A 72,089-nucleotide genomic window follows, 5' to 3' on the forward strand; every position below is an offset into this window, starting at 1 on the left:
AATGGGAGAAGATCTTCACATGCCAGACATCAGACAAGAAATTAATCTCCAAAATATATAAAGAGCTCAGCAAACTTAGCACCAAAAAAGCAAATGACCCCATCCAAAAATGGGCAGAGGAAATGAACAAAACATTCACCACAGAGGAGTTCCAAAAGGCTAACAAACATATGAAAAACTGCTCTAGGTCACTGATTGTCAGAGAAATGCAATTAAGACAACACTAAGATACCACCTCACTCCTGTAAGAATGGCATACATCAAAAAGGACAGAAACAACAAATGCTGGAGAGGATGTGGGGACAGAGGAACCCTTTTACATTGCTGGTGGGAATGTAAATTGGTACAGCCTCTGTGGAGAGCAGTCTGGATAACTCTCAGAAGGCTAGACATGGACCTTCCATATGACCCCATAATTCCTCTCCTGGGGTTATACCCCAAGGACTCCATAACACCCAACCAAAAAGAGGTATGTACTCCTATGTTCATAGCAGCACAATTCATAATAGCTAAAACCTGGAAGCAACCCAGGTGCCCAACACCAGATGAGTGGCTGAGAAAGCTGTGGTATATATACACAATGGAATACTATGCAGCTATCAAGAACAATGAACCCACCTTCTCTGACCCATCTTGGACAGAGCTAGAAGGAATTATGTTAAGTGAACTAAGTCAGAAAGATAAAGATGAGTATGGGATGATCCCACTCATCAACAGAAGCGAAGAAGATCTGAAAGGGAAACTAAAAGCAGGACCTGATCAAATTGTAAGTAGGGCACCAAAGTATAAATCCAGTGGTGAGGGGTAGACATGTAGCTTCCTGGGCCAGTGGGGGTGGGAGTGGGCGGGAGGCATGGGTCACAGTTCTTTGGTGGTGGGAATGGTGTTTATGTACACTCCTAGCAAAATGTAGACATATAAATCAGTAATTAATTAATATGAGAGGGGGAAATCAATTGTATGTCTCAAAGTTTCTCAAAAGACAAACTGAATCTTTTTAATATATAGGCTATGTATTTGATATTCGGAATCTCTCAAAAGCCTAGACCAAGTAGATTAGAAGCATCCAATAGCACAGCTATATACAAGATACTGGGTACTGTACAGCAAACCATAGCAAAGGGACTTTTCAAAGTTAACCCAATTAACAAATAATGTGATGATATTAACTACCGATTGTCTTTTTGAACTCTAAGACAGCAGGAACCTCACATCTTCACTATAGAGCCCCTACTTCCCCCAGTCCTGGAACCCTTGGATAGGGCCCACTTTCCCATATGCATCTCCCAATCCAAACCAAACAATATTGCATCCGCCGATCACAACCTAACCAAAGCAACGATTGCCACCTCAACATGTTTCACCTCAGACTGTATCCAGAGACTTCACGTGTGGAATGACAACCCTTCAACTTCATTACTCGGGTGAGGCCTTTCCTTTTATAGTACACTCTAATTTCATCTCAGGTAGTTCACTTTCTAATAAAGTCCCATAACCTAGATATACACCAGTTTCTGTGAGAGAGAGCTTATGTGCACACGTATCCATAAACTACTGCAAAATATATACCTGAAAGCAGAAGTACACTAGAGTTTGCAGTGAGTACCTCCCTAACACTTCCTATCCACTATTCCAAGCTTGGGACCCATGATTGCTCAACAAATTGTTTGGCTTCATATGTTAACTCTCTTTTCAATCACCAGGTTCCAGATGCCACCAAGATGCTGGCTAGGCTTCCCTGGATTGAAGACCCCACCAATGTGTCCTGGAGCTCAGCTTCCCCAGACACACCTTACTAGGGAAATAGAGAGGCAGACTGGGAGTATGGACCGACCAGTCAACACCCATGTTCAGCGGGGAAGCAATTACAGAAGCCAGACCTTCTACCTTCTGCAACCCTCAACGACCCTGGTTCCATGCTCCCAGAAGGCTAGAGAATGGGAAAGCTACCATGGGAGGGGATGGCTTATGGGGATTGGGTGGTGGGAATTGTGTGGAATTGTACCCCTCCTACCTTATGTTAATGTTCATTAATCCTTTCTTAAATAAAAAAAAATTAAAAAAGAGCTTTTTATTTTTTTTTATTTTTCCACTGCCTGGGTAACCTGTCTGCTGCCTGTTTCTCAGTGAAAAAAGGGAAAAACCTTTTTTGGAGGGAAAAGGACCAAAATGCAGGCAGGTGGACTCATGGAGGGTGGATGGGGAGTTGCTCCTGCCCTGGCACTAGAGCCCCAGCTGCTGTTCCAGGTGATCTCTGATACCAGAGATCTCCGTGTGTCATGTCACGACACTGTCTCCAGGACTGATCCTCAGGATAATGAGGATTCAAAACGAGGCAGGTCATATTGCCTTAAAAAGTAAATGCAGGGAGGTTTGGCGGTATGCCAGAGGGTTAAGGGCTTGTGGCGCTCAAGAAAAGAGGGGACAGGTGGAAGAGTTTGGGGTGTCTCACCCAGACCCCCACCTGCAGGGGAGTCTCTTTACAGGGGGTGAAGCAGGTCTTTAGGGGCTCTATGTTTCTCTCCCACTCTGTATTTCCGCTGCTCTCTCCTTTTCTCTCTGTCCGATGCAAGTGTCAGTAAGAACAACAACAGCAATAATAACCACCACAATGACCAAGCAACAAGGGCAGCGAAAGGGGAACAAATGGAGTGCAGGAGCTGTGGATTATTAGTGGAGCAGGAACTGAGCTGTGGCAATAACCCCTTGAGGCAATCAATCAATCAATGAATAAATAATGCAGGTAACAGAGATGTATATGTCCCTGTGTGTTTCCACTGTTAATGTCTATGCACTTTTATTTATTTCTTCATTAATTTATTTATTACCTTCCCACGAGAATTTCTATTCCTTGCTAAAAACAGTGTCCCATCAAGGGTACCAGGTGGTGCCACACCCAGTTAAGCACTCATGTTACAATGCAGGGGGACTGGGCTTCAAGACCCTGGTCCCCACCTGCCGGGGGAAATCTTTACAAGTGGTGCAGAAGTGCTGCAGCTGTCTCTCTCTGGGTCTCAAACTCTCTATCCCTCCCTTCCCTCTCAATTCCTGTCTTTTTACTCCAATAAATAATCAAGAAAATAGAAAGTCAAAAAAGAAAAAGGAAAATGAAATATTCCACTTCTTCAAAGGGGCTACTCAGGACAATGCTTTCCCTGTTAAGATCCTCACAGCCATGTATTTTTTAACCCAGTATTTATATTTATTGATTTATTGAGGTGGTTATTCATTTTAGTTAGTGATGAATTCATGTCTTCCATTTGACATAGACTAGGGCTCTGACACCAACGGTCTCAAGTACCCCTAGATGGTACTCTGCCTCTACAAAACCAATCCCTTGACCTGTCCATCCATCCATCCACCCACCCAGCTATCTATCCAGCTATCCATCCATCCATCCATCCACCAGTCAACCAAGCTAAGTACAAAAGGAGATCTCTCGTTCAATGGTGAAGATAAACAACGATGCAGAGGTAGTTTGCAAACGGGCCAGTTCGGCTGAATAGGGCAGAGGGGCTGAACCAGGGAATGTGTTGGTAGGAGTGTGTGTGGGTGGGGTGAGCCGGAGACCCTGTGAGCTGGGTCACCTCAGGGGCAGGGAGGGGTTGGAAGGGGTTGCGAACAGCTGTCACTGGAGAACCATCACAATGCTGGAGCTGTTGAGCACGGCACCCGGAAGAGTGGACAGACAAAGTAGAGAAGCAAAGTGCAGAGGAGAGGAGAAGGGAGTGGATGGTGAGGACAGTAGAGGACAAGAGAGGACAGGAGTGAAGGGGACCTGAGAAACCTACCTGGACAAAGGCAGCATACAGACATCCAGGAAATCAGGCAGGCATGCAGGCAGCTCTGGCCAGGCAGATGCCAGCCCTGACGTCCCTCATCAGTAAGCACTGTCTTCCCATCCTTCCGTCCATCTGTGCCAGGGCCCAGGCGTCTGGGCGTTGCTGGCTGACATAATGGCAGGGCAGTTGGGCTGCCCAGTGCCAGTGTGGCCAGCACAGAATGCCAGGGTCTGGGACATCACAGAGGGCTCCTGTGGTTGCTAGGCCACGGGGACCCCGCCCATCCAGTTGACCAGCAGCCATGACCCCCACCCTGAACTTGACCTGAGGGGTGGTGCAGAGCCACCAGAGCCAGAGCCCCATGCCAAAGCAGTTGCACGTAGGCTGGGCCAAGGGGCTATGGGCAGATTGGTGTGTGTCTGGGCAATGTGCTGGCTTCTGACAGCCCAGGGCTGGGGACCAAGGTCCGCCAGGCCCCTGTCCCACCATGTGCACTGACACACAGTCTTGCTGACTGACTGACAATCCCTGCCCCAGAGATACCCACACCAGGTCCCTGGGTTCCCTGAGCTGCCCCTGAGGGTTGGTGGGTGCCTGCCTGTACACATGCCTCCATAATGGAGGCCTCTATTATATCCCATTGCCTACTGACAGCTGCCTTCCTGCCCCTCCTCCTCCTCCTCTTCTTCCTCATCCTCTTCCTCCTCCTCCTCCTCCTACTCCTCCTCCTTCACCTCCTCCTCCTTTTCCTCATCCTCAGAGGGACTCACTCAGGGCCCTTGGCCTAGGCAAGCCAGGGATGCTGCTCTGGCTGCTGCAGCTTCTATCCAGTGGGTGGGTGCAGGAATCTGTTCCTGTCAGTCCCTGGTGCCTGGGACCTTCCATGCCTACACCTCCCCCCACTCTCTAGTCCAGACCCGTCCTCAAGGATGCCCCCCTTCCCCATTCCCTCTGTCCCTCAGCTCTCCAACTAACATATACTGTGTGCCTCCCTGCGATATTTTACTGCCACCCTGCTTCTGCCCTTCAGCCCTAGGGGCCCAGGGCCAGCCCAGCTGCCATCTCACCATCCAGCAGGGGGACCTGTCCTAACCCCCTGCCACCACACCCACACACAGCCCTGCACACACTCACGGGCTCCCCTGCCTGCAGCTGGCCTCTCAAACAGTCTCTTTCTGCCCCATAGCCCCCTTACAGCCTCTGCCTCGGCCCCCCACAGACACCTGTGCTTGAGCAGCGCAGACATGCAACCAGCTCCCTTCGCCCACACTCCATTTGCTCAAACGTTGTCGAGAGTCTTTTTTTCATGCTGTAGGGGAGGGAGTTGAGACAGTCCAATGTCCTGGGGAGCAAGAACTGCAAACAGTCCATCTACAATGTAACATTTGGGTCTCAGGCCGCCCAATCCCTAGTGCGCTATGCAGACCTTTGACTTGCAAAAACACCACATCTGAGCGTGAGATCTAGCTGGGCTAGTGGCTCTTTCAGTGGACTAGAAGACAGACAGACAGAGTTTTCAGATTAAAAACCTGTACTTCCCAGAAGATGGTCATTCATTACTGTTCAAAAAAAAAGAAAAAGAAAAGCTTTTTATTTATTTTTCCCCTGCCTGGGTAACCTGTCTGCTGCCTGTTTCTCAGTGAAAAAAGGGAAAAAACCTTTTTTGGAGGGAAAACGACCAAAATGCAGGCAGGTGGACTCCATGGAGGGTGGTTGGGGTGTTGCTCCTGCACTCGCAATACAGCCCCAGCTGCTGTTCCAGGTGATCTCTGATACCAGAGATTTCCGTGTGTCCTGTCATTACACTGTCTCCAGGACTGATCCTCAAGATAATGAGGATTCAAAACGAGGCATTTCCTATTGCCTTAAAAAGTAAATGCAGGGAGGTTTGGTTGTATGTCAGATGGTTAAGGGCTTGTGGCGCTCACGAAAAGAGGGGACAGGTGGAAGGGTCTGGGATGTCTCACCCAGACCCCCACCTGCAGGGGAGTCGCTTTACAGGGGGTGAAGCAGGTCTTTAGGAGCTCTATGTTTCTCTCCCACTCTGTATTTCCCCTGCTCTCTCCTTTTCTCTCTGTCCGATGTAAGTGTCAGTAAGAACAACAACAGCAACAATAACCACCACAGTGACCAAGCAACAAGGGCAGCGAAAGGGGAACAAATGGAGTGCAGGGGCTGTGGATTATTTGTGTCGCAGGCACTGAGCTGTGGCAATAACCCCTTGAGGCAATCAATCAATCAATGAATAAGTAATACAGGTAACAGAGACATATATGTCCCTGTGTGTTTCCACTGAGTTAATGTCAATGCACTAATAGTTTTTGTCTTCATTTATTTATGTATTACCTTACCACGAAAATTTCTATTCCTTGCTAAGAACAGTGTCCCATCAGGTGTACCAAGTGGTGCCACACCCAGTTAAGCACTCATGTTATAATGCAGGGGGACTGGGCTTCAAGACCCTGGTCCCCACCTGCCGGGGGAAATCTTTACAAGTGGTGCAGAAGTGCTGCAGCTGTCTCTCTCTGTGTCTCAAACTCTCTATCCCTCACTTCCCTCTCAATTCCTGTCTTTTTATTCCAATAAATAATCAATAAAATGGAAAGTCAAAAAAGAAACAGGAAAATGAAATATTCCACTACTTCAAAGGGGCTACTCAGGGCAATGCTTTCCTTGTTAAGATCCTCACAGCATACCATATGCAGAAAAGCAAAGACACCATGTATTTTTAACGCAGTTTATATTTATTTATTTATTTAGGTGGTTATTCATTTTTGTTATTGATGAATTCATGTTTTCCATTTGACATAGACTAGGGCTCTGACACCAACGGTCTCAAGTACCCCTAGATGGTACTCTGCCTCTACAAAACCAATCCATTGACCTCTCCATCCATCCATCCACCCATCCAGCTATCCATCCAACTATCCATCCGTCCACCAGTCAACCAAGCTAAGTACAAAAGGAGTTCTCTCCTTGAATGGTGAAGACAAACAACGATGCATAGGTAGGTTGCAAAGGGGCCCGTTCGGCTGAATAGGGCAGAGGGGCTGAACCAGGGAATGTATTGGGGGTATGCGTGTGCGGGGGGTGAGCCAGAGACCCTGTGAGCTGGGTCACGTCAGGGGCAGGGAGCGGGTGTAAGTGGTTGCGTACATCTGTCACTGGAGAACCTTTACAAGTGCTGGATCTTTTGAGCAGGGAACCTGGAAGAGAGGACAGACAAAGGAGAGAAGCAAAATGCAGAGAAGAGGAGAGGGGAGTGGATGGTGAGTACAGGAGAGGACTGGAGAGGACAGGAGTGGAGGGGACCTGAGAAACCTACCTGGACAAAGGCAGCATACAGACATCCAGGAAGGCAGGCAGGCATGCAGGCAGCTCTGGACTGGGCTCCCTCGATCATGGCCACACCTCCACCTGTCTTCTCTTGGCTGCCAGCCCTGAGGTCCCTCATCAGTCAACACTGACTTCCCTTCCTTCCGTCCCTCTGTGCCAGGGCCCAGGCGTCTGGGCTCTGCTGGCTGACCTAGTGGCAGGGCAGTTGGGCTGCCCAGTGCCAGCTTGGCCAGCACAGAATGCCAGGGTCTAGGACATCACAGAGCGCTCCTGTGGTTGCTAGGCCACGGGGACCCCGCCCATCCAGTTGACCAGCAGCCATGACCCCCACCCTGAAATTGACCTGAGGGGTGGTGGCCAACCACCAGAGCCAGAGCCCCAGGCCAAAGCAGGTGCATGTCGGCCGGGCCAAGGGGTTATGGGCAGATTGGTGTGTGTCTGGGCAAGGGGCTGGCATCTGACAGCCCAGGGCTGGGGACCAAGTTCCGCCAGGCCCCTGTCCCACCATGTGCACTGACACACAGTCTTGCTGACTGACAATCCCTGCCCCAGAGATACCCACACCAGGTCCCTGGGTGCCCTGAGCTGCCCCTGAGAGTTGGTGGGTGCCTGCCTGGACACATGCCTCCATAATGGAGGCCTCTATTATATCCCGTTGCCTACTGGCAGCTGCCCTCCTGCCCCTCCTCCTCCTCCTCTTCTTCCTCCTCCTCTTCCTCCTCCTCCTCCTCCTCCTCCTCCTCCACCTCCTCCTGTTGTTGAGGCGGTCTGGTGTCGGGCTGCACCACGGAGAAGAGAGCGGTCGTCCAGAGCAAAGGGGTACACAAATCTCAGAGAGGGAGAGCCGAGAGCCCAGAGAGAGCGAGGGGAGGGGTGAGGCGGCTTTTTATTGGGCGACAACCAGGGGTGGCATGTAGGGCCAGGATTGGTTGAAAGGGGGCACTCTAGGATTTAGCAGGGCATAGAAATACCTGGGGGCGGAGCCAGGATTGGTTGAAAGGGGGCACGCTAGGATTTAGCGGGGCATAGAAAAACCTGGGGGCGAAGATTGCATCAGAATAAGTCCTCAGCAACATCTCCTCCTATCCCTTTATATCTAAATGGACACAGTAAAGAAAAATGGAATGAAGCAGGCTTAAATGTTTTAGAGGAATGCCATGCTCAAGTGGAAAGATGTAGGACTTTCTGTGGGGGAGGGAAGGCTTAAATGGCTGCCAACCTTGTGAGATTTATGCGTCCTCCTGTGCTCAATCCCTCTTTAGAGAGAGAGACTTACCTGGAGAGACTCATCTCATAGGTTTCAGCGCAGCCTGCTCAACCATCTCTTCACAATATCTCTACATCTTTTCTATCTTTCTACCTAGTAATAGCATAAGATGTACAAAGTCTATAAAAGACTATCATGGAGCAGAAACCTTTTGGGTATAAGCCTAAATGATATAACAAAATAGGAAGAGACAAGTAGGGGAGAAGTAAAAGTCAGTGTGGTGTGAAGGGAAGGATTGGTGTGTAAGGGAGCATTCCCTGTTTGGGTGCGGAAAGGGGCAAGGGTACATAATGAGGGGGAGGCGGGAGGCATGACCCACCAAACAGAGGGGCTATTTGGCATTGTATAGTCCTCAAGGCAACAGTCTGTAAAGTCTATGAATTACTCAGGATCAGTCTATGAAAAACCAGCAGCGTGAAGGGAAATAAGCTGCTTCAAAATTGTGTAAAATGTATATAGGGTATGTCAGAAATTCGGATACAAGTCTCAGTCTGAAGTAGATGGCTAGGGGGAGAATTGGCAGGGGATGCAACGCTGCATGAGGGAGGTAAAGAGAGGTTTAGGAGATTGTTTGGGTAATATATAAGGGCAGCAGCTCCCCTTTTTTCTCCATCAGTAAAGATTGTAGTAGCAGAGGTAATGGGATCCTGAGAGAAAAGTTTAGGTGCTAGTAGAGTGCAGAAGTGGTAAAGAAGCTATCAATTTATTAGAAGGAAAATGGTTATCTATTTGTCCTGGAAACCCCATGAAGCTTATCACAAAGTGGGAATGATGGCGTTTAAGCCACTCTGTATCTGTGAGAGAAAAGGGCAGAATGATTAAATCCGGTTCTTTCCCTAAGACCTGCACAGACCTATTTCTCCCTTGGCGAACCATGAATGCTAATGCGTCTATCTCAGTGAGGAGTCTTGGAGCTCCTCCTACTGGCGTGTGAAGCCATTTGAGAACCCCATGGTCTTGCCACAGTGCCCCTACTACTGTGGGGGTGGAGTTGAAGATTAGAAGGTTTACCGGAGAGGAAGGGGAGAATCGAACAAGGTGCATGTCCTGGAGGGCCTGGTTAACCCTTTCCAGTGCCAAGGATGCCTCAGGAGTTAACTTACGTTTTGAAGAGGGCTGTTTGTTTCCTTTCAACAGGTCAAACAGTGATTGGAGGCAGCTTGTGGGCAGATAGAGATGCTGCCTAAGCCAATTTAAATTTCCTAGAAAACTTTGTAAAGAAGCAAGAGTAAGGTTAGAAGGGAAGGCAACATTAGGTTTTAAGGGACGAATTTGCGTTAGAGAAATCTCTGAACCTAGGAAGGATATTGGAGATATTAGCACTATCTTCTCAGGGGCTACATTAAGGCCGCTTTTTTAATGCAGAAATGAGAAAATCACGTAAGGCATAGAGATCTGTATCTGATTTTTCCCATATTAAAATATCATCTGTATAATAAAAAAATATTAAGGCCCTTATGAATATATGGGACAAGGGCAGATTTAACAGCTTCCTGACAAATTGTAGGACAATTGGCCATACCCTGGGGCAGCACCACCCATTCAAATCTATCAGCTGGGCTGGCATTAATAATAGACGGAACAGAGAAGGCAAAACGTTTACAATCTCACGGATGCAAGGGGATAGAGAAAAAACAATCTTGTATATCAATAGCTATGATTGGAATTCCCGTGGGAATTGCAGAAGCAAGAGGCAAATCCCTTTGGGGGGAGCCCCAGACCTGCATGGTTTTATTTACTGCACAGAGATCTTGAAGGAGGTGCCATTTTCCCGAGCGCTTTTTATTCACAAAGACAGGAGTATTCCATGGGCTTCGAGAATGACGAATGTATCCCAAGGATAACTGCTCTCAGACGAGCTCTTTTAAAAATTTTAGCTTATCCCTAGGTAAAGGTCACTGTTCCACCCAGACAGGCTCATTAGAAAGCCAGCTTAAGCGGGGTGTTTGGCTACAAACAGTGGCATTTAGTATTGGGGGTGCTGAATAGACCTGGTATCGCGGGAATGAGTTTTACGCTCTGCAGAGGCGTCTGTGGATATCCTAACATTAAGACATTCCAGAAGATCCCTGCCCAGTAAGTTGGTGCTGATATTAGCTACCCAAGTGCGGAAGTGTCCAGTAGAACCTTCTGGATCTTCCCTCATAAGCGAGTCTCGTGTGTAAAATGCTCTCGTCATCCCTCCTATTCCATGTAAACTGGGTCCAGGGATGAGTTCCCAATCTTGGGGAACCTCTTCTTGCCTTAAAATCGTCTTTGCTGCCCCCGTGTCAATCAAAAATTTAAAAGGAATATTGCCAATCTTTACTGTCATAGAAGGGTGACCTTGTTCTAAAACAGGAGTGGTCCACAAAATCTCAGGCCCTGAATTTGTACCATTCAGGGGCGAACCATCTTTATGAAATTGGGACCAACAATCTCTCTTCCAATGAAACCCCTTACGACATTTTGGACAAACAGTACGTGGTCTCTGGCTCCGTGACTGAAAGCGGGGTTGCTCTGGCTGGAGGCGTGGTTTCCCTGACGGGAGGCGTGGTCGCAACTTATCAGGACATTGGTTACGCTAATGTCCTTGGTGACCGCACTGAAGGCAGGCCCCGTTTTGCTTACGTGGGGCAACTGCATAGACCTGCGTCATAGCGGGTGTTCCATAATTGTTTGATGTAAGTTCCTGTGTCGCTAGAATCCAATTATCTGGGTGTAGATGTTTAAGATTAAGGAATACCTGACGGGATTGTGGTGTCATGCCTTCCCAGAAAATAGAGCGCAGGAGTAGTTTGTGGACGTCAGGATTATAAACCTTTCTCTCTAAGCTTCTCTTCACCCTTGAGATGAAGCTCGCCAATGATTCATCAGAGCCTTGGTGAAAAGAGTTAATGGGAGCTGATGGATCTACATCAGGTGTGGTCACCCTTTCCCATGCTTGTGTTGCACAGATGCGTACCTGTTCAAAATAACCGGTTGGAAACCTGGCTTCTGCCTGCTGAGCTCCAGATTCATAAGCTCCTGCTCCAAACAAAGTATCAGAAGCAGGGGAGACTAAATGCATATCTATGGGGACGGAGCTCCCAGGGTGGACTGCACATGGTTTAAAATCCTTAAATGCTGAAAAAATATCCTTTAGCTCTTGTATCTCAGCCACTAGGTCCCTTAATGGTGACGTATCAGCAGGGGTCAGGGTCAGGGACTAGGAAGCCTCAGGCTGAGCTGAAACAGCGGCAGCAGGAGCTGGGGGCGGGGTCAGGAAAACGGAAGCTGCAGGCGGAGCTGAAACCTCGGCAGGAGGGGCTGTGGCGTAGCTGAAACCGGGGCGGCAGGGGCAGGGGTGGGGTTCAGGAAGCAGAAGCCTCAGGCAGAGCTGAAACCAGAACGGCAGGGGGAGGGGCTAGAGAACCGGAAGCCTCAGGGGAAACAGGGGGCGTGGCCAGAGGAGGAGAAGGAACTGAACACATGCCTGCCACAGAAGGGACCAAACACTTGTCTGCAGTAGGAGCCGAACACGTGTCTGTGGGGACAGCTAGGGGAGGGGTCAAAGGAGCGGCCAAACACGTGTCTTCAGGGGCAGTGGGGGGAGGGGTCATGGAAGCGGGATCTGTTCCTGTCATTCCCTGGTTCCTGGGACCTTCCCTGCCTCCAGCTCCCCCCACTCTCTAGTCCAAACCCCTCCTCAAGGATGCCCCCTTTCCCTATTCCCTCTTTCCCTCAGCTCTCCAACTAACATATACTGTGTGCCTGCCTGCGATACTTTACTGCCACCCTGCTTCTGCCCTTCAGCCCTGGGGACCCAGGGCCAGCCCAGCTGCCATCTCACCATCCAGCAGGGGGACCTGCCCTAACCCCCTGCCACCACACCCACACACAGCCCTGCATACACTCACGGGCTCCCCTGCCTGCAGCTGCCTCTCAAACAGTCTCTTTCTGCCCCCTAGCCCCCTTACAGCCTCTGCCACGGCCCCCCACAGACACCTGTGCTTGAGCAGCGCAGACATGCAACCAGCTCCCCTCGCCCACACTCCATTTGCTCGAAGGTTGTCAAGAGTCTTTATTTCATGTTGTAAGGGATGGAGTTGAGACAGTCAAATGTCCTGGGGAGCAAGAACTGCAAACAGTCCATGTACAATGTAACATTTGGGTCTCAGGCCACCCAATCCCTAGTGCGCTGTGCAGACCTTTGACTAGCAAAAACACCCCATCTGAGCGTGAGATCTGGCTGGGCTAGTGGCTCTTTCAGTGGACTAGAAGACAGACAGACAGAGTTTTCAGGTTCACAACCTGTACTTCCCAGAAGATGGTCATTCATTACTGTTCAAAAAAAAGAAAAAATAAAATCTTTTTATTCATTTTTCCCCTGTTTGGGTAACCTGTCTGCTGCCTGTTTCTCAGTGAAAAAAGGGAAAAACCTTTTTTGGAGGGAAAAGGACCAAAATGCAGGCAGGTGGACTCCATGGAGGGTGGATGGGGAGTTGCTCCTGCCCTGGCACTAGAGCCCCTGCTGCTGTTCCAGGTGATCTCTGACACCAGAGATCTCTGTGTGTTGTGTCATGACACTGGTCCCCACCTGCCGGGGGAAATCTTTACAAGTGGTGCAGAAGTGCTGCAGCTGCCTCTCTCTGTGTCTCAAACTCTCTATCCCTCCCTTCCCTCTCAATTCCTGTCTTTTTATTCCAATAAATAATCAAGAAAATGGAAAGTCAAAAAAGAAAAAGGAAAATGAAATATTCCACTTCTTCAAAGGAGCTACTCAGGACAATGCTTTCCTCGTTAAGATCCTCACAGAATACCATATGCAGAAAGGAAAGACGCCATGTATTTTTAACCCAGTTTTTATATTTATTTATTTAGGTGGTTATTCATTTTTGTTAATGATGAATTCATTTTTTCCTTTTGACATAGACTAGGGCTCTGACACCAGCTGTCTCAAGTACCCCTAGATGGTACTCTGCCTCTACAAAACCAATCCATTGACCTGTCCATCCATCCATCCACCCATCCAGCTATCCATCCAGCTATCCATCCATCCATCAATCCACCAGTCAACCTAGCTAAGTACAAAAGGAGATCTTTCCTTGAATGGTGAAGACAAACAAGGACGCATAGGTAGGTTGCAAAGGGGCCAGTTCGGCTGAATAGGGCAGAGGGGCTGAACCAGGGTTTGTGATGTGGGAGTGTGGGTGGGGTGAGCCGGAGACCCTGTGACCTGGGTCACGTCAGGGGCAGGGAGGGGGTGGAAGGGGTTGCAAACAGCTGTCACTGGAGAACCATCACAAGTGCTGGAGCTGTTGAGCAGGGCACCCGGAAGAGAGGACAGACAAAGGAGAGAAGCAAAGTGCAGAGGAGAGGAGAGAGGAGTGGATGGTGAGGACAGGAGAGGACAGGAGTGGAGGGGACCGGAGAAACATACTTGGACAAAGGCAGCATAGAGACATCCAGGAAGGCAGACAGGCATGCAGGCAGCTCTGGACTGGGCTCCCTGGATCCCGGGAACACCTCCACCTGTCTTCTCTTGGCTGCCAGCCCTGAGGTCCCTCATTGGTCAGCACTGTCTTCCCATCCTTCCGTCCCTCTCTGCCAGGGCCCAGGCCTCTGGGCTCTGCTGCTGACCTAGTGGCATGGCAGTTGGGCTGCCCAGTGCCAGTGTGGCCAGCACAGAATGCCAGAGGCTAGGACATCACAGAGGGCTCCTGTGGTTGCTAGGCCACGAGGACCCCGCCCATCCAGTTGACCAGCAGCCATGACCCCCACCCTGAACTTGACCTTAGGGATGGTGGCCAACCAACAGAGCCAGAGCCCCAGGCCAAAGCAGGTGCAGGTCGGCCGGGCCAAGGGGCTATGTGCAGATTGGTGTGTTTCTGTGCAAGGGGCTGGCATCTGACTGCCCAGGGCTGGGGACCAAGTTCCGCCAGGCCCTGTCCCACCATGTGCACTGACACACAGTCTTGCTGACTGACTGACAGTCCCCGCCCCAAAGATACCCACACCAGGTCCCTGAGTGCCCTGAGTTGCCCCTGATGGTTGGTGGGTGCCTGCCTGGACACAAGCCTCCGTAATGGAGGCCTCTATTAATCCCGTTGCCTACTGACAGCTGCCCTCCTGCCCCTCCTCCTCAACCTGCTCCTCTTCTTCCTCCTCCTCTTCCTCCACCTCCTCCACCTCCTCCTCCTCCAACTCCTTCTCCTCTTCCTCATCCTCAGAGGGACTCACTCAGGGCCCTTGGCCTAGGCAAGCCAGGGCTGCTGCTCTGGCTGCTGCTGCTTCTTTCCAGTGGGTGGGTGCAGGAATCTGTTCCTGTCAGTCCCTGGTTCCTGGGAACTTCCATGCCTACACCTCCCACCACTCTCTAGTCCAAACCCCTCCTCAACTGTGAAATGTCTTTTCCAAGTGCCTCCTGGGGTTTCAAATCCTTTGAAACCTGAGGTTCTTTCTTTTATCTAGGGAATATTCTCACCTCTGGCCCAAAGGCCCTCCCAACTAGGAGAACAGCTATCCGTAGATCAGGAGGTCTGCCAGCCTGCTAGCTCCTGGAGGGATTCCTGAGTATGTCCTCAGGCCTCAAGTGGCAAAAGGTGTTTCCAATTGCCTTTATTAGCAGCAGCCAGGCCCTCATGTGAGGGGTGGGGCTGTGATCTCCTCTGGAAGCTAGAGACCTGAAAAGCTCTGGATTGTTGTACTAATGCGGATACACCTGGCCCTTCTGAGCCACAATCATGAGAGACATCTCACAGAGCCATTCATTTACCTCTTGTCACTCTACAATTCTCTCTGCACAAACTATACCTTCCAAACCATCTATTTCACTCTTGCTCTTTCTGTCCACCGATTCCTATCCCAAAACTTTAAATCAAAGAAGAAATAGACATAGTGTAGTTCCCTGCACACAGGACAGGCTGAGGCAGGACCAGGGAGATGAAATACGCCAGCCTGAATTTGGCTGGAGCATTACTAAAACTACTTCCTATTTTTAGAGGCAAGGGCAGTTTTGGAGAGTGGTCTGAAGGACAAGTGTTGCTTGGCTTTCCCTCTATTGGGCCAAATGTAAAGGATCTGTGGTACTGATGGCCACACCAGTGTCCAGATTTTCCACGCAAAACGGAAGCTTCCAGGGTTCTGAAAGAGGGTCTTTTGATGGCTGTGCAATGTCTTTTCCAAGTGCCTCTTGGGGTTTCAAGTTCTTTTGAAACCTGAAGTTCTTTCTTGTATCTAAGGAATATTCTCACCTCTGGCCAGAAGGCCCTCCCAACTAGGAGCACACCTATCCTGAGGTCAGGAGGTCTGCCAGCCTCCTAGCTCCTGGAGGGAATCCTGAGTATTATGTCCTCAGGTCCCAAGTGGTAACAGATGTATCCAATTGCCTTTATTAGCAGCAGCCACGCACTCAGGTGAGGTGCGGGGCTGTGATCTCCACTGGAAATTCCTAATTCAGCCAATGGAGGCATCCATCTTCCTTTTGTCTCTCCATAGCAAGGGCCCGGTTGTTTGTGTTTTGCAAGCAGAGCGACTTTGTATGGGACACTCATGGATGCCTACTTCTGGGAATCTCTCTGAGTGTTATGTGTGGACACCAGGACACCATGATCAGGGATTGTGAGGCCACGGGAGCATTTTCCTTAGCAGGACCGAAATGGGAGGTGTAATGGGCCAAGTTCATCCACTATTGTTTGGTCAAAACAGTTCCCATCTATGTTGAGAAACAGCTCTTTCTGGGTTCTTTCTGGGCTTGTAATCTGCTGTCCACTGAGAAGTGGACTGCGAATCTGGAGGCTGATTATGCAGCTAAACTTGACTGGACAGGGTCCTGTCCCTGAATTCCGAGGGGTGCCCCAGCTTCCCCCATTGGCAGTGTTAGGATGATAGTGAGGCATGAGATTGAATCGGGAACTCAGGAGAGAGAGACATGAGAGTCCCTATGCATATGCATTCTTGCTGAGCCAGAATCTGGGCTAACTGGCTTTCCCTAACCAGCTAGGTTTTCTGAACATAAGTTGCAGGTGAGGCTGTCTACCTTGCCACCCATGCTCAGAGACTACTATAGGTGTGTTCTGAGCACACACAGACACACACATACAGCCAGACACACACATATTACTGTAAGTTCTGGTAGTACAGCATATGGTGAAGGATGGGCCTGTGTGGGGTCTGTGGGCATGAGAGCTGCTGCCTTACAGTATCTACAAGCCAGGTTTGAACCTGTCATCAATGAACACAGTGTAGGAGGTTTTTGAATTATGGTCTCTTTCCAACTCATCTACTTCTCTTCTCTCCTTCTCTGTCTCTAACTCTCACATTCTCTCACACACTCTGTCTTCACTCATTAATATTTTACTTATATACTTATTTTACTGACAGGCCCAGATATACAAAGAGAGTTACCAGAGCACTGCTGAGCTCTGGCTTGTTGTGTTGGCGATTTCACATAGGCTAATGGAGCCTCAGTTTGTAATTCTTTCTGACACAAGCCATATTCTGTCTCCTCATTTCCATGCCACTATCACTCAGTGTTTATAATAAAGTGACTTTTTTGCAAAATACTTGGTACATTCTGATTTATGCTCATTATTGACACCATTGTAGCTCTCTTTGGCCCTTGGTCACTTTTCTTATTTTCAGATAAGTGGTGAGCAGGGGCTTAAAAAGGGGTCCTGGGCTTCCAATTAGTTCCCTGGCATCTCCAACAGCTGTGCCTGCAACACATGCTCCCTTCGTTGTCCATGTAACTTTTGATTTTCTCTAGGCACTTCTCACCTTCATATGCCAAAAAGTTAACACTTCTCCCCTCCAGAAATTGTAAGGCAGCAACTCTCATGCCCACAGACCCCAGGCAGCCCCAGCCTGCACCATATGCTATACTACCTAACCTGAAGGCGATAAGAGAAATAGATGAATAGGAAAGTTACCAGAAGTCAAAAACCTCCTACAATGTGTTCATTGATGACAGGATCAAACCTGGCTTGTAGAGATTGTAAGGCAGCAGCTCTCATGCCCACAGACCCAGACAGCCCCAGCCTTCACGATATGTTGTACTACTAGACCTGACAGTAATGTGTCTGTGTGTGTGTATGTCTGTCTGTCTGTTTGTGTCTGTGTGTGCTCAGAACTCACCTATTGTAGTCTCAGAGCATGGGTGGCAAGGTAGCCAGCCTCACCTGCAACTTATGTACAGAGAACCTAGCAGGAAAGCCAGCTATCCAGATAGCCCAAATTCTGGCTCAGCAAAAATGCATATGTAAAGGGACTCTCATGTCTCACTCTCCTGAGTTCCCGATTCAATCTCATGCCTCACTATCACCCAAACACTGTCAATGGGAGAAGCTGGGGCACCTCTCAGAATTCAGGGGTAGGACCATGTCCAGTCACATTTGGCTGCATACTCAGCCTCCAGGCTCCCAGTCCACTTCTCAGTGGACAGAAGATTACAATCCCAGAATGAACCCCGAAAGAGTACCAACATAGATGGGAACTGTGATTGACCAAATAATAGTGGATGAACCCAGCCCCTTACACCTCCCCTTTGTGTCCGGCTAAGGCAATTGCTCCTGTGGCCTCACAATCCCTGATCATGGTATCCTGGTGTCCACACATCACACTCAGAGAGATTCTCAGAAGTAGGCATCCATAAGTGTCCCATACAATGTCGCTCTAATTGCAGAAAGCACAAACTCCCCAGGCCCTTGCTATGGAGAGACAAAAGGTAGATGGATGCCTCCATTCACTGAATTAGGAGTTTACAGTGGAGATCACAGCCCCGGCCCTCACCTGAGGGCCTGGCTGCTGCTAATAAAGACAATTGGAATAACCTGTTACCACTTGGGACCTGAGGACATACTCAGGAATCCCTCCAGGAGCTAGCAGGCTGGCAGACCTCCTGACCCCAGGATAGCTGTGCTCCTAGATGGGAGGGCATTCTGGCCAGAGGTGAGAATATTCCCTAGATACAACAAAGAAATTCAGGTTTCAAAAGGATTAGAAACCCCATGAGGCACTTGGAAAAGACATTTCACAGCCATCAAAACACCCTCTTTCAGAACCCTGGAAGCTTCCGTTTTGCGTGGAAAATCTGGACACTGTTGTGGACATCAGTACCACAGATCCTTTACATTCGGCCCAATAGAGGGAAAGCACAATGAGTGTGCCAGGGGGATAGAGTTTCACTACTCTTGACCTGGACTCTCATGGAATAAGGACAAGGATGCGGTGCAGGAAATTGAGGAGGGCTGCATTTAGGCTGAGTGTCAGCCTCAGGGCCCTGGAGAATGGGAGTCAAGCACAGAGGGCCTGGATAGCTGCAGCTGGAGATGGACATATGCCTGTTAGCTGCAGCAGGATCGCAGTCTCCTCAGGTCCCAATGTACTATGCTATATGCAGGAGACAATAATCCTAAGGGCAAAGAAAGGAAAATTCCAACACCAGGAATTCATGTTCACGATGCATGCACTGACTTCCATAAGGGCCCAGTGAAGAAGGCACGTAGAGACAGTCAGAGAGACAGGATGACAGAGACAGAAAAGGACTGAAATTCTGGCCCTGTGTGGATCAGGGCAAGAGTACTGAACACAAACCCTCCATGCCCATGCATACTTCTAACATGTGACATTGTTATTTTATGTTTGTGAGGAAAGGTTACACTTAGAACATCTAGGTCTTAGCCCACTCTGAGAAGCAACACTTGGCCTGCAGCCCACTCTCCAAAACTGCCCTCGCCTCTCCAATTTCGAAGTAGTCTTAGTGATGCTCCAGCCAAGATGCAGGCTGGCTTATTGCATTGCCCTAGTCCAGCCTCAGACTGTCCTGTGTGCAGGGAACTGCACTATGTCTATTTCTTCTTTGATTTAAATTTTGGGATAGGACTCGGTGGACAAAAAGAGCAAGAGGGAAGTAGATGATTTGGCATCAGTAGTTTATGCAGAGAGAGATTTGTAGAGAGATAAGAGTTATAGGATTGGCTCTGTGAGATGTCTCTCAGGACTGTGGCTCAGAAGGGCCAGGTGTATCTGCATTACTACCCTAATCCAGAGTTGTGCAGGTCTCTAGCTAAAAATATTTTCAAATCTCTACATGTTACATATATATATATATATATATATATATATATATATATATATATATATATATGGAGAGAGAGAGAGAGACACTCATGTAGTCATTTTCTACAAAGGATTAGATATGACATTCAGACAATTGATTGCTAAAACCTGGAGAGAAATTCCATTAGGAAAAGAATTGTCCGAAGAGTAAAATCTCCAAATTATTAGCTATATGCAGCTCCAAGGGGACCGAGCGAAAGAGGCTCGAGAAGGAACTCATCCAGGAGACTCTGCACATGGACAGGCACCACAATTTTCCTAGTCTGGCCTCACACACAGGGCAGCTGCTAGTTACTTGTGATAGCCTCAGGGCAAAAACCTCTCCCTCTTCAGAGTCTTTAAATCTGAAAACAAAAAAAGTGTCCAATGGCCAAGGAGAGCTACAATGGTGTCAATATTGAGCGGTAAATAACAATGTGCCAAGTGTTTTGCACAAAATCACCTGTGCCACAGTGTTTCTGTTGTTCTCTCTCTCTCCCTACCACACACATACACACACAAACAAACACAAACACACACTCTCACAGTCACACACGCAAACATCTCCAGACGCACAGGCATAAATGGAGTTATATACATGCGCACTGGACAGCTTCTGCAAGGCAGGGCCCTGGGCTGCACCCTGCTTCGCACTTCCTGGAAGCACGCCCAGCCTTTTAAGGCCAGCTCTGAGCTCCCATTGCCGGGCTTCCTTCAGCAGGCTGCCTTCTGAGTCCAGTCCTCGCAACTTCTCCTCTGTTCTCATTGGACAGCTCTTCGTTCATGCCCCTGAAGGTGATGTTCTTCTTCTCTAATTGGCCAGCTCTCTCTATGAATACACACTGGGCCCTCCCCTCAGGCTCAGAGGGCACAGTCTCTTAGACACGCCCCTGGGGAGTGTCTGCCTTCCTCTGAAGGCCCTGCTTCTGCCAACATGACCCACACAGGTCCTGTCTGGACCCGTCCTTAGGACACTGCCTGCCTGAGCTAGGCTGGCTATGTTCTTGGGGCACACCCAGAAACACTGTCTCCACTCTTGCCCCATGGAGCCTTAGTCCCGCACTGGTGCTGCCCTCTTGTGGACAGCCAGCAGAATGCAGCTGAGCACAGGGATTCACAAGCTCCCAGTAGAGTCATCCCAGACAAAGAGAGAAACCCCTTCCACTTGCAAAGCCAAATGGGGGATCCCCCCACCCCACAGGAAAGAACAGATGTCTAGGGCACTCTACGTCAATTTCAACCTTGCTGTCCATGGGCCACAAATCCCAGAGTTCTCCTCATTCCACAGAATCACTACACTCAACTATGGGCTTTTCTGCCACCTTGTGGACACACAGAAGAATACAGCTGAGCTCCCCCATGCCACTCCTCTTTGAGTCTACACAGAAAATTACACACAGCATGGGAATAGCAAAGGAAAGAACCCATCTGAGGACCACCTGGGAGAATGCACAACATTGTCCAGAATATCCAATGTGCCATTCATATTTGAAAAACCACTTGTGCAGTGGAAACTTCCTTTGTCATAGCACAACCCAGTTCCTAAGACCCTGCATCAGGAATAAAGAAACAACAGCGGTAATCATAACTGAAACACACTTGTGTACACATACACACAGACACACACACCTTCCCACAGAGACGCACACACTTTTCCCTGAAATATCGTGGATTGGGGTTGCTGTTTTGCACTCAAGTAAAAGGTCAAAGTTTCATGGGTGGAGGGGAGAAATGTTAAGTTTTTGGCATATGAAGGTGAGAAGTGCCTAGAGCAAATCAAAAGTTACATGGACAACGAAGGGAGCATGGGTTGCAGGCACAGCTGTTGGAGATGCCAGGGAACTAATTGGAATCCCAGGACCCCTTTTTGAGCCCCTGCTCTCCACTTACCCAGCTAGGGAAAAGATGGGCTAGTATCAAATCAGAACTGCAGCTGTCTCTCTTTCTCTCTTCCTGCTTGGGCCCTGCTCTCTCAATTTACGACTGTTTCCTTCTCCTCAGTAAGAAAGTTACAAATGATGTACAGAAATACAGGGAAAGTGGAAAAAATTACCCCTGTGCCCACTATGACATGTAACTGTTGACTGTAAACCATTCATCCCCCAAGAAAGAACAGAATAAATATTTGTGAGGTTAAAAACATTGTAGGTTAAATAGGGAACATTCTTTAGAGCCATGCAATACTAACCCACTGTGCATTGGATGTCACTGTCCAAAACAGTGCAGTAATAGTTGTAGTAGTGTGTAGTATCTGCAAAAGGAAATGTATTGTGTGTCAAAAGTTCCCTTCAATTTAAGAGAAAATCTATCAGGCAGAAGAAATGACACCTCATGTGATATGGGAGTAAATAAATAAATAAATAAATATGCAAATGAATGGGGATGATCTAGGAGGATTTGAATAAAATAAAACCAAAAACCACAGGAAGACCTGATTACAGCAGAAATATAGAAAACGTCTGCTGAGAAACAGAGGGCTTCTTCAAAACTTCCCTGACACTTCAGGGTCCAGGCAAATTAAGAATTCCCAAGAATGAAAAGAAAGACATACATATTGAAGCTTACACTAGAAAATGGAAGCGAGCTCTGTGCTATGATAACTACAATGAGGATACTGATAGAAAGGCTATTGGAAATTCTCCTGGAAGGTTTATAATTTATAATTGTAGTGAATCCTGCTTCAACTATGTGACCAATTATTTATGAATAAGAAATTTGTTATCAATGTGGTAATTCTGCATTAAGATCAAATAAATAGGTCAACAATTCTAAAAATTACTGATATATATATATGTATATATATTTACATATATGTATGTGTATCTTTATTATAAACTCTGACGGATACTGGCATGGCTATGCAGAGACAGAGTATGACTTGTGTCAGAGAGGCTTACAAAGCTGAGGCTCCAGAAACCTAGGTGAAATCGCCAATAAAACAAGTGACTCTCTTATAATATCAGGGCCAGTCAGTAAAATAAGTATATAAGTAAAATATTAATGAGTGAAGACAGAGAGAGTAAGAGCCTGTGAGAGTCAGAGACAGAGAAGGCAAGAATAGAAATAGAAGAGTGGGAAAGAGACCAGAATTCAAAAACCTCCCACACTGTGTTCACACATGACAGGTTCAAACCTGGGTTGTCAAGATTGTAAGGCAGCAGTCTCATGTCCACAGACACCAGACCACCCTAGCCTTCACCATATGTGTGTAGTATTTACGACAAGAAATGTATTGTGAGTGTAAACTTCCCTTCAATTATAAGAGAAAAATCTATCAAGCAGAAGAAATGACCCCTCATGTACTATAGGAATAAATAAAAAAATAAATATCCAAATAAATGGGGATGATCTAGGAGGATTTGAAAAAAATGAAAAATAAAAAACAAAAAGCACAAGAAGACCTGATTACAGTAGAAAATGGAAACCATCTGCTGAGAAACAGAGGGCTGCTTCAAAAATTCAGATACACTTCAGAGTCCAGGGAAATTAAGATGTCGGGAGAATGAAAACAAACTCATATATACTGAAGCTTACAAAAGTGAAAGGAGGCAAGTTCTGTACTATGATAATTACAATAAGGATGCTGATAGAAATGCTATTAGAAATGCTATTGGAAGGTTCTCTTATTTATAAGTGTATTGTATCCTGCTCCAACTAGGTGGCCAATTATTAATGAAAAAGGAAGCTGTTATAAATGTGTTAATTCTGATAAAGATCAATTACATAGGACGGCAATTCTAAAAATGACAGGTATATATATGTATATTTATATATACATATATGGATGTATATGATTATTATAAAGTCTGAGAGATACTGCCGTGGATATGAGGAGACAGAATATGGCTTGTGTCAGAGAGATACAAAACTGTGGCTCCAGAAGCCAAGGTTATATCACCAACAAAACAAGCCAGAATCAGTAGTGTTCTAGTAACTGTCTTTATATATCTGGGCCTGTCAGTAAAATAAGTATATAAGTAAAATATCAATGATTGAATACAGAGTGTGTGAGAGCATGTGAGAGTTAGAGACAGAGAAGGCGATAAGAGAAATAGATGAATAGGAAAGTTACCAGAAGTCAAAAACCTCCTACAATGTGTTCATTGATGGCAGGATCAAACCTGGCTTGTAGAGATTGAAAGGCAGAAGCTCTCATGCCCAGAGACCCCAAACAGCCCCAGCCTTCATGATATGCTGTACTACCAGACCTGACAGTAATGTGTGCGCGAGTGTGTGTCTGTCTGTCTGTCTGTGTGTCTGTGTGTGCTTAGAGATCACCTATAGTAGTCTCAGAGCATGGGTGTCAAGGTAGCCAGCCTCACCTGCAACTTATGTACAGAGAACCTAGCTGGACAGGGCAAGCCAGCTAGCCCAGATTCTGGCTAAGCAACAATGCATATGCAAAGGGATTCTCATGTCTCCCTCTCCTGAGTTCCTGATTCAATCCCATGCCTCACTATCATCCAAACACTGACAACGGGGTAAGCTGGGGCACCCCTCAGAATTCAGGGGAATGAGGCTGAGTAGGCAGTCACGTTTGGCTGCCTACTCATCCTCCAGAATCTCAGTCCACTGCTCAGGGCAGCAGATTACAAGCCCAGAATGAACCCAGAAAGAGCTGTGTTTCAACATAGATGGGAACTGTGTTTGACCAAACAATAGTGGATGAATCCGGCCCCTTACACCTACCCTTTGGTTCCTGCTAAGGCAAATGCTCCTGTGGCCTCACAATCCCTGATCATGGTGTCCTGGTGTCCACACATCACACTCAGAGAGATTCCCAGAAGTAGGAATGCATGAGTGTCCCATACAAAGTCGCTCTGCTTGCAGGAAGCATAAACTCCATGGTCCCTTGCTATGGAGAGACAAAAGGAAGATGGATGCCTCCATTGGATGAATTAGGAGCTTCCAGTGGAGATCACAGCCCTGCCCCTCACCTTAGTGCCTGGCTGCTGCCAGTAAAGGCAATTGGAAACACCTGTTACCACTTGGGGCCTGAGGACATACTCAGGAATCCCTCCAGGAGCTAGCAGGATGGCAGACCTCCTGACCCTGGGATAGCTGTGCTCCTAGTTGGGATTGTTTTTGGGCCAGAGGTGAGAATATCCCCTAGATACAAGAAAGAACTTCAGGTTTCAAAAGGATTTGAAACCCCAGGAGGCACGTGGAAAAGACATTTCACAGACATCAAAAAACCCTCTTTCAGAACCCTGGAAGCTTCCGTTTTGCGTGGAAAATCAGGACACTGGTGTGGCCATCAGTACCACAGATCCTTTACATTTGGCCCAATAGAGGGAAAGCACAATGTGTGTGCCAGTGTGGTAGAGTTTCACTTCTCTTCACCTGGGCTCTCATGGAATAAGGACAAGGATGCTGTGCAGGAAATTGAGGAGGGCTGCATTTAGGCTTAGTGTTAGCCACAGGGCCCTGGAGAATGGGAGTCAAGCACAGAGGGCCTGGACATCTGCAGCTGGAGATGTACATATGCCTGTTACCTGCAGAAGGATCGCTGTCTCCTCAGTACCCCAATGTACTACCCCATATGCACAAGACTAAGTAATCCAAAGGGAAAAGAAAGGATAATTTCAACACCAGGAAGACGAAGTTCACGATGCATGCACTGACTTACACGAACGGTCCAGGGAAAAAGGCACGCAGAGACAGTCAGAGAGACAGAATGACAGTGAGGGAAAAAGGACAGAAATTCTGGCCCTGTGTTGATCTGTGCCAGAGCACTGAAGACAAACCCTCAATGCCCATGCATACTTCTAACAAGTGGCATTGTTAGTTTATGTTTGTGAGGAAAGTTTCCACTTAGAACATCTAGGTTTTAGCCCATTCTGAGAAGCAACACTTGGCCTGCAGCCCACTCTCCAAATCTGCCCTCACCTCTCCAATTTGGAAGTAGTCTTTGTGATGCTCCAGCCAAGATGCAGGCTGGTGTATTGCATCTCCCTGGTCCAGCCTCAGACTGTCCTGTGTGCAGGGAACTGCACTCTGTCTATTTCTTCTTTGATTTACAGTTTTGGGATAGGACTCGGTGGACAAAATGAGCAAGAGGGAAGTAGATGATTTGGCAGCGGTAGTTTGTGCTGAGAGAGAAATGTAGAGTGATAAACGATATGGCTCTGTGAGTTGTCTCACATGACTGTGGCTCAGAAGGGCCAGGTGTATCCACTTTACTACCCTAATCCAGAGCTGTGCAGTTCTCTAGCTAAAAAATGTTTTCAGATCTCTACATGTTATATATATATATATATATATATATATATATATATATATATATATATATATATATATATGAGAGAAAGACTGATGCAGTCATTTTCTACAATGGATTCGATATGCCATTCAGACAAATGATTTCTAAAACCTGGAGAGAAAATGTGCATCAGGTAAAGAACTGTCCAGAGGAGTAAAATCTCCAAATCATTAGCTATTTGCAGCTCCAACGGGACAGATCGAAAAAGGCTCCAGAAGGAACTCATCCAGGAGACTCTCCACATGGACAGGCACCACAAGTTTCCTAGTCTGGCAACACACACAGAGCAGCTGCTAGTTCCCAGTGCAAGCCACGGAGCAAAAACCTCTCCCTCTTCAGTGTCTCAGAATTCAAAAACCTCCTACACTGGGTTCATTGATGGCAGGATCAAACCTGGCTTGTAGAGATTGTAAGGTAGCAGTTCTCATACCCACAGACCCCAGACAGCCCCAGCCTTCACCATATGCTCTACTACCAGACCTGACAGTAATGTGTCTGTTTGTCTGTCTGTCTGTCTGTCTGTCTGTCTGCCTGTGTGTGTCTGTGTGTGCTAAATCTCAATGGTAGTAGTCTCAGAGCATGGATGGCAAGGTAGCGAGCCTCCCCTGCAACTTATGTACAGAGAACCTAGCTGGTCAGCGCAAGCCAGTTAGCCCAGATTCTGGCTAAGCAAGAATGCATATGCAAAGGGACTCTCAAGTCTGAATCTTCTGAGTTCTCTATTCAATCCCATGCCTCACTATCTATCATCCAGGGAAGCTGGGGTACCCCTCAGAATTCAGGGGCATGAGCCTGTCAAGTTATGTTTGGCTGCCTACTCAGCCTCCAAGCTCTCAGTCCACTGCTCACGACAGCACTTTACAAGCACAGAAAGTACCCAGAAAGATCTGTGTTTCAACATAGATAGGAACTGTGTTCGACCAAACAATATTGGATGAACCCGGTCCCTTACACCTACACTTTGGTTCCGGCTAAGGCAATTGCTCCTGTGGCCTCACATCCCTGATCATGGTGTCCTGGTGTCCACACATCACACTCAGAGAGATTGCCAGATGTAGGCATGCATGAGTGTCCCATACAAAGTCGCTCTGCTTGCAGGAAGCACAAACTCCCCGGGCCCTAGCTATGGACAGACAATAGAAAGATGGATGACTCCATATGCTGAATTCGGAACTTCCAGTGGATATCACAGCCCTGCCCCTTACCTGAGGGCCTGGATGCTGCTAATAAAGGCTATTGGAAACAGATGTTAGCACTTTGGCCCTGAGGACATACTCAGGAATCCCTCCAGGAGCTAGCAGGCTGGAAGACCTCCTGACCCCGGGATAGCTGTGCTCCTAGTTGGGCAGGCCTTCTGGCCAGAGATGACAATATTACCTAGATACAACAAAGAACTTCAGGTTTAAAAAGGATTTGAAACCCCAGGAGGAACTAGGAAAAGACTATTCACAGCCTCCAAAACACCCTCTTTCTGAACCCTAAAAGCTTCCGTTTTGCATGGAAAATATGGACACTGGTGTGGCAATCAGTACCATAGATCCTTTACATTCGGCCCAATAGAGGAAAAGCACGATGTGTGTGCCAGGTGGACAGAGTTTCACTTCTCTTGACCTGGGCTCTCATGGAATAAGGAGAAGGATGCGGTGCAGGCAATAGAAGAGGACTGCATTAGGCTGAGTGTCAGCCTCAGGTCCTTGGAGAATGGGAGTCAAGCACAAAGGGCCTGGACAGGTGCAGCTGGAGATGGACATATGCCTGTTACCTGCAGCAGGATCTCTGTCTCCTCAGTTCCCCAATGTACTACGCCATATGCAGGAGACTGAATAATCCAAAGGACAAAGAAAGGAAAATTTCAACACCAGGAAGTCCGAGTTCACGATGCATGCACTGACTTCCATAAGTGCCCAGTGAAGATGGCACGTAGAGACAGTAAGAGAGACAGGATGACAGAGACACAAAAGGACTGAAATTCTGGCCCTGTGTTGATCAGTTCCAGAGCACTGAGGACAAACCCTCCATGCCTATGCATACTTCTTACAAGTGGCATTGCTATTTTAGGTTTTTGAGGAAAGGTAACACTTAAGTACATCTAGGTATTAGCCACTCTGAGAAGCAACACTTGGCCTGCAGCCCACTCTCCAAAACTGGCCCTTCATCTCCAAATTGGAAGTAGTCTTAGTGATGCTCCAGCCAACATGCAGGCTTGCGTATTGCATCACCCTATTCCAGCCTCAGACTGTACTCTGTGCAGGGAACTGCACTATGTCTATTTCTTCTTTGATTTACAGTTTTGGGATAGGACTCGGTGGAAAAAATGAGCAAGAGGGAAGTAGATGATTTGGCAGCGGTAGTTTGTGCTGAGAGAGATTAGTAGAGTGATAAATGATATTGCTCTGTGAGACGTCTCTCATGACTGTGGCTCAGAAGCGCCAAGTTTATCCGCATTACTACCCTAATCCAGAGCTGTGCAGGTCTCTAGCTAAAATAGTTTCAGATCTCTACATGTAACATATATATATATATATATATATATATATATATATATATATGTATATATATTATATATATATATATAGAGAGAGAGTGACAGAAAGACACTGATGTAGTCATTTTCTACAATGGATTCGATATGACATTCAGACAATTGATTGCTAAAACCTGGAGAGAAACTGTGCATCAGGAAAAGAATTGTCCAAAGGAGTAAAATCTCCAAATCATTAGTTATATGCAGCTCCAACGGGACCTAGCGAAAAAGGATTGAGAAGGAATTCATTCAGGAGACTCTCCAAATGGACAGGCACCACAAGTTTCCTAGTCTGGCAACACACACAGGGCAGCTGCTAGTTCCCAGTGCAAGCCTCAGGACAAAAACCTCTCCCTCTTCAGTGTCTTTACATCTGAAAATAAGAAAAGTGACCATTGGCCAAGGAGAGCTACAATGTTGTCAATATTGAGCTGTAAATCAGAATGTGCCAAGTGTTTTGCACAAAATCACCTGTGTCACAGTGATTCTGTTGTTCTCTCTCTATCTACCTCCCTCACATACACACAAAAACACACACTTTCACAGTTACACACACGCACACATCCACAGAGGCACAGGCACAAACGTAGATATACACATGTACACTGGACAGCTTCTGCAAGGCAGGGCCATGGGTGAACTCTGCTTTGCACTTCCTGGAAGCATACCCAACCTTTTAAGGCCAGCTCCTAGCTCCCATTGTCGGCCTTACTTCAGAAGGCCCTCAGACAGGGCACCAGCCATGCTCTGATATGCCAGAGGCCTAGGCCACACCCAGAACACCGGCCAGCAAAATAATTGGCCAGTGTGCTAGCACACGCCCAGGAGTGTCAAGGCCCCTAGCCAGCGATTGGCCAGCAACCTTGAGCACCGCCCACAGGGCCCTACAGCACGCTCATTGGGCACACTCTGGAAGGCCCTCCCACCAGCCACTTCTGCTGGAAAGAGATGAGATTTCAAAAACCTCCTACACTGTGTTCATTGATGACTTGTTCAAAGCTGGCTTGTAGAGATTTTAAGGCAGCATCTCTCATGCCCACAGACCCCAGACAGCCCCAGCCTTCACCATATGCTGTACTACCAGACCTGAAAGTAATGTGTGTGTTTGTCTGTCTGTCTGTCTCTCTATGTCTGTGTGTGCTCAGAGCTCACCTATAGTAGTCTCAGAGCATGGGTGGGAAGGTAGCCAGCCTCACCTGCAACTTATGTACAGAGAAGCTTGCTGGTCAGGGCAAGCCAGTTAGCCCAGATTCTGGCTAAGCAAGAAGGCATATGCAAAGGGACTCTCAAGTCTAAATCTCCTGAGTTCTCTATTCATTCCCATGCCTCACTATCTATCATCCAGGGAAGCTGGGGCAACCCTCAGAATTCAGGGGCATGAGCCTGTCAAGTCACGTTTGGCTGCCTACTCAGCCTCCAAGCTCTCAGTCCACTGCTCAGGGCAGCAGATTACAAGCCAATAATGAACCCAGAAAGATCTGTGTTTCAACATAGATGGGAACTGTGTTTGACCAAACAATAGTGGATGAACCCGTCCCCTTACACCTACCCTTTGGGTTCGGCTAAGGCAATTGCTCCTAACGCCTCACAATCTCCAATCATGGTGGCCTGGTGTCCACACATCACACTCAGAGAGATTCCCAGAAGTAGGGATGCATGAGTGTCCCATACAAAGTCCCTCTGCTTGCAGAAAGGCCAAAATCCCGGGCCCTTGCTATGGAGAGACAAAAGGAATATGGATGCCTCCACTGGCTGAATTCGGAGCTTCCAGTGGAGATCACAGCCCCGTCCCTCACTTCAGGGCCTGGCTGCTGCTAAAAAAGGAAATTGGAAACACCTGTTACCACTTGGGGTCTGAGATCATACTCAGGAATCCCTCCAGTAGCTAGCAGACTGGCAGACCTCCTGACCCTGGGATACTTGTGCTCCGAGTTGAGAGGGACTTCTGGCAAGAGGTGAGAATATTCCCTAGATATAAGAACGAACTTCAGGTTTCAAAGGGATTTGAAACCCCAGGAGGCACTTGGAAAAGTCATTTCACAGCCATCAAAACAACCTCTTTCTGAACCCTTCAAGCTTCCGTTTTGCATGGAATATCTGGACACTGGTGTGGCCATCAGTACCACAGATCCTTTACATTCGGCCCAATAGAGGGAAAGCACAATGTGTGTGCCAGGGTGGTAGAGTATCTCTTCTCTTGACCTGCACTCCCATGAAATAAGGACAAGGATGTGGTCCAGAAAATTGAGGAGGGCTGCATTTAGGCTGATTGTCAGCCACAGGGCCCTGACAATCTCCCTGAGAATGGGAGTCAAGCACAGAGGGCCAGGACAGCTGCAGCTGGAGATGGACATATGCCTGAAACCTGCAGAAGGAACGCTGTCTCCTAAGTTCTCCTCTGTACTACTCCATATGCACAAGACTAAGTATTCCAAAGGGCAAAGAAAGGAAAATTTCAACACCAGGAAGACCGAGTTCACGATGCATGCACTGAATTCCATGAAGGGTCCAGGGAAGAAGGCACGTAGAGACAGAGAGACAGGATGACTGTGACTGAAAAGGACAAATTCTGGCCCTGTGTTGATCAGTGCCAGAGCACTGAAGACAAACCCTCCATGCCCATGCATACTTCTTACAAGTGGCTTTGTTATTTTATTTTTGAGAGTAAGGGTTACACTTAGAACATCTAGATCTTAACCCACTCTGAGAAGCAACACTTGGCCTGCAGTCCACTCTCCAATCTGCCCTTGCCTCTCCAAATTGGACGTAGTTTTAGTGATGCTCCAGACAAATGCAGGCTGGCATATTTCATCTCCCTAGTCCAGCCTCAGGCTGTCCTGTGTGCAGGGAACTGCACAATGTCTATTTCTTCTTTGATTTACAGTTTTGGGATAGGACTCGGTGGACAAAAAGAGCAAGAGGGAAGTAGAAGATTTGGCAGCGGTAGTTTGTGCTGAGTGAGATATGTAGAGTGATAAACCATAGGGCTCTGTGAGTTGTCTCTAATGACTGTGGCTCAGAAGGGCCAGGTGTATCCACTTTACTACCCTAATCCAGAGCTGTGCAGGTCTCTAGCTAAAAAATATTGTCAGACGTCTACATGTTACATATATATATATATATATATATATATATATATATATATATGAGAGAGAGAGAAAGACTGATGCAGTCATTTTCTACAATGGATTCGATATGCCATTCAGACAATTGATTTCTAAAACCTGGAGAGAAACTGTGCATCAGGGAAAGAACTGTCCAGAGGAGTAAAATCTCCAAATCATTATCTATGTGCAGCTCCACCCACAGAGCCCTGAAGCACGCTCATTGGGCAGCCTCTGAAAGGCCCGCCCACCAGCCACATCTGCTGGAAAGAGATGAGAATTCAAAAACTGCCTACACTGTGTTCATTGATGACACATTCAAAGCTGGCTTACATAGATTGTAAGGCAGCAGCTCTCATGCCCACAGACCCCAGACAGCCCCATACTTCAACATATGCTGTACTACCAGACCTGACAGTAATGTGTGTCTGTGTGTGTGTCTGTCTGTCTGTGTCTGTGTGTGTTCATAGCTCACCTATAGTAGTCTCAGAGTATTGGTGGGAAGGTAGCCAACCTCACCTGCAACTTATGTACAGAGAACCTAGCTGGTCAGGGCAAGCCAGCTAGCCCAGATATAGGCTAAGCAAGAATGCACATGCAAAGTGACTCTCATGTCTCCCTCTCCTGACTTCCCAGTTCAATCTCATGCCTCACTATCATCCAGACACTGCCAACGGGGTAAGCTGGGGCACCCCTCAGAGTTCAGGGGCAGGAGTCTCTCCAGTCACATTTGGCTGCCTACTCAGCCTCTAGACTCTCAGTCCACTGCTCAGGGCAGCAGATAACAAGCCAAGAATGAACCCAGAAAGAGCTGTGTTTCAACATAGATGGGAACTGTGTTTGACCAAACAATAGTGGATGAACCTGGCCCCTCACACCTTCCCTTTGGGTCCGCTAAGGCAATTGCTCCTGTGGCCTCACAATCCATGATCATGGTGTCCTGTTGGCCACATATCACACTCAGAGAGATTCCTATAAGTAGGCATGCATGATTGTCACATACAAAGTCACTCTGCTTGCAGGAAGCACAAACTCCCTGGGCCCTTGCTATGGAGAGACAAAATTAAGATGGATGCCTCCATTGGCTGAATTAGGAGCTTCCATTGGAGATCACCGCCCTGCCCCTCACCTGAGGGTCTGGCTGCTGCTAATAAAGGCAATTGGAAACACCTCTTGCCACTTGAAGCCTAAGGACATACTCAGGAATCCCTCCAGTAGCTAGCAGGCTGGCAGACCTCCTGACCCCGGGATAGCTTTGCTCCTAGTTGGGAGGGCCTTCGGGCTAGAGGTGAGAATATTCCCTAGATATAAGAACGAACTTCAGGTTTCAAAAGGATTTGAAACCCCAGGAGGCACTTGGAAAAAGACATTTCACAGCCATCTAAACACACCCTTTCTGAACCCTGGAAGCTTACGTTTTCCGTGGAAACTCTGGAGACTGGTGTGGCCATAAGTACCACAGATCCTTTACATTCGGCCCAATAGAGGGAAAGCACAATGTGTGTGCCAGGGTGGTAGAGTTTCACTTTTCTTGAACTGGGCTCTCATGGAATAAGGACAAGGATGCGGTGCAGGAAATTGAAGACAGCTACATTTAGGCTGAGTGTCAGCCACAGGGCCTTGGAGAATGGGAGTCAAGCACAGATGGCCTGGACAGCTGCAGCTGGAGATATTCATATGCCTGCTACCTGCAACAGGAACGCTGTATCCTCAGTTCTCCTCTGTACTATGCCATATGCACGAGACTAAGTAATCCAATATGCAAAGAAAGGAAAATTTCAACACCAGGAAGACCGAGTTCAGGATGCATGCACTGACTTCTACGAAGGGTCCAGGTAAGTAGGCACATAGAGACAGTCAGAGAGACAGAATTATAGTGACTGAAATGGACAGAAATTCTTGTGCTGTGTTGATCAGTGCCAGAGCACTGAAGACAAACCCTCCATGCCCATGCATACTTCTTACAAGTGGCATGGTTATTTTATTTTTGTGCAGAAAGGTTACACTTAGAACATCTAGGTCTTAGCCCACTCTGAGAAGCAACACTTGGACTGCAGCCCACTCTCCAAAACTGCCCTTGCCTCTCCTAAATTGGAAGTAGTTTAGTGATGCTCCAGCCAATTGCAGGCTGGCATATTCCATCCCCCTCGTCCAGCCTCAGCCTGTCCTGTGTGCAGGGACATGCACTATGTTTATTTCTTCTTTGATTTACAGTTTTGGAAAAGGACTCAGTGGACAAAAAGAGCAAGAGGGAAGTAGATTATTTTGCAGCTGTAGTTAGTGGTGAGAGAGATTTATAGAGTAACAAGAGGCAAACGAATGGCTCTGTGAGATGTCTCTCATGACTTTGACTCAGAATAACCAGGTGTAACCGCATTACTACCCTAATCCAGAGCTGTGCAGGTCTCTAGCTAAAATATATTTTCAGACCTCTACATGTTATATATATATATATATATATATATATATATATATATATATAGAGAGAGAGAGAGAGAGAGAGAGAGAGAGAGAGAGCAAGACACTGATGTAGTCATTTTCTACAATGGATGCGATATAACATTCAGACAATTGATTGCTAAAACCTGGAGAGAAACTGTGCATCAGAAAAAGAATTGTCCAAAGGATTAAAATCTCCAAATCATTACCTATATGCAGCTCCAATGGGAACCTTAGGGCAAAAACCTCTCCTTCTTTAGTGTCATTACATCAGAAAATAAGAAAAGTGACCAAGGGCCAAGGACAGCTACAATGGTGTCAATATTGAGCTGTAAATCAGAATGTGCCAAGTGTTTTGCACAAAATAACCTGTGCCACAGTGATTCTGTTGTTCTCTCTATCTCTCCCTCCATCACACACACACACAAACACACAACACACACTCACAGTTATACACACACACATCCAAAGAAGCAAAGGCACAAAATGAATTATACACATGCACACTGGACAGCTTCTGCAAGGCAGGGCCCTGGGTGAACCCTGCTTCACACTTCCTGGAAGCACGCCCAAACTTTTAAGGCCATCTGAGCTCCCATTGTAGGGCTTACTTCAGTAGGCCTGCAGACAGGGCACCAGCCATGCTCTGATATGCCAGAGGCATAGGCAACGCCCAGAATCCCTGCCAGCAATGCCATTGGCCAGTGTGCAAGGACACGCCCAGGAATTTCAAGGCCCCTAGTCAGTGATTGGCCAGCAACCTTGAGCACCGCCCACACGGCCCTGCAGCACGCTCATTGGGCAGCCTCCGGAAGGCCCGCACACCAGCCACTTCTGCTGGAAAGAGATGAGAATTCAAAAACCTCCTACACTGTGTTCATTGATGACAGGTTCAAAGCTGACTTGTAGAGATTGTAAGGCAGCAGCTCTCATGCCCACAGACCCCAGACATCCCCAGCCTTCACCATATGCTGTACTACCAGATCTGACACTAATGTGTGTGTGTGTGTATGTGTCTGTCTGTCTGTCTGTCTGTGTCTGTGTGTGCTCAGAGCTCACCTATAGTAGTCTCAGAGTATGGGTAGGAAGGTATCCAGCCTCACCTGCAACTTATGTACAGAGAACCTGGCTGGTCATGGAAAGCCAGGTAGCCCAGATTCTGGCTAAGCAAGAATGCACATGCAAAGGGACTCTCATGTCTCCCTCTCCTGAGTTTCTGATTCAATCTCATGCCTCACTATCATCCAAACACTGCCAACAGGGTAAGCTGGGGCACCCCTCAGAATTCAAGGGGAGGAGCCTGTCCATTCACGTTTGGCTGCCTATTAAGCCTCCAGACTCTCAGTCCACTGCTCAGGGCAGCTGCTTAAAAGCCCAGAATGAACCCAGAAAGACCTGTGTTTCAACATAGATGGGAACTGTGTTTGACCAAACAATAGTGGATGAACCCGTCCCCTTACAACTACCATTTGGGTCCGGCTAAGGCAATTGCTCCTGTGGACTCACAATCCCTGATCATGGTGTCCTCCTGTCCACACATCATACTCAGAGAGATTCCCTGAAGTAGTCATGCATGAGTGTCCCATACAAAGTCGCTTTGTTTACAGGAAGCACAAACTCCATGGGCCCTTGCTATGGAGAGACAAAAGGAAGATGGATGCCTCCATTGGCTGAATTAGGATTTTCCAGTGGAGAACACAGCCCCGCCCCTCACCTGAGGGCCTGGCTGCTGCTAATAAAGGCAATTGGAAACACCTGTTACCACTTGGGCCCTGAGGACATACTCAGGAATCCCTCCAGGATGTAGTAGACTGGCAGACCTCCTGACCCTGGGATAGCTGTGCTCTTAGTTGGGAGGGCCTTCGGGCAAGAGGTGAGAATATTCCCTAGTACAGGAACGAACTTCAGGTTTCAAAAGGATTTGAAACCCCAGGAGGCACTTGGAAAAGACATTTCACAGCCATCAAAACTCCCTCTTTCTGATCTCTGGAGGCTTCCGTTTTGCATGGAAATTCTGGACACTGGTATGGCCATCAGTACCACAGAGCCTTTACATTCAGCCCAATAGAGGGAAAGCACAATGTGTGTGCCAGGGTGGTAGAGTAACACTGTCTCCTCAGTTCCACTGTATACTACTCCATATGCATGAGACTATGTAATCCAAAGGGCAAACAACGGAAAATTTCAACACCAGGAAGACCGAGTTCATGATGCATGCACTGACTTCCACAAAGGTTCCAGGGAAGAAGGCAGACAGAGACAGTCTGAGAGACAGAATGACAGTGACTGAAAAGGACAGAAATTCTGGCGCTGTGTTGATCAGTGTCAGAGCATGAAGACAAACCCTCCATGTCCATGTATACTTCTTACAAGTGGCATTGTTATTTTATGTTTGTGAGGAAAGGTTACACTTAGAACACCTAGGTCTTAGCCCACTCTGAGAAGCAACACTTGGCCTGCAGCCCACTCTCCAAAACTGCCCTTGCCTCTCCAAATTGGAAGTAGTTTTAGTGATGCTCCAGCCAAATGCAGGCTGGCATATTTCATCTCCCTAGTCCAGCCTCAGCCTGTGCTGTGTGCAGGGAACTGCACTATGTCAATTTCTTCTTTGATTTAGAGTTTTCGGAAAGGACTCGGTGGATAAAATGAGCAAGAGGGAAGTAGATGTTATGGCAGCGGTAGTTTGTGCTGAGAGAGATATGTACAGTGATAAACGATATGGCTCTGTGAGATGTCTCTCATGACTGTGGCTCAGAAGGGCCAGGTGTATCCATTTTAGTACCCTAATCCAGACCTGTGCAGGTATCTAGCTAAAAATATTTTCATATCTCTACATGTTACATATATATATATATATAGAGAGAGAGAGAGGTATCTCTACATATATAGAGATAGAGACACTGATGTAGTCATTTTCTACAATGGATTCGATATGACATTCAACAATTGATTGCTAAAACCTGTAGTGAAACTGTGAATCAGGAAAAGAATTGTCCAAAGGAGTAAAATCTCCAAATCTTTAGCTATATGTACCTCCAACGGGACCTATCGAAAAAGGCTCGAGAAGTAACTCATCCAGGACACTCTCCACATCGACAGACACCACAAGTTTCCTAGTCTGGTAACACACACAGGGCAGCGGCTAGTTCCCAGTGCAAGCCTCAGGGCAAAAACCTCTCCCTCTTCAGTGTCTCAGATTTCAAAAACCTCCTACACTGTGTTCATTGATGACAGGATCAAACCTGGCTTGTAGAGATTGTAAGGCAGCAGCTCTCATGCCCACAGACCACAGACAGCCCCCCCTCACCTGAGGCCCTGGCTGCGGCTAATAAAGGCAATTGGAAATAGCTGTTACAACTTGGACCCTGAGGACATACTCAGGAATCCCTCCAGTAGCTCGCAGGCTGGCCGACCTCCTGACCCCAGGATAGGTGTGCTCCTAGTTGGGAAGGCCTTCTGGCCAGTGGTGAGAATATTCCCTAGATACAAGAAAGAACTTCAGGTTTCAAAAGCATTTGAAAACCCATGAGGCACTTTTAAAAGACATTTCACAGCCATCAAAACACCCACTTTCTGAACCCTGGAATCTTCCGTTTTGCATGGAAAATCTAGACACTGGTTTGGACATCAGTACAACCGATCCTTTACATTCAGCCCAATAGAGGGAAAGTACAATTTGTGTGCCAAGGGGATAGTGTTTCACTTCTCTTGACCTGGGCTCTCATGGAATAAGGACTAGGATGCTGTGTTGGAAGGTGAGGAGGGCTGCATTTAGGCTGAGTGTCAGCCTCAGGGCCCTAGAGAATGGGAGTCAAGCACAGAGGGCCTGGACAGCTGCAGCTGGAGATGGACATATGCCTGTTACCTGTAGTAGGATCGCTGCCTCCTCAGTTCCCCACTGTACTGTGCCTTATGCATAAGATTAAATAATCCAAAGGGCAAATAGTGGAAAATTTCAACACCAGGAATACCGAGTTAACAATGCAAGCACTGACTTCCATTAAGGGCCCAGTGAAGAAGGCACGTAGAGACAGTCAGATAGACAGAATGACAGTGACAGAAAAGTACAGAAATTCTGGACCTGTGTTGATTAGTGCCAGAGCACTGAAGACAAATCCTCCATGTCCATGCATACTTCTTACAAGTGGCATTATTATTTTATGCTTGTGAGGAAAGGTTACACTGAGAACATCTAGGTCTTACCCCACTCTGAGAAGCAGCACTCGGCCTGCAGCACACTCTCCAAAACAACCCTGGACTCTCAAAATTGGAAGTAGTATTAGTGATGCTACAGCCAATATGCAGGCTGGCTTATTGCATCTCCCTGGTCCAGCCTCAGCCTGTCCTGTGTGCAGAAAACTGCACTATGTTTATTTCTTCTTTAATTTACAGTTTTGGCATAGGACATGGTGGAGAAAACGAGCAAGAGGGAAGTAGATCATTTGGCAGCAGTAGTTTGTGCTGAGAGAGATATGTAGAGTGATAAGAGGTATAGGAATGGCTCTTTGAGATGTCTCTCATGACTGTGGCTCAGAATGGCCAGGTGTATCCGCATTACTACAATAATCAAGAGCTGTGCAGGTCTATAGCTAAAAATATTTTCAGACCTCTACATGTTACATATATATATATATATATATATATATATATATATATATATAGAGAGAGAGAGAGAGAGAGAGAGAGAGGGAGAGAGAAAGAGCGAGAGACACTGATGTAGTCATTTTCTACAATGGATTCGATATGACATTCAAATAATTGATTGCTAAAACCTGGAGAGAAACTGTGCATCAGGAAAAGAATTGTCCAAAGGATTAAAATCTCCAAATCATTAGCTATATGCAGCTCCAATGGAACAGAGCAAAATCGGCTCGAGTAGGAACTCATCAAGGAGACTCTCCACATGGACAGGCACCACAAGTTTCCTAGTCGGGCAACACACACAGGGTAGCTGGTAGTTCCCAGTGCAAGCCGCAGGTCAAAAACTTCTCCCTCTTCAGTGTCTTTACATCTGAAAATAAGAAAAGTGAACAAGGGCCAAGGAGAGCTACAATGCTGTCAATATTGAGCTGTAAATCAGAATGTGCCAAGTGTTTTGCACAAAATCACCTGTGCCACAGTGATTCTGTTGTTCTCTCTGTCTCTCCCTCCCTCACACACACACACAAACACACACTCTCACAGTTACACACACGCACACATCCACAGAGGCACAGGCACAAACGGAGTTATACACATGCACACTGGACAGCTTCTGCAAGGCAGGGCCCTGGATGAACCCTGCTTCGCACTTCCTGGAAGCATGCCCAACCTTTTAAGGCCAGCTCTGAGCTCCCATTGTAGGGCTTACTTCAGAAGGCCTGCAGACAGGGCACCAGCCATGCTCTGATATGCCAGAGGCCTAGGCAACGCCCAGAAACCCTGCCAGCAATACCATTGGCCAGTGTGCTAAGAAACGCCCAGGAGTGTCAAGGCCCCTAGTCAGTCATTGGACAGCAACCTTGAGCATCGCCCATACGGTTCTGAAGCACGCTCATTGGGCAGACTCTGGAAGGCCCGCCCACCAGCCTTATCTGTGGAAAGAGATGATAATTCAAAAACCTCCTACACTGTGTAAATTGATGACAGCTTCAAAGCTGGCTTGTAGAGATTGTAATGCAGCAGCTCTCATGCCCACAGATCCAAGACAGCCCCACCCTTCACCATATTATGTACTACCAGACCTCACAGTAATGTGTGTGTGTGTGTCTGTCTGTCTGTCTGTCTGTGTCTGTGTGTGCTCAGAGCTCACCTATAGTAGTCTCAGAGCATGGATGAGAAGGTAGCCAGCCTCACCTGCAACTTATGTACAGAGAACCTAGCGGGTAGGGCAAGCCAGCTAGCCCAGATTCTGGCTAAGCAAGAATGCACACGCAAAGGGACACTCATGGCTCCCTCTCCTGAGATCCCAATTCAATCTCACACGTCAGTATCATCCAAACACTTCCAATGGTGTAAGCTGGGGCACCCCTCAGAATTCAGGGGCAGGAGAGTGTCCACTCACGTTTGGCTGCCTACTCAGCCTACAGATTTTCAGTCCACTGCTCAGGGCAGCAGATTACAAGCCCAGAATGAACCCAGAAAGAGCTGTGTGTCAACATAGATGGGAACTGTGTTTGACCAAACAATAGTGGATGAAACCGGCCCTCACACCTACTCTTTGGGTCTGGCTAAAGCAATTGCTCCTGTGGCCTCACAATCCATGATCATGGGGTCCTGGTGTCCACACATCACTCTCAGAGAGATTCCCAGAAGTAGGCATGCATGAGTGTCTCATACAAAGTCACTCTGCTTGCAGGAAGCACAACCTCCCGGGGCCCTTGCTATAGAGAGACAAAAGGAAGATGGTTGCCTCCATTGGCTGAATTAGGAGCTTCCAGTGGAGATCACAGCCCCGCCCCTCACCTGAGGCCCTGGATGCTGCTAATAAAGGCTATTGGAAACAATTGTTACCACTTGGGGCCTGAGGACATATTCAGGAATCCCTCCAGGAGCTAGCAGGCTGGCCGAACTCCTGACCCCGGCATAGGTGTGCTCCTAGTTGGGAGGGCCTTCTGCCCAGAGTGAGAATATTCCCTAGATACAAGAATGAACTTCAAGTTTCAAAAGGATTTGAAACCCCAGGAGGCACTTGGAAAAGACATTTCACAGCCATCAAGACACCCTCTTTCTGAACCCTGGAAGCTTCCGTTTTGCATGGAAAATCTGGACACTGGTGTCGGCATAAGTTCCACAGTTCCTTTACATTTGGCACAATAGAGTGAAAGCACCATGAGTTTGCCAGGATGGTAGAGTTTCACTACTCTTGAACTGGGATCTCATGGAATAAGGAAAAGGATGTGGTGCAGGAAATTGAGGAGGGCTGCATTTAGGCTGAGTGTCAGCCACAGGGCCCTGGAAATGGGAATCAAGCACAGAGGGCCTGGACAGCTTCAGCTGGAGATGGACACATGCCTGTTACCTGCAGCAGGAACGCTGTCTCCTAAGGTCTCCTCTGTACTACGCCATATAAATGAGACTAAGTAATCCAAAGGGCAAAGAAAGGTAAATTTCAACACCAGGAAGACCGAGTTCACGATGCATGCACTGACTTCCATGAAGAGTCCAGGGAAGAAGGCACATAGAGACAGTCAGAGAGACAGAATGACAGTGACTGAAAAGGACAAATTCTGGCCCTATGGTGACCAGTTCCAGAGCACTGAAGACAAACCCTCCATGCCCATGCATACTTCTTACAAGAGGCATTGTTATTTTATGTTCATGAGGAAAGGTTACACTTAGAACATCTAGGTCTTAGCCCACTCTGAGAAGAAACACATGGCCTGTGCCCACTCTCCAAAACTGCCCTTGCCTCTCCAAATTGGAAGTAGTTTTAGTGATGCTCCATCCAAATGCCGGCTGCCTTATTTCATCTCCCTGGTCCTGCCTCAGTCTGTACTGTGTGCAGGGAACTGAACTATGTCTATTTCTTCTTTGATTTACAGTTTTGGGATAGGACTCGGTGGACAGAAAGAGCAAGAGTGAAGTAGATGATTTGGCAGCTATAGTTTGTGCTGAGAGAGATTTGTAGAGTGACAGCAGGTAAACGAATGGCTCTGTGAGATGAATCTCATGACTGTGGCTCAGAATGGCCAGGTGTATCCGCATTACTACAAAAATCCAGAGCTTTGCAGGTCTCTCGGTAAAAATATTTTCAGATCTCTACATTATATATATATATATATATATATATATATATATAGAGAGAGAGAGAGAGAGAGAGAGGGAGAGGGGGGGTGGAGAAATCAAGACACTGATGTAGTCATTTTCGACAATGGATGCGATATGACATTCAGACAATTGATTGCTAAAACCTGGATGGAAACTGCATCATGAAAACAATTGTCCAAAGGAGTAAAATCTCCAAATCATTAGCTATATGCAGGTCCAAGGGGACCTAGCGAGAAAGGTGCGAGAAGAAACTCATCCAGGAGACTCTCCACATGGACAGGCACCACAAGTTTCCTAGTCTGGCAACACACACAGGGCAGCTGCTAGTTCCCAGTACAAGCTTCAGGGCAAAAACCTCTCCGATTTCAGTGTCTTTATATCTGAAAATAAGAAAACTGACCAAGGGCCAAGGAGAGCTACAATGGTGTCAATATTGAGCTGTAAATCAGAAAGTGCCAAGTGTTTTGCACAAAATCACCTGTGCCACAGTGATTCTGTTGTTCTCTCTCTCTCTTCCTCCCTCACACACACACACAAACACACACTCTCACTGTTACACACATGCACATATCCACAGAGGCACAGGCACAAACTGAGTTATACACATGCACACTGGACAGCTTCTGCTAGGCAGGGCCCTGGGCTGAACCCTCTTCGCACTTCTTGGAAGCACGCCCAGCCTTTTAAGGCTAGCTCTGAGCTCCCATTGTCAGGCTTACTTCAGAAGTCCTGCAGACAGGGCACCAGCCATGCTCTGTTAAGTCAGAGGACGGGTCATGCCCAGAACCCCTGCCAGCAATATAATTGGTCAGTGTGCTAGGACACGACCAGTAGTGTCAAGGCCCCTAGTCAATGATTGGCCAGCAACCTTGAGCACCGTCCACACGGCCCTGCAGCACGCACATTGGGCAGCCTCTGGAAGGCCCCCCATGAGCCACTTCTGCTGGAAAGAGATGAGAATTCAAAAACCTCCTACACTGTGTTCATTGATGACAGGTTCAAACCTGGCTTGTTGAGACTGTAAGGCAGCAGCTCTCATGCCCACAGACCCCAGACAGCCCCAGCCTTTACCATATGCTGTAGTATCATACCTGACAGTAATCTGTGTGTGTGTGTGTGTCTGTCTGTCTGTGTCTGTGTGTGCTCAGAGCTTACCTATAGAAGTCTCTGAGCATGGGTGGGAAGGTAGCCAGCCTCACCTGCAACTTATGTACAGAGCACCTAGCTGCTCAGGGCAAGCCAGCTATCCCAGATTCTGTCTAAGCAAGAATGCACATGCAAAGGGACTCTCATGTCTCCCTCTCCTGAGTTCCTGATTCAATCTCATGCCTCACTATCATCCAATCACTGCCAATGGGGGAAGCTCGGGCACCCCTCAGAATTCAGGGGCAGGAGCCTGTCCAGTCACGTTTGGATGCCTACTCATCCTCCAGGGTCTCAGTCCACTGCTCAGGGCAGCAGATTACAAGCCCAGAATGAACCCAGAAAGAGCTGTGTTTCAACATACATGGGAACTGTGTTTGAGCAAACAATAGTAGATGAACCCGCCCCCTTCCACCTACCCTTTGGGTCCGGCTAAGGCAATTGCTCCTGTGGCCTCACAATCCCTGATCATGGTATCTTAGTGTCCACACATCACACTCAGAGAGATTCCCAGAAGTAGGCATGCATGAGTGTCCCATACAAAGTCGCTGTGCTTGCAGGAAGCACAAACTCCCCGGGCCCTTGCTATAGAGAGACAAAAGGAAGATGGATATCTAAATAGGCTGAATTAGGAGCTTCCAGTGGAGATCACAGCCACGACCCTCACCAGAGGGCCGGGCGGCTGTTAATAAAGGCAATTGGAAACAGCTGTTACCACTTGGGGCCTGAGGACATACTCAGGAATCCCTCCAGGAGGTAGCAGGCTGGCAGACCTCCTGACCCAGGGATAGCTGTGCTCCAACTTGGGAGGGCCTTCTGGCCAGAGGTGAGAATATTCCCTAGATACAAGAAAGAACTTCAGGTTTCAAAAGGATTTGAAACCCTAGGAGGCACTTGGAAAAGTCAACTCACAGCCGTCAAAACACCCTCTTTCTGAACCCTGGAAGCTTCCGTTTTGCGTGGAAAATCTGGACACTGGTGTGGCCATCAGTAGCACAGATCCTTTAAATTCGGCCCAATAGAGGGAAAGCACAATGTGTGTGTCAGGGGGATAGAGTTTCACTTCTCTTGAACTGGGATCTAATGGAATCAGTACAAGGATGCTCTGCAGGAAATTGAGGAGAGCTCCATTTAGGCTGATTGTCAGCCACAGGGCCCTGGAGAATGGGAGTCAAGCACAGGGGACCTGGACAGATGCAGCTGGAGATGGACATATGCCTGTTACCTGCCCCAGGAACGCTGTCTCCTCAGTTCCCCTCTGTTCTATGCCATATTCTTTAGACTAAGTAATCCAAAGGGCAAAGAAAGGAGAATTTCAACACCAGGAAGACGGTGTTCATGATGCATGCACTGACTTCCACGAAGGTTCCAGGGAAGAAGGCATATAGAGACAATCAGAGACAGAATGACAGTGACTGAAAAGGACAAATACTGGCCCTTTGTTGATCAGTGCCAAAGCACTGAAGACAAACCCTCCATGCCCATGCATACTTCTTACATGTGGCATTGTTATTTTATGATTGTGAGGAAAGGTTACACTTAGAACATCTAGGTCTTAGCCCACTCTGAGAAGCAACACTTAGCCTACAGCCCACTCTCCAAAACTGCCCTTGCCTCTCCGTATGGAAGTAGTTTTTGTGATGCTCCAGCCAAATGCAGGTTGGCATATTTCATCACCCTCATCCAGCCTCAGCCTGTCGGGTGTGCAGGGAACTGCACTATGTCTATTTCTTCTTTGATTTACAGTTCTGGGATAGGACTTGGACAAAAAGAGCAAGAGGGAAGTAGATGATTTGGCAGCTGTACTTTCTGCTTAGAGAGATTTATAGAGTGACAAGAGGTAAACGAATGGCTCTGTGAGATGTCTCTCATGACTTTGGCTCAGAAGGGCCAGGTCTATCCGCATTACTACCTGAATTCAGAGCCTTGCAGGTCTCTAGCTTAAATATATTTTCAGAGAGAAATAAAGAGCAAGACACTGATGTAGTCATTTTCTACAATGGATGTGATATGACATTCAGACAATTGATTGCTAAAACCTGGAGAGAAACTGTGTATCAGGAAAAGAACACTCAAGTAAAAGGTCAAAGTTTCATGGGTGGAGGGGAGAAGTGTTAGATTTCTGGAATATGAAGGTGAGAAGTGCCTAGAGCAGATCGATAGTTACATGGACAACGAAGGGTGCATGTGTTGGAGGCACTGCTAGTGGAGATGTCAGTGAAATATGTGGAAGCCCAAGACCCTGTTTTGAGCCCCTGCTCACCAATTACCCAGCTAGGGAAAAACTGGTCTAGTGTCAAATCAGAACTGTAGCTGTCTCTCTATCTCTCTTCCTGCTTGGACCCTGCTCTCTCAATTTATGACTGTTTCCTTCTCCTCAGTAAGAAAGTTACAAATGATGTACAGAAATACAGGGAAAGTGGGAAAATTACCCCCGTGCCCACTATTACATGTAACTGTTGACTGTAAAGCACTCATCCCCCAAGAAAGAACAGAATAAATATTTGTGAGGTTAAAAGACTTGTAGGTTAAGTAGTGAACTTTCTTTAGAGCCATGCAATACTAATACATTGTGCATTGGATGTCACTGTCAAAAACATTGCAGTAGTAGTTGTAGTAGTGTGTAGTATCTGCAAAAGGAAATGTATTGTGTGTCAAAAGTTCCCTTCAATTATAAGAGAAAATCTCTCAGGCAGAAGAAATGACCCCTCATGTGATATGGGACTAAATAAATAAATAAATATGCAAATAAATGGGATGATATAGGAGGATTTGAAAAAAATAAAAACAAAACCACAGGAAGACCTGATTACAGCAGAAATATACAAAACGTCTGCTGAGAAACACAGGGCTGCTTCAAAACTTCCGTGACACTTCAGGGGCCATGCAAATTAAGAATTCCCGAGAAGGAAAAGAAAGGCATACGTATTGAAGCTTACACTAGAAAATGGAGGCAAGATCTGTGCTATGATAATTACAATGAGGATACTGATAGAAAGGCTATTGGAAATGCTCCTGGAAGGCTTATAATTTATAATTGTAGTGAATCCTGCTCCAACTATGTGACCAATTATTTATGAATAAGGAGGCTGTCATAAATGTGGTAATTCTGCATTAAGATCAAATAAAAAGGTCAAGAATTCTAAAAATGACTGATATATATATATGTATATATATGTACATATTTGTAAGTGTATCTTTATTATAGACCCTGAGGGATACTGGCATGGCTATGAGGAGACAGAGTATGGCTTGTGCCAGAGAGACTTACAAAGCTGAGGCTCCAGAAACCTAGGTGAAATCATCAAAAAAACAGCCAGAGATCAGCAGTGTCCTGGTGATTCCCTTTGTATACCTGGGCCTGTCAGTAAAATAATGTATAAGTAAAATATTAATGAGTGCAGACAGAGTGAGTGAGAGCCTGTGAGAGTCAGAGACAGAGAAGGCAAACAGAGAAATAGAAGAGTGGGAAAGAGACCAGAAGTCAAAAACCTCCCACACTGTGTTCATACATGACAGGTTCAAACCTGGGTTGTAGAGATTGTAAGGCAGCAGTCTCAAGTCCACAAAACCCAGACCACCCCAGCCTTCACCATATGTGTGTATTATTTACCACACGAAATGTATTGTGAGTGTTAACTTCCCTTCAATTTTAAGAGAAAAATCTATCAAGCAGAAGAAATGACACCTCATGTAATATAGGACTAAATAAATAAATATGCAAATAAATGGAGATGATATAGGAGGTTTTGAAAAAAAATGAAAAATAAAAACAAAAAGCACAAGAAGACCTGATTACAGCAGAATATGAAAACCATCTGCTGAGAAACAGAGGGCTGCTTCAAAAATTCCGAGACACTTCAGAGTCCAGGGAAATTAAGATTTCAGGAGAATGAAAAGAAACTCATATGTACTGAAGCTTACACTAGAGAAAGGAGGCATGTTCTGTACTATGATAATTACAATAAGGATGCTGATAGTAATGCTATTAGAAATGCTAGTGGAAGGTTCTATTATTTATAATTGTATTGAATCCTGCTCCAACTAGGTGGCCAATTATTAATGAAAAAGGAAGCTGTTATAAATGTGTTAATTCTGATTAAGATCAATTACATAGGTTGACAATTCCAAAATTACATATATATATATGTATATATATATCTGTATATATATGCGTATGGATTTATATCTTTTTTATAAAGACTGAGACATACTGCCATGGATATGAGGAGACAGAATATGGCTTGTGTCAGAGATTTACAAAGCTGAGGCTCCTGTAGCCTAGGTGAAATCACCAAGACAACAAGCCAGAGCTCAGCAATGCTCTGGCAACTCTCTTTGTATATCTTGGCCTGTCAATAAAATAAGGATATAAGTAAAATATTACTGAGTGCAGACAGAGTGATTGAGAGCCTGTGAGAGTCAGAGACACAGAAGGAGAGAAAAGAAATAGATGAGTTGGAAAGTGACCAGAAGTCAAACACCTCCTACACTGTGTTCATTGATGACAGGTTCAAACCTGGCTTGTAGAGACTGTAAGGCAGCAGCTCTCACGCGACAGACCCCATACAGCCCCATCCTTCACCATTTGCTGTACTACCAGACCTGACAGTAATGCGTGTGTGAGTGTATGTCTGTCTGTCTGTCTGTGTGTGTCTGTGTGTGCTCAGAGCTCAACTATAGTAGTCTCAGATCATTGGTGTCAAGGTAGCGAGCCTCACCTGCAACTTATGTACAGAACCTATCTGGACGGGGCAAGCCAACTAGACCAGATTCTCTCTAAGCAAGAACGCATATGCAAAAGGACTCTCATGTCTCCCTTTTCTGAGTTCCCGATTCAATCCCATGCCTCACTATCATACAAAAGCTGACAACGGGGTAAGTGAGGGCACCCCTCAGAATTCAGGGGCATAAGCCTGTCCAGTCACGTTTGGCTGCCTACTCAGCCTCCTGAATCTCAGTCCACTACTCAGGAGAGCAGATTACAAGCCCTGAAAGAACCCAAAAAGAGCTGTGTTTCAACATAGAAGTGAACTGTATTTGACCAAACAATAGTGGATGAACCCGGCCCCTTAGACCTACCCTTTGGCTCCGGCTAAGGCAATTCCTCCTGTGGCCTCACAATCCCTGATGTGTGTCCTGGTGTCCACACATCAAAATCAGAGAGATTACCAGAAGAAGGCATGCATGAGTTTCCCATACAATGTCGCTCTGCTTGCAGGAAGCACAAACTCCCCGGGCCCTTGCTACAAAGAGACAAAAGGAAGATGGATGCCTCCATTCGCTGAATTAGGAGCTTCCAGTAGAGATCACAGCCCCGCCCCTCACCTGAGGGCCTGGCTGCTGCTAATAAAGGTAATTGGAAACAACTATTACCACTTGGAGTCTAAGGATATACTCAGGAATCCCTCCAGGAGCTAGCAGGCTGGCAGACCTCCTGACCCCGGGATAGCTGTGCTCCTAGTTGGGAGGGACTTCGGGCCAGAGGTGAGAATATTCCCTAGATACAAGAACGAACTTCAGGTTTCAAAATGAATTGAAACGCCAGGAGGCACTTGGAAAGACATTTCACAGCCATGAAAACACCCTCTTTCTGAATCCTGGAAGCTTCCGTTTTGCCTGGAAATCTGGACATTGCTGTGGCCATCAGTACCACAGATCCTTTACATTGGCATAATAGAGGGAAAGCACAATGTGTATGCCAGGGTGGTAGAGTTTCACTTTTCTTGAACTGGGCTCTCATGGAATAAGGACAAGGATGAGTTGAAGGAAATTGAGGAGGGCTGCATTTAGGCTGAGTGTCATCCACAGAGCCCTGGAGAATGGGAGTCAAGCACAGAGGGCCTGGACAGCTGCATCTGAAGATGGACATATGCCTGTTACCTGCAGCAGGAACGCTGTCTACACAGTTCCTCTCTGTACTACACCATATGCAGGAGACTAAATAATCCAAAGGGCAAAGAAAGGAAAATTTCAACACCGTGAAGACCGAGATCATGATGCATGCACTGACTTCCAGGAAGGTTCTAGGGAAGAAGGCACACAGAGACAGTCTGAAAGACAGAATGACAGAGACGGAAAAGGACAGATTTCTGGCCCTGTGTTGATCTGTGCCAGAGCACAGAAGACAAACCCTCCATGCCCTTGCATACTTCTTACAAGTGGTATTGTTATTTTATGTTTGTGAGGAAAGGTTACACTTAGAACATCTAGGTATTAGCCCACTCTGAGAAGCAAAACTTGGCCTGCAGACCACTCTCCAAAACTGCCCTTGCCTCTCCAAATTGGAAGTAGTCTTAATGATGCTCAAGCCAAGATGCAGGCTGGTGTATTTCATCTCCCTGGTCCAGCATCAGCCTGTCCTGTGTGAAGGGAACTGCACTATGTCTATTTCTTCTTTGATTTACAGTTTTGGGATAGGACTCGGTGGACAAAAATATCAAGAGGGAAGTAGATATTTTGGAAGCGGTAGTTTGTGCTGAGAGAGATTTATAGAGTGACAAGAGGTAAACGAATGGCTCTGTGAGATGTCTCTCATGACTTTGGCTCAGAAGGGCCAGGTCTATCCGCATTACTACCTGAATTCAGAGCCTTGCAGGTCTCTAGCTTAAATATATTTTCAGAGAGAAATAAAGAGCAAGACACTGATGTAGTCATTTTCTACAATGGATGTGATATGACATTCAGACAATTGATTGCTAAAACCTGGAGAGAAACTGTGTATCAGGAAAAGAACACTCAAGTAAAAGGTCAAAGTTTCATGGGTGGAGGGGAGAAGTGTTAGATTTCTGGAATATGAAGGTGAGAAGTGCCTAGAGCAGATCGATAGTTACATGGACAACGAAGGGTGCATGTGTTGGAGGCACTGCTAGTGGAGATGTCAGTGAAATATGTGGAAGCCCAAGACCCTGTTTTGAGCCCCTGCTCACCAATTACCCAGCTAGGGAAAAACTGGTCTAGTGTCAAATCAGAACTGTAGCTGTCTCTCTATCTCTCTTCCTGCTTGGACCCTGCTCTCTCAATTTATGACTGTTTCCTTCTCCTCAGTAAGAAAGTTACAAATGATGTACAGAAATACAGGGAAAGTGGGAAAATTACCCCCGTGCCCACTATTACATGTAACTGTTGACTGTAAAGCACTCATCCCCCAAGAAAGAACAGAATAAATATTTGTGAGGTTAAAAGACTTGTAGGTTAAGTAGTGAACTTTCTTTAGAGCCATGCAATACTAATACATTGTGCATTGGATGTCACTGTCAAAAACATTGCAGTAGTAGTTGTAGTAGTGTGTAGTATCTGCAAAAGGAAATGTATTGTGTGTCAAAAGTTCCCTTCAATTATAAGAGAAAATCTCTCAGGCAGAAGAAATGACCCCTCATGTGATATGGGACTAAATAAATAAATAAATATGCAAATAAATGGGATGATATAGGAGGATTTGAAAAAAATAAAAACAAAACCACAGGAAGACCTGATTACAGCAGAAATATACAAAACGTCTGCTGAGAAACACAGGGCTGCTTCAAAACTTCCGTGACACTTCAGGGGCCATGCAAATTAAGAATTCCCGAGAAGGAAAAGAAAGGCATACGTATTGAAGCTTACACTAGAAAATGGAGGCAAGATCTGTGCTATGATAATTACAATGAGGATACTGATAGAAAGGCTATTGGAAATGCTCCTGGAAGGCTTATAATTTATAATTGTAGTGAATCCTGCTCCAACTATGTGACCAATTATTTATGAATAAGGAGGCTGTCATAAATGTGGTAATTCTGCATTAAGATCAAATAAAAAGGTCAAGAATTCTAAAAATGACTGATATATATATATGTATATATATGTACATATTTGTAAGTGTATCTTTATTATAGACCCTGAGGGATACTGGCATGGCTATGAGGAGACAGAGTATGGCTTGTGCCAGAGAGACTTACAAAGCTGAGGCTCCAGAAACCTAGGTGAAATCATCAAAAAAACAGCCAGAGATCAGCAGTGTCCTGGTGATTCCCTTTGTATACCTGGGCCTGTCAGTAAAATAATGTATAAGTAAAATATTAATGAGTGCAGACAGAGTGAGTGAGAGCCTGTGAGAGTCAGAGACAGAGAAGGCAAACAGAGAAATAGAAGAGTGGGAAAGAGACCAGAAGTCAAAAACCTCCCACACTGTGTTCATACATGACAGGTTCAAACCTGGGTTGTAGAGATTGTAAGGCAGCAGTCTCAAGTCCACAAAACCCAGACCACCCCAGCCTTCACCATATGTGTGTATTATTTACCACACGAAATGTATTGTGAGTGTTAACTTCCCTTCAATTTTAAGAGAAAAATCTATCAAGCAGAAGAAATGACACCTCATGTAATATAGGACTAAATAAATAAATATGCAAATAAATGGAGATGATATAGGAGGTTTTGAAAAAAAATGAAAAATAAAAACAAAAAGCACAAGAAGACCTGATTACAGCAGAATATGAAAACCATCTGCTGAGAAACAGAGGGCTGCTTCAAAAATTCCGAGACACTTCAGAGTCCAGGGAAATTAAGATTTCAGGAGAATGAAAAGAAACTCATATGTACTGAAGCTTACACTAGAGAAAGGAGGCATGTTCTGTACTATGATAATTACAATAAGGATGCTGATAGTAATGCTATTAGAAATGCTAGTGGAAGGTTCTATTATTTATAATTGTATTGAATCCTGCTCCAACTAGGTGGCCAATTATTAATGAAAAAGGAAGCTGTTATAAATGTGTTAATTCTGATTAAGATCAATTACATAGGTTGACAATTCCAAAATTACATATATATATATGTATATATATATCTGTATATATATGCGTATGGATTTATATCTTTTTTATAAAGACTGAGACATACTGCCATGGATATGAGGAGACAGAATATGGCTTGTGTCAGAGATTTACAAAGCTGAGGCTCCTGTAGCCTAGGTGAAATCACCAAGACAACAAGCCAGAGCTCAGCAATGCTCTGGCAACTCTCTTTGTATATCTTGGCCTGTCAATAAAATAAGGATATAAGTAAAATATTACTGAGTGCAGACAGAGTGATTGAGAGCCTGTGAGAGTCAGAGACACAGAAGGAGAGAAAAGAAATAGATGAGTTGGAAAGTGACCAGAAGTCAAACACCTCCTACACTGTGTTCATTGATGACAGGTTCAAACCTGGCTTGTAGAGACTGTAAGGCAGCAGCTCTCACGCGACAGACCCCATACAGCCCCATCCTTCACCATTTGCTGTACTACCAGACCTGACAGTAATGCGTGTGTGAGTGTATGTCTGTCTGTCTGTCTGTGTGTGTCTGTGTGTGCTCAGAGCTCAACTATAGTAGTCTCAGATCATTGGTGTCAAGGTAGCGAGCCTCACCTGCAACTTATGTACAGAACCTATCTGGACGGGGCAAGCCAACTAGACCAGATTCTCTCTAAGCAAGAACGCATATGCAAAAGGACTCTCATGTCTCCCTTTTCTGAGTTCCCGATTCAATCCCATGCCTCACTATCATACAAAAGCTGACAACGGGGTAAGTGAGGGCACCCCTCAGAATTCAGGGGCATAAGCCTGTCCAGTCACGTTTGGCTGCCTACTCAGCCTCCTGAATCTCAGTCCACTACTCAGGAGAGCAGATTACAAGCCCTGAAAGAACCCAAAAAGAGCTGTGTTTCAACATAGAAGTGAACTGTATTTGACCAAACAATAGTGGATGAACCCGGCCCCTTAGACCTACCCTTTGGCTCCGGCTAAGGCAATTCCTCCTGTGGCCTCACAATCCCTGATGTGTGTCCTGGTGTCCACACATCAAAATCAGAGAGATTACCAGAAGAAGGCATGCATGAGTTTCCCATACAATGTCGCTCTGCTTGCAGGAAGCACAAACTCCCCGGGCCCTTGCTACAAAGAGACAAAAGGAAGATGGATGCCTCCATTCGCTGAATTAGGAGCTTCCAGTAGAGATCACAGCCCCGCCCCTCACCTGAGGGCCTGGCTGCTGCTAATAAAGGTAATTGGAAACAACTATTACCACTTGGAGTCTAAGGATATACTCAGGAATCCCTCCAGGAGCTAGCAGGCTGGCAGACCTCCTGACCCCGGGATAGCTGTGCTCCTAGTTGGGAGGGACTTCGGGCCAGAGGTGAGAATATTCCCTAGATACAAGAACGAACTTCAGGTTTCAAAATGAATTGAAACGCCAGGAGGCACTTGGAAAGACATTTCACAGCCATGAAAACACCCTCTTTCTGAATCCTGGAAGCTTCCGTTTTGCCTGGAAATCTGGACATTGCTGTGGCCATCAGTACCACAGATCCTTTACATTGGCATAATAGAGGGAAAGCACAATGTGTATGCCAGGGTGGTAGAGTTTCACTTTTCTTGAACTGGGCTCTCATGGAATAAGGACAAGGATGAGTTGAAGGAAATTGAGGAGGGCTGCATTTAGGCTGAGTGTCATCCACAGAGCCCTGGAGAATGGGAGTCAAGCACAGAGGGCCTGGACAGCTGCATCTGAAGATGGACATATGCCTGTTACCTGCAGCAGGAACGCTGTCTACACAGTTCCTCTCTGTACTACACCATATGCAGGAGACTAAATAATCCAAAGGGCAAAGAAAGGAAAATTTCAACACCGTGAAGACCGAGATCATGATGCATGCACTGACTTCCAGGAAGGTTCTAGGGAAGAAGGCACACAGAGACAGTCTGAAAGACAGAATGACAGAGACGGAAAAGGACAGATTTCTGGCCCTGTGTTGATCTGTGCCAGAGCACAGAAGACAAACCCTCCATGCCCTTGCATACTTCTTACAAGTGGTATTGTTATTTTATGTTTGTGAGGAAAGGTTACACTTAGAACATCTAGGTATTAGCCCACTCTGAGAAGCAAAACTTGGCCTGCAGACCACTCTCCAAAACTGCCCTTGCCTCTCCAAATTGGAAGTAGTCTTAATGATGCTCAAGCCAAGATGCAGGCTGGTGTATTTCATCTCCCTGGTCCAGCATCAGCCTGTCCTGTGTGAAGGGAACTGCACTATGTCTATTTCTTCTTTGATTTACAGTTTTGGGATAGGACTCGGTGGACAAAAATATCAAGAGGGAAGTAGATATTTTGGAAGCGGTAGTTTGTGCTGAGAGAGATTTATAGAGTGACAAGAGGTAAACGAATGGCTCTGTGAGATGTCTCTCATGACTGTGGCTCAGAAGGGCCTAGTATATCCGCATTACTACGCTAATCCAGAGCTGTGCAGGTCACTAACTAAAAAATATTTTAAGACCTCTACATGTTACATATATATATATATATATATACATATATATATATATATATATATATATATATATATATATATATATATATATATATATATGAGAGAGACAGAGAGAGAGTGACACTCATGTATTCATTTGCTACAATGGATTCGATAAGACATTCAGACAATTGATTGCTAAAACCTAGAGAGAATCTGTGCATCAGGAAAAGAATTGTCCAAAGGAGTAAAATCTCCAAATCATTAGCTATATGCAGCTCCAACGGGACCTAACAAAAAGGCTCAAGAAGGAACTCATCCAGGAGACTCTCCACATGGACAGGTACCACAAGTTTCCTAGTCTGGCAACACACACAGGGAACCTGCTTGTTCCCGGTGCATGCCTCAGGGCAAAAAACCTCTCCCTCTTCAGTGTCTCAGAATTCAAAAACCTCCTACACTGTGTTCATTGATGACAGGTTCAAACCTGGCTTATAGAGATTGTAAGGCAGCAGCTCTCATGCCCACCGACCCCAGACAGCCCCTGCTTTTACCATATGCTATACTACCAGACCTGAAAGTAATGTGTGTGTGTGTGTGTCTGTCTGTCTGACTGTTTGTGTCTGTGTGTGCTCAGAGCATTGGTGTCAAGGTATCCAGCCTCACCTGCAACTTATGTACAGAGAAGCTAGCTGGTCAGGACAAGCCAGCTAGCTCAGATTCTAGCTAAGCAAGAATGCATATTCAAAGGGAGTCTCATGTCTAAATCTCCTGAGTTCCCTATTCAATCCCATGCCTCACTATCTATCATCCGGGGGAAGCTGGGGCACCCCTCAGAATTCAGGGCCATGAGCCTGTCCAGTCACATTTGGCTGCCTCCTCAGCCTAAAGGCTCTCAGTCCACTGCTCAAAGCAGCATATTACAAGGACAGAAAGTACCCAGAAAGAGCTGTGTTTCAACATAGATGGGAACTGTGTTCGACCAAACGATAGTGGATGAACCCGGTCCCTTACACATACCCTTTGGGTCCTGCTAAGGCAATTGCTCCTGTGGCCTCACATCCAAGATCATGGTGTCCTGGTGTCCACAAATCACACTCAGAGAGATTCCCAGAAGTAGGCATGCATGAGTTTCCCATACAATGTCGCTCTGCTTGCAGGAAGCACAAACTCCCCGGGCCCTTGCTATGGAGAGACAAAAGGAAGATGGATGCCTCCTTTGGCTGAATTAGGAGCTTCCAGTAGAGATCACAGCCTCACCCCTCACCTAAGGGCCTGATGCTTCTAATAAAGTCAACTGGAAACACCTGTTACCACTTGGGCCCTGAGGACATACTCAGGAATCCCTCCAGGAGCTAGCAGGCTGACAGACCTGCTGACCCAGGGATAGCTGTGCTCCGAGTTTGGTGGCCCTTCTGGCCAGAGGTGAGAATATTCCCTAGATACAAGGAAGAACTTCAGGTTTCAAAAGGATTTGAAAACCCCATGAGGCACTTGGAAATGTCATTTCAGCCATTAAAACACCCTCTTTCACAACCCTGTAAGCTTCCGTTTGCCTGGAAAATCTCAGAATTAAAAATCCTCCTACACTGTGTTCATTGATGACAGGTTCAAACCTGGCTTGTAGAGATTGTAGGCAGCAGCTCTCATGACTACAGAACCCAGACAGCCCCAGTCTTCACCATATGCAGTACTAACAGACCTGACAATAATGTGTGTGTGTGTGTGTGTGTCTGTCTGTCTGTCTGAATGTGTGTGTCTGTGTGTGCTCAGAGCTCACCTGTAGTAGTCTCAGAGCATGGGTGTCAAGGTAGCCAGCCTCACCTGCAACTTATGTACAGAGAACCTATCTGGTCAGGGCAAGCCAGCTAGCCCAGATTGTGGCTAAACAAGAATGCATATTCAAAGGGAGTCTCATGTCTAAATCTCCTGAGTTCCCTATTCAATCCCATGCCTCACTATCTATCATCTGGGGGAAGCTGGGGCACCCCTCAGAATTCAGGGGCATAAGACTGTCCAGTCTCATTTGGCTGCCTACTCAGCCTCCAGGCTCTCAGTCCACTGCTCAGGGCAGCAGATTACAAGCACAGACAGTACCCAGAAATAGCTGTGTTTCAACATAGATGGGAACTGTGTTCGACCAAAAATTAGTGGATGAACCCGGTCATTTACACCTACCCTTGGGTCCGGCTAAGGCAATTGCTTCTGTGGCCTCACATCCCTGATCATGGTGCACGGTGTCCACACATCACACTCAGAGAGATTCCCAGAAGTAGGCATGCATGAGTGTCCCATACAAAGTCTCTCTGCTTACAAAAAGCACACTCTCACCTGGCCCTTGCTATGGACAGACAAAAAAAGATGGATGCCTCCATTGGCTGAATTCGGAGCTTCCAGTGGAGATCACATTCCCGCACCTCACCTGAGGGTTTGGCTGCTGCTAATAAAGGCAATTGGAAACACCTGTTACCACTTGGGCCCTGAGGACATACTCTGGAATCCCTCCAGGAGCTAGCAGGCTGGCAGATCTCCTCCCCAGGGATAGCTGTGCTTCGAGTGGGGTGGCCCTTATGGCCAGACGTGAGAATATTCCCTAGATACAAGAAAGAACTTCAGGTTTCAAAAGGATTTGAAAACCCCATGAGGCACATGGAAATGTCATTTCACAGTCATCAAAACACCCTCTTTCAGAACCCTGGAAGCTTCCGTTTTGCTTGGAAAATCTCAGAATTCAAAATCCTCCTAAACTGTGTTCATTGATGACAGGTTCAAACCTGGCTTGTAGAGATTGTAAGGCAGCAGCTCTCATGCCCAGTGAACCCAGACAGCCCCAGCCTTCACCATATTCTGTACTACCAGACCTGACAGTAATGTGTGTGTGTGTGTGTCTGTTTGTCTGTCTGTCTGAATGTGTTTGTCTGTGTGTGCTCAGAGCTCACCTGTAGGTGTCTCAGAGCATGGGTGGCAAGGTAGCCAGACTCACCTGCAACTTATGTACAGAGAACCTAGCTGGTCAGAGCAAGCCAGCTAGCCCAGATTCTGGCTAAGCAAGGATGCATATGCAAAGGGACTCTCATGTCTTCCTCTCCTGAGTTCCCGATTCAATCCCATGCCTCACTATCATCCAAAAACTAACAACAGGGTAAACGGGGGCACCCCTCAGAATTCATGGGCATGAGGCTGAGTAGGCAGTCACGTTTGGCTCAGGAATACCTCCAGGGACTAGCAGGCTGGCAGACCTCCTGACCCTGGGATAGCTGTGCTCCTAGTTGGGAGGGCCTTCGGGCCAGAGGTGAGAATATTCCCTAGATACAAGAAAGTAACTCAGGTTTCAAAAGGCTTTGAAAACCCATGAGGCACTTGGAAAAGACATTTCACAGCCATCAAAACACCCTCTTTCTGAACCCTGGAAGCTTCCGTTTCGCATGGAAAATCTGGACACTGGTGTGGCCATCACTATATATGAGGGAAACTGTGCATCAGGAAAAGAATTGTCCAAAGGAGTTATATCTCCAAATCATTAGGTATATGCAGCTCCATCGGAACGATGGAAAAAGTCTCGAGAAGGAACTCATCCAGGAGACTCTCCACATGGACAGGCAGCACAAGTTTCCTAGTCTGGCAACACAAACAGGTCAGCTTCTACTTCCCAGTGCAAGCCTCAGGGCAAAAACCCCTCCCTCTTCAGTGTCTCAGAATTAAAAAACCTCCTACACTGTGTTCATTGATGACAGGTTCAAACCTGGCTTGTAGAGATTGTAAGGCAGCAGCTCTCATGCCCACAGACCCCAGACAGCCCCAGCCTTCACCATATGCTGTACTACCAGACATGACAGTACTGTGTGTGTGTGTGTCTGTCTGACTGTCTGACTGTGTGTTTGTGTGTTCTCAGAGCTCACCTGTAGTAGTCTCAGAGCATGGGTGTCAAGGTAGCCAGCCTCACCTGCAACTTATGTTCAGAGAACCTATCTGGTCAGGGCAAGCCAGCTAGCCCAGATTCAGGCTAAGCAAGAATGCACATGCAAAGGGACTCTCATATCTAAATCTCTTGAGTTCCCTATTCAATCCCATGCCTCACTATCTATTATCCGGGGGAAGCTGGGTCACCCCTCAGAATTCAGGGGCATGAGCCTGTCCAGTCACGTTTAGCTGCCTACCCAGCCTCCAGGGTCTCAGTCCACTGCTCAGGGCAGCAGATTACAAGCACAGAAAGTACCCAGAAAGAGCTGTGTTTTAACATAGATGGGAACTGTGTTTGACCAAACAATAGTGGATGAACCCGGACCCTTACACCTACCCTTTGGGTCTGGCTAAGGCAATTGCTCCTGCTGCCTCACATTCCTGATCATGGTGTCCTGGTGTCCACACATCACACTCAGAGAGATTCTCAGAAATAGGCATGCATGAGTGTCCCATACAAAGTCGCTCTGCTTGCCGGAAGCACAAAGTCCCCGGGCCCTAGCTATGGAGGAATAAAAGGAAGATGGATGCCTCCAATGGCTGAATTAGGCGCTTCCAGTGGAGATCACAGCCCTGCCCCTCACCTTAGGGCCTGCCTGCTGCTGATAAAGGCAATTGGAAACACCTGTTACCACTTGGGAGCTGAGGACATACTCAGGAATCCCTCCAGGAGCTAGCATGCTGGCAGACCTCCTGACTGCGGGATACCTGTGCTCCTAGTTGGGAGTGCCTTCGGGCCATAGGTGAGAATATTCCTTAGATACAAGAAAGAACTTCAGGTTTCAAAAGTATTTGAAACCCCAGGAGGCACTTGGAAAGGACATTTCACAGGCATCAAAACTCCATCTTTCTGAACGCTGGAAGCTTCCGTTTTGTGTGGAAAATCTGGACATTGGTGTGGCCATCAGTACCACAGATCCTTTTCATTCGGCCCAATAGAGGGATAGCACAACTAGTGTGCCAGGGTGGTATAGTTTCACTTCTCTTTACCTGGGCTCTCATGGAATAAGGACAAGGATGTGGTGCAGGAAATTGAGGAGGGCTGCATTTAGGCTGAGTGTCAGCCTCAGGGCCCTAGAGAATGGTAGTCTTTCACAGAGGGCCTGGACAGCTGCAGCTGGAGTTGGACATATGCCTGTTACCTGCAGCAGGAACACTGTCTCCTCATTTCCCCTCTGTACTACGCCATATGCACAAGACTAAATAATCCAAAGAGCAAAGAAACGAAAATTTCAACATCAGGAAGACCCAGTTCACGATGCATGCACTGCTTCCACTAAGGGCCCAGGGAAGAAAGCACATAGAGACAGTCAGAGTGACAGAATGACAGTGACTGAAAAGGACAGATATTCTGGCCCTGTGTTTATTAGTGCCATAGCACTGAAGACAAACCCTCCATGCCCATGCATACTTTTTACAAATGGCATTGTTATTTTATGTTTGTGAGGATAGGTTACACTGCTCCTGGAAGGTTTATAATTTATAATTGTAGTGAATCCTGCTCCAACTATGTGACCAATTATTTATGAATAAGGAGGCTGTTATCAATGTGGTAATTCTTCATTAAGATCAAATAAAAAGGGAGTCGGGCTGTAGCGCAGTGGGTTAAGCGCAGGTGGCACAAAGCACAAGGACCGGCATAAGGATCCCGGTTCGAGCCCCGGCTCCCCACCTGCAGGGGAGTCACTTCACAGGCGGTGAAGCAGGTCTGCAGGTGTCTGTCTTTCTCTCCTCCTCTCTGTCTTCCCCTCCTCTCTCCATTTCTCTCTGTCCTATCCAACAACGACGACAACAACAATAATAATAACTACAACAATAAAATAACAAGGGCAACAAAAGGGAATAAATAAAATAAAATATTAAAAAAAGATCAAATAAAAAGGTCAACAATTCTAAAAATTACTGATATATATATATATGTATATATATGTACATAGATGTAAGTGTTTCTTTATTATACACTCTGAGGGTTACTGGCATGGCTATGAGGAGACATAGTATGGCTTGTGCCAGAGAGACTTACAAATCTGATACTACAGAAATCTAGGTGAAATGACCAACAAAACAAGCCAGAGCTCAGCAGTGCCCTGGTGACTCTCTTTGTATATCAGGGCCTGTCAGTAAAATAAGTATATAAGTAAAATATTAATGAGTGCAGACAGAGTGAGTGAGAGCCTGTGAGAGTCAGAGACAGAGAAGGCAAGAAGAGAAATAGAAGAGTGGGAAAGAGACCAGAAGTCAAAAACCTCCCACACTGTGTTCATACATGACAGTTTCAAACCTGGGTTTTCGAGATTGTTAGGCAGCAGTCTCACATCCACAGACCCCAGACCACCCCAGCCTTCACCATATGTGTGTAGTATTTACCACAGGAAATGTATTGTGAGTGTTAACTTCACTTCAATTTTAAGAGAAAAATCTATCAAGCAGAAGAAATGACACCTCATGTAATATAGCACTAAATAAGTATGCAAATAAATGGGGATGATCTAGGAGGATTTGAAAAAAATGAAAAATAAAAACAAAAAGCACAAGAAGACCTGATTACAGCAGAAAATGGAAACCAACTGCTGAGAAACAGAGGGCTGCTTCAAAAATTACGATACACTTCAGAGTCCAGGGAAATTAAGATTTCAGGAGAATGAAAAGAAACTCATATGTACTGAAGCTTACACTAGTGAAAGGAGGCAAGTTCTGTACTATGATAATTACAATAAGGATGCAGATAGAAATGCTATTAGAAATGCTACTGGAAGGTTCTATTATTTATAATTGTATTGAAACTTGCTCCAACTAGATGGACAATTATTAATGAAAAGGAAGCTGTTATAAATGTATTAATTCTGATAAAGATCAATTACATAGGTCTACAATTCTATAAATGATATATATATATATATATATATATATATATATATATATGTTTATGTTTATTATAACGTCTGAGATATACTGCCATGGAAATGAGGAGACAGAATAAGGCTTGTGTCAGAGAGACTTACAAAGCTGTGGCTCCAGTAGCCTAGGTGATATCACCAACAAAACAAGCCAGAGCTTAGCAGTGCTCTGGTAACTCTCTTTGTAAATCTGGGCCTGTCAGTAAAATAAGTCTATAATCAGTGAAGACAGAGTGTGTGAGAGCATGTGAGAGTTAGACACAGAGAAGGCGACAAGAGAAATAGATGAGTTGGAAAGAGACCAGCAGACAAAAAACCCCTACACTGTGTTTATTGATGGCAGGTTCAAATGTGGCTTGTAGAGATTGTAAGGCAGCAGCTCTCATGCCCACAGACCCCAGACAGCCCCAGCCTTCACCATATGATGTACTTACAGACCTGACAGTAATGTGTGTGTGTCTGTCTGAATGTATGTCTGAGTATGTGTGCGCTCAGAGCTCACCTATAGTATTCTCAGAACATGGGTGTCAAGGTAGCCAGCCTCACCTGCAACTTATATAGAGAGAACCTACCTGTTCAGGGCAAGCCAGCTAGCCCAGATTCTGACTAAGCAAGAATGCATATTCAAAGGTACTCTCATGTCTCCCTCTCCTGAGTTCCCGATTCAATCCAATGCCTCACTATCATCCAAAAACTGCCAACGGTGTAAGCTGGGGCACTCCTCAGAATTCAGGGAAATGAGCATGTCCAGTCATGTTTGGCTGCCTACTCAGCCTCCAGACTCTCAGTCCATGGATCAGGGCAGCAGATTACAAGCCAAGAAAGAACACAGAAATAGCTGTGTTTCAACATATATGGGGACTGTGTTTGACCAAACAATAGTGGATGAACCCGGCCCCTCCCACCTATCCTTTGGGACAGGCTAAGTCAATTGCTCCTGTGGCCTCACAATCCCTGATCATGGTGTCCTGGTGTCCACACATCACACTCAGAGAGATTCCCAGAAGTAGGCATGCATGAGTCACATACAAAGTCGCTCTGCTTGCAGGAAGCACAAACTCCCTGGGCCCTTGCTATAGAGAGACAAAAGGAAGATGTATTCCTCCATTGGCTGAATCAGGAGCTTCCAGTGGAGAGCACAGCCCTGGCCCTTACCTGAGGCCCTGGATGCTGCTAATAAAGGCAATTGGAAACACCTGTTACCACTTGGGGCCTGAGGACATACTTTAGAATCCCTCCAGGTGCTAGCAGGATGGCAGACCTCCTGACCCCGGGATAGCTGTGCTCCTAGTTGGGAGGGCCTATGGGCCAGAGGTGAGAATATTCCCTATATACAAGAACAAACTTCAGGTTTCAAAAGGATTTGAAACCCCATGAGGCACTTGGAAAAGACATTTCACAGCCATCAAAACACCCTCTTTCTGAACGCTGGAAGCTTCCGTTTTCCGTGGAAAATCCGGACACTGGTGTGGCCATCAGTACCACAGATCCTTTACACTTGGCCCAATAGAGGGAAAGCAAAATGTGTATGCCAGGGTGGTAGAGTTTCACTTCTCTTGACCTGGGCTCTCATGGATTAAGGACAAGGATGCTGTGCAGGAAATTGAGGAGGCTGCATTTAGGCTGAGTGTCAGCCACAGGGCCTTGGAGAATGGGAGTCAAGCACAGAGGGCCTAGACATCTGCAGCTGGAGATGGACATATGCCTGTTACCTGCAGCAGGAACGCTGTCTCCTCAGTTCCACTCTGTTCTACGCCATATGCATGAGACTAAGTATTCCAAAGGGCAAAAAAAGGAAAATTACAACACCACGAAGACCGAGTTCATGATGCAAGCACTGACATCCACGAAGGGTCCAGGGAAGAAGGCACGTAGAGACAGTCAGAGAGACAGAATGACAGTGACTGGAAAGGACAGAAAATCTGGCTCTGTGTTGATCAGTACCAGAGCACTGAAGACAAACCCTCCATGCCCATGCATACTTCTTACAAGTGGCATTGTTATTTTATGTTTGTGAGGAAAGGTTACACTTAGAACATCTAGGTCTTAGCCCCAACTGAGAAGAAACACGTGGCCTGCAGCCCACTCTCCAAAACTGCCCTTGCCTCTCCAAATTGGAAGTAGTTTAGTCATACTCCAGCCAAATGCAGGCTGGCGTATTTCATCTCTCTGGTCCAGCCTCAGCCTGTCCTGTGTTCAGGGAACTTCGCTATGTCTATTTCTTCTTTGATTTACAGTTTTTTGATAGGAATCGGTGGACAAAAAGAGCAAGAGTGAAGTAGATGATTTGGCAGCTGTAGTATGTGCTGAGAGAGATTTGTAGAGGGACAAGAGGTAAACGAATGGCTCTGTGAGATGTCTCTCATGATTATGGCTCATATGGGCCAGGTGTTTCCGCATTACTACCTGAATGCAGAGCTGTGCACGTCACTAGCTAAAATATATTTTCAGACCTCTACATGTTATATGTATATATATATATATATATATATATATATATATATATAGAGAGAGAGAGAGAGAGAGAGAGAGAGAGAGAGGGAGAGAGAGGGAGCAAGACACTGATGTAGTCATTTTCTACAATGTATGTGATATGACATTTAGACAATTGATTGCTATAACCTGGAGAGAAACTGTGCATCAGGAAAAGAATTGTCCAAAAGAGTATAATCTCCAAATCATTAGCTATATGCAGCTCCAAAGGGACCTATCTAAAAAGGCTCGAGAAGGAACTCATCCAGGACACTCAGCACATGGACAGGCACCACAAGTTTCCTAGTCTGGCAACACACACAGGGCAGCTGATAGTTCCCAGTGCAAGCCTCAGGGCAAAAACCTATCCCTCTTCAGTGTCTTTACATCTGAAATGAATAAAAGTGTCCAAGGGTCAAGGAGAGCTACAATGGTGCCAATATTGAGCGGTAAATCACAATGTGCCAAGTGTTTTGCACAAAATCACCTGTGCCACAGTGATTCTGTTGTTCTCTCTCCCTACCACACACATACACACACACAAACACAAACACACACTCTCACAGTCACACATGCACACATCTCCAGACGCACAGGCATAAACGAAGTTATACACATGCGCACTGGACAGCTTCTGCAAGGCAGGGCCCTGGGCTAAACCCTGATTCCCACTTCCTGGAAGCACGCCCAGCCTTTTAAGACCAGCTCTGAGCTCCCATTGCCCGGCTTCCTTCAGAAGGCTGCCTTCTGAGTCGCGCCCTTGCAACTTCACCTCTGTTCTCATTGGCCAGCTTTTGGTTTACGCACCTGAGGGTGATGTTCTTCTTCTCTAATTGGCCAGCTGTCTCTATGAATACACACTGGGCCCTCCCCTCAGGAAGAGGACTGTCTTCCTTCCTCTGAAGGCCCTGCTTCTGCCAACACGACCCACACAGCTCCTGTCTGGACCCGTCCTTAGGACACTGCCTGCCTGAGCTATGCTGGCCATGCTCTTGGGGCACACCCATAAACACTGTCTCCACTCTTGCCCCATGGAGCCTTAGTCCAGCACTGGTGCTGCCCTCTTGTGGACACCCAGCACAATGCAGCTGAGCACAGGGATTCACAAGCTCCCAGTAGAGTCATCCCAGACAAAGAGAGAAACCCCTTCCACTTGCAAAGCCAAATGGGGGATCCTCCCACCCCACAGGAAAGAACAGATGTCTAGGGCACTCTACGTCAATTTCAACCTTGCTGTCCATGGGCCACAAATCCCAGAGTTCTCCTCATTGCACAGAATCACTACACTCAACTATGGGCTTTGCTGCCACCTTGTGGACACACAGAAGAATGCAGCTGAGCTCCCCCATGCCACTCCTCTTTGAGTCTACACAGAAAATTACACACAGCATGGGAATAGCAAAGGAAAGAACCCATCTGAGGACCACCTGGGAGAATGCACAACAGTGTCCAGAATATCCAATGTGCCATTCATATTTGAAAAACCACTTGTGCAGTGGAAACTTCCTTTGTCATAGCACAACCCAGTTCCTAAGACCCTGCGTCAGGAATAAAGAAACAACAGCGGTAGTCATAACTGAAACACACTTGTGTACACATACACACACACACACCTTCCCACAGAGACGCACACACTTTTCCCTGAAATAACGTGGATTGGGGTGGCTGTTTTGCACTCAAGTAAAAGGTCAAAGTTTCATGGGTGGAGGGAAGAAGTGTTAAGTTTCTGGCATATGAAGGTGAGAATTGCCTAGAACAGATCAAAAGTTACATGGACAACGAAGGGAGCATGGGTTGCAGGCACAGCTGTTGGAGATGCCAGGGAACTATGTGGAAGCCCAGGACCCCTTTTTGAGCCCCTGGTCACCACTTACCCAGCTAGGGAAAAGCTGGGCTAGTATCAAATCAGAACTGCAGCTGTCTCTCTTTGTCTCTTCCTGCTTGGGCCCTGCTCTCTCAATTTAAGACTGTTTCCTTCTCCTCAGTAGGAAAGTTACAACTGATGTACAGAAATACAGGGAAAGTGGGAAAATTACCCCTGTGCACACTATGACATGTAACTGTTGACTGTAAAGCACTCATCCCCCAAGAAAGAACAGAATAAATATTTGTGAGGTTAAAAACATTGTAGGTTAAATAGGGAACATTCTTTAGAGCCATGCAATACTAATCCATTGTGCATTGGATGTCACTGTCAAAAACAGTGCCGTAATAGTTGTAGTAATGTGTAGTATCTGCAAAAGGAAATGTATTGTTTGTCAAAAGTTCCCTTCAATTTAAGAGAAAATCTATCAGCAGAAGAAATGACCCCTCATGTGATATGGGACTAAATAAATAAATAAATATGCAAATGAATGGGGATGATCTAGGAGGATTTGAAATAAATAAAACCAAAAACCACAGGAAGACCTGATTACAGCAGAAATATAGAAAACGTCTGCTGAGAAACAGAGGGCTTCTTCAAAACTGCCCTGACACTTCAGGGAACACGCAAATTAAGAATTCCCAATAATAAAAAGAAAGACATACGTATTGAAGCTTACACCAGCAAATGGAGGCAAGTTGTGTGCTATGATAATTACAATGAGGATACTGATAGAAAGGCTATTGGAAATGCTCCTGGAAGGTTTATAATTTATAATTGTAGTGAATCCTGCTCCAACTATTTGACCAATTATTTATGAATAAGAAGGCTGTTATAAATGTGGTAATTCTGCATTAAGATCAAATAAAAAGTTCAACAATTCTAAAAATGACTGATACATATATATATATATATATATTACATATATGTATGTGTATCTTTATTATAAACTCTGAGGGATACTGGCATGGCTATGCAGAGACAGAGTATGGCTTGTGTCAGAGAGGCTTACAAAGCTGAGGCTCCAGAAACCTAGGGAAATCGCCAACAAAACAAGTGACTCTCTTTGTATATCAGGGCCTGTCAGTAAAATAAGTATGTAAGTAAAATATTAATGAGTGCAGACAGAGAGAGTGAAAGCCTGTGAGAGTCAGAGACAGAGAAGGCAAGAAGAGAAATAGAAGAGTGGGAAAGAGACCAGAATTCAAAAACCTCCCACACTGTGTTCATACATGACAGGTTCAAACCTGGGTTGTCAAGATTGTAAGGCAGCAGTCTCATGTCCACAGACACCAGACCACCCTAGCCTTCACCATATGTGTGTAGTATTTACGACAAGAAATGTATTGTGAGTGTAAACTTCCCTTCAATTATAAGAGAAAAATCTATCAAGCAGAAGAAATGACCCCTCATGTAATATAGGACTAAATAAAAAAATAAATATGCAAATAAATGGGGATGATCTAGGAGGATTTGAAAAAAAAGAAAAATAAAAACAAAAAGCACAAGAAGACCTGATTACAGTAGAAAATGGAAACCATCTGCTGAGAAACAGAGGGCTGCTTCAAAAATTCAGAGACACTTCAGAGTGCAGGGAAATTAAGATGTCAGGAGAATGAAACAAACTCATATGTACTGAAGCTTACACTAGTGAAAGGAGGCAAGTTCTGTACTATGATAATTACAATAAGGATGCTGATAGAAATGCTATTAGAAATGCTACTGGAGGGAGTCAGGCTGTAGCGCAGCTGGTTAAGCGCAGGTGGCCCTAAGCACAAGGACCTGCATAAGGATCCTGGTTCAAGCCGTGGCTCCCCACCTGCAGGGGTGTCTTTTCACAAGCGGTGAAACAGGTCTGCAGTTGTCTATCTTTCTCTCCCTCTCTCTGTCTTCCCACTCCCCTCTCCATTTCTCTCTGTCCTATCCAACAACAATGACAAAAATAATAACTACAACAATAAAACAACAAGGGCAAAAAAAGGGAATAAATAAATAAAAATAAATATTAAAAAAAGAAATGCTACTGGAAGGTTATATTATTTATAAGTGTATTGTATCCTGCTCCAACTAGGTGGCCAATTATTAATGAAAAAGGAAGCTGTTATAAATGTGTTAATTCTGATAAAGATCAATTACATAGGACGACAATTCTAAAAATGACAGATATATATATATATATGTATAGTTATATATACATATATGGATGTATATGTTTATTATAAAGTCTGAGAGATACTGCCATGGATATGAGGAGACAGAATATGGCTTGTGTCAGAGAGATACAAAACTGTGGTTCCAGAAGCCTAGGTTATATCACCAACAAAACAAGCCAGATCTCAGCAGTGCTCTAGTAACTCTCTTTATATATCTGGGCCTGTCAGTAAAATAAGTATATAAGTAAAATATCAATGATTGAATACAGAGTGTGTGAGAGCATGTGAGAATTAGAGACAGAGAAGGCGAGAAGAGAAATAGATGAGTTGGAAAGTGACCAGATGTCAAAAACCTCCTACAATGTGTTCATTGATGACAGGTTCAAACCTGGCTTGTAGAGATTGTAAGGCAGCAGCTCTCATGCCCAGAGACCCCATACAGCCCCAGCCTTCACCATATGCTGTACTACCAGACCTGACAGTAATGTGTGTGTGTGAGTGTGTGTCTGTCTGTATGTGTGTGTCTGTGTGTGCTTAGAGCTCACCTACAGTAGTCTCAGAACATGGGTGTCAAGGTAGCCAGCCTCACCTGCAACTTATGTATAGAGAACCTAGCTGGACAGGGCAAGCCAGCTAGCCCAGACTGTGGCTAAGCAAGAATGCATATGCAAAGGGATTCTCATGTCTCCCTCTCCTGAGTTCCTGATTCAATCCCATGCCTCACTATCAACCAAACACTGACAACGGGGTAAGCTGGTGCACCCCTCAGAATTCAGGGGCATGAGGCTGAGTAGGCAGTCACGTTTGGTTGCCTACTCATCCTCCAGAATCTCAGTCTACTGTTCAGGGCAGCAGATTACAAGCCCAGAATGAACCCAGAAAGAGCTGTGTTTCAACATAGATGGGAACTGTGTTTGACCAAACAATAGTGGATGAATCCGGCCCCTTACACCTACACTTTGTGTCCAGCTAAGGCAATTGCTCCTGTGGCCTCACAATCCCTGATAATGGTGTCCTGGTGTCCACACATCAAACTCAGAGAGATTCCCAGAAGTAGGCATGCATGAGTGTCCCATAAAAAGTCACTCTGCTTGCAGGAAGCACAAACTTCATGGGCCCTTGCTATGGAGAGACAAAAGGAAGATGGATGCCTCCATTGGATGAATTAGGAGATTCCAGAAGAGATAAGAGCCCTGCCCCTCACCTTAGGGCTTGGCTGATGCTAGTCAAGGCAATTGGAAACAACTGTTACCACTTGGGGCCTGAGTACATACTCAGGAATCCCTCCAGGAGCTAGGAGGCTGGGAGACCTCCTGACCCTGGGATAGCTGTGCTCCTAGTTCGGAGTGCTTTTGGGCCAGAGGTGAGAATATTCCCTAGATACAAGAACGAACTTTAGGTTTCAAAAGGAACCCCAGGAGGCACATTTGAAACCCCAGGAGGCACATGGAAAAGACATTTCACAGCCATCAAAACACCCTCTTTCAGAACCCTGGAAGCTTCCATTTTGCGTGGAAAATCAGGATACTGGTGTGGCCATCAGTACCACAGATCCTTTACATTCGGCCCAATAGAGGGAAAGCACAATGTGTGTGCCAGGGTGGTAGAGTTTCACTTCTCTTCACCTGGGCTCTCATGGAATAAGGACAAGGATGCGGTGCAGGAAATTGAGGAGGGCTGCATTTAGGCTGAGTGTTAGCCACAGGGCCCTGGAGAATGGGAGTCAAGCACAGAGGGCCTGGACAGCTGCAGCTGGAGATGTACATATGCCTGTAACCTGCAGCAGGACCGCTTTCTCCTCAGTTCCCCTCTGTACTACCCCAAATACACAAGACTAAGTAATCCAAAGGGAAAAGAAAGGATAATTTAACACCACGAAGAAGTTCATGATGCATGCACTGACTTACACGAAGGGTTCAGGGAAGAAGGCATGCAGAGACAGTCAGAGAGACAGAATGACAGTGACTGAAAAGGACAGAAATTCTGGCCCTGTGTTGATCTGTGCCAGAGCACTGAAGACAAACCCTCCATGCCCCTGCATACTTCTAACAAATGGCATTGTTATTTTATGTTTGTGAGGAAAGTTTCCACTTAGAACATCTAGGTCTTAGCCCACTCTGAGAAGCAACACTTGGCCTGCAGCCCACTCTCCAAAACTGCCCTCGCCTCTGCAATTTGGAAGTAGTCTTAGTGATGCTCCAGCCAAGATGCAGGCTGGCGTATCGCATCTCCCTGGTCCAGCCTCAGACTGTCCTGTGTGCAGGGAACTGCACTCTATTTATTCTTTGATTTACAGTTTTGGGATAGGACTCGGTGGGCAAAAAAGCAAGAGGGAAGTAGATGATGTGGCAGCGGTAGTTTGAGCTGAGAGAGATATGTAGAGTGATAAACGATATGGCTCTGTGAGTTGTCTCTCATGACTGTGGCTCAGAAGGGCCAGGTGTATCCACTTTACTACCCTAATCCAGAGATGTGCAGGTCTCTAGCTAAAAAATATTTTCAGACCTCTACATGTTACATATATATATGGGAGAGAGAGACTGATGCAGTAATTTTCTACAATGGATTCGATATGCCATTCAGACAATTGATTTCTAAAACCTGGAGAGAAACTGTGCATCAGGGAAAGAACTGTCCAGAGGAGTAAAATCTCCAAATCATTAGCTATATGCAGCTCCAACGGGACAGATCGAAAAACGCTCCAGAAGGAACTCATCCAGGAGACTCTCCACATGGACAGGCACCACAAGTTTCCTAGTCTGGCAACACACACAGGGTGGCTGCTAGTTCCAAGTGCAAGCCACGGAGCAGAAACCTCTCCCTCTTCAGTGTCTCAGAATTCAAAAACCTCCTACACTGTGTTCATTGATGACAGGATCAAACCTGGCTTATAGAGATTGTAAGGTAGCAGTTCTCATACCCACAGATCCCAGACAGCCCCAGCCTTCACCATATGCTGTACTACCAGACCTGACAGTAATGTGTGTGTTTGTCTGTCTGTCTCTCTGTCTGCCTGTGTGTGTCTGTGTGTGCTAAATCTCACCTGAAGTAGTCTCAAATCATGGATGGCAAGGTAGCTAGCCTCACCTGCAACTTATGTACAGAGAATCTTGCTGGTCAGGGAAAGCCAGTTAGCCCAGATTCTGGCTAAGCAAGAATGCATATCCAAAGGGACTCTCATGTCTGAATATCCTGAGTTCTCTATTCAATCCCATGCCTCACTATCTATCATCCAGGGAAGCTGGGGTACCCCTTAGAATTCAGGGGCATTAGCCTGTCAAGTCACATTTGGCTGCCTACTCAGCTTCCAAGCTCCCAGTCCACTGCTCAGGGCAGCAGTTTACAAGCACAGAAAGTACCCAGAAAGAGCTGTGTTTCAACATAGATGGGAACTGTGTTCGACCAAACAATAGTGGATGAACCCGGTCCCTTACACCTACACTGTGAGTCCGGCTAAGGCAATTGCTCCTGTGGCCTCACATCCCTGATCATGGTTTCCTGGTGTCCACACATCACACTCAGAGAGAATACCAGATGTAGGCATGCATGAGTGTCCCATACAAAGTCGCTCTGCTTGCAGGAAGCACAAACTCCCCGGGCCCTAGGTATGGACAGACAATAGAAAGATGGATGCCTCCATATGCTGAATTCAGAGGTTCCAGTGGATATCACAGCCCCGCCCCTCACCTGAGGGCCTGACTGCTGCTAATAAAGGCTATTGGAAACAGATGTTAGCACTTGGGCCCTGAGGACATACTCAGAATTCCCTCCAGGAGCTAGCAGGCTGGCAGACCTCCTGACCCCGGGATAGCTGTGCTCCTAGTTGGGCAGGCCTTCTGGCCAGAGGTGACAATATTACCTAGATAAAATAAATAACTTCAGGTTTCAAAAGGATTTGAAACCCCATGAGGAACTAGGAAAACTTTTCACAGCCTTCAAAACACCCTCTTTCTGAACCCTAAAAGCTTCTGTTTTGCATGGAAAATATGGACACTGGTGTGGCAATCAGTATCACAGATCCTTTACATTCGGCCCAATAGAGGAAAGGCACAATGTGTGTGCCAGGTGGATAGAGTTTCACTTCTCTTGACCTGGGCTTTCATCGAATAAGGAGAAGGATGCGGTGCAGGCAATAGAAGAGGACTGCATTTAGGCTGAGTGTCAGACTCAGGGCCCTGGAGAATGGGAGACAAGCACAGAGGGCCTGGACACCTGCAGCTGGAGATGCACATATGCCTGTTACCTGCAGCAGGATCTTTGTCTCCTCAGTTCCCCAATGTAATACGCCATATGCAGGAGACTGAATAATCCAAAGGACAAAGAAAGGAAAATTTCAACACCAGGAAGTCCGAGTTCACGATAAACGCACTGAATTCCATAAGGGCCCAGTGAAGAAGGCACGTAGAGACAGTAAGAGATACAGGATGACAGAGACACAAAAGGACAGAAATTCTGGCCCTGTGTTGATCAGTGCCAGAGCACTGAGGACAAACCCTCCATGCATATGCATACTTCTTACAAGTGGCATTGCTATTTTAAGTTTTTGAGGAAAGGTAAAACTTAGAACATCTAGGTATTAGCCACTCTGAGGAGCAACACTTGGCCTGTAGCCCACTCTCCAAAACTGCCCCTTCCTCTCCAAATTGGAAGTAGTCTTAGTGTTGCTCCAGCCAAGATGCAGGCTGGCTTATTGCATCTCCCTGGTACAGACTCAGCCTGTCCTGTGTCCAGGGAACTGCACTATGTGTATTTATCTTTGATTTACAGTTTTGGGATAGGACTCGGTGGACAAAATGAGCAAGAGGGAAGTAGATG

The sequence above is a fragment of the Erinaceus europaeus genome (assembly GCF_950295315.1).
Source record: "Erinaceus europaeus chromosome 6 unlocalized genomic scaffold, mEriEur2.1 SUPER_6_unloc_10, whole genome shotgun sequence".
Classification (NCBI taxonomy): Eukaryota; Metazoa; Chordata; class Mammalia; order Eulipotyphla; family Erinaceidae; genus Erinaceus; species Erinaceus europaeus.